The sequence below is a fragment of the Bufo gargarizans genome, chromosome 6 (assembly GCF_014858855.1).
Source record: "Bufo gargarizans isolate SCDJY-AF-19 chromosome 6, ASM1485885v1, whole genome shotgun sequence".
In the NCBI taxonomy this organism is placed as follows: domain Eukaryota; kingdom Metazoa; phylum Chordata; class Amphibia; order Anura; family Bufonidae; genus Bufo; species Bufo gargarizans.
In genome coordinates, this window is record NC_058085.1 from 171,425,539 (window position 1) to 171,497,627 (window position 72,089).

The following is a 72,089-nucleotide window of genomic DNA, read 5'->3' on the forward strand; positions in this document are numbered from 1 at the left end:
CGATTTTCCTTTTGATGTGCTATCTGCCACTGTTACAATAAACCTACCATTGAAATGATACTGTTCTGAGACTTTTCATTTCTTTGTCATTGGACAAACTTACAAAATCAGTGAGGGGTCAAATAATTATTTCCTCCACTGTAGCGTAGATATAGCACTATATTCGAAATATTCACGAATTAGCGAAGTTGCAATATTCACGATTAATATTCGCTATTCGAATATTTGCGCTCAACACTACCAATAATATCTCACTAATTGTTTGGAGAACAAGTTTTTGTGAAATTCGATTAATTTAGGAAACATTCACATAACCATATTTCTGGGTCTGCATCTGTTCCACAGTTTTGCGGAATGAGTACGGACTAGAGTTGAGCAGACACATCAATGGGGACCCAAACTTTGGAGTGCTAAAATGGCTCTAAAAAAGTCAAGTAAAGGGCTAGAGGGCTGCAAATAGCGACAAAATGTGGTTAAGAGCATGACACGTGCTCTGCAAACAAATGTGGATAGGGAAATGACTTCAAATAACATAAAATACGTAAAAAAATAAATAATAATCTTGATCTAGGAGGACGAGGTCCATATGGAGTAGGAGGTTGAAGAGGCGGTGGATGTGGATGTGGCGGTGTAGGTGGAAGCGGCGGTGGAAGAGGAGAAGGTAGCCAACACTGGTTTTTGTTTTTTATTTTATTTATTTTTGGTGAAAATTTGGGTAGACCCCAAAACATAGGGAAATATAAAAAATAAAACAAAGAGAAAGTGCGCTGGAGTAGAGCAATGGCTGGATGAGGCCAGTATACATGTCTTTTCTGCACAAAGTACAGACAAGTCCTGTGGGATCCCTGCATGGTTCATTTTAATTGAACGTGAGCTTGTCCACATTGGCTGTGTACAGGCCGCTGCACTTCTCGTTGATAACCCACTCCTGCCATGCTAAACAAACATTCAGACAATACACTAGCTGCAGGGGAGGTCAGCACCTCCAAGGCGTAAAGGGCAAGTTCAGGCCATGTGCCCAATTTGGAGACCCAGAAGTTGAAGGGGGCAGACCCATCAGTCAGTATGTGTAGGCGTGTGCACACATACTGCCCCACCATGTTACACATCCCCTTGATATCCACAATCCAATTGGAGATCTACCTACCATGGTGATCACGGGTAGCAGGTAATCAGGGTTCTAGGCCAGAGAGGGAGCCTGAGAAAACGGATACCACATCCAAGGGAGGTCAATGGCTGAAATGTGATTGAGCGGAAATGTGGGACAAGTTATTAAAACTGAAGAATCAAATGAAAGAAGGGAGTGCACGTCAATTAAACACACATTTTAGAAATTTAACCTATGCAGAGCAGAAGTTTTGCATCGGCAAAAATGGGTTAATGTCACCCACCAATTGAACAGACGATTTTACAAAAATTAGGTCCCTGTCACCTCAAAATTGGTAAAATGGCACCTGACAATCTAACAGACTATTTTTTGAAAATTAGGTCCACGCCACCTATGCAGAGCAGGGTTTTTTTTTTTACGGCAAAAATTGTAAACTGTCACCCAAGAATGTAACAGACACTTTTGCACCCTGCTACCTCTTTTGCTGTGCTGGTGCCTCTGTGCGAACACCACCTCTTCCTCCGAACTAGAGAGGTCACTGGCATGACCTTGATTCCATGTGGGGTCTAGTACCTCATCATCCTCCACATCATCTTCCACCCACTCTTTACCCCTGCCCTCCTTGTTGGTCTGCACACTGCTGAAAGACACAGCAGTTGGTAACTGTGTTTTGTCATCATCCGAGACATGCTGCAGTGGTCCTCCCATGTACTCATCCTGAAACATAAGTGGTTGGGCATCGGTGCACTCATTCTCTTCCACTTCTGGGGCAGGGCTATGTGGATGTCCCTGGGAATCCCTTCTAGCAGAGTCATCAAAAAGCAGAAGAGACTGCTGCATTACTTGGGGCTCAGACTGCTAGGCTGATTTGCAAGGGGGTGAGGTAAAAGACTGATGGAAATCGGCTGCAGATGCCAACTCTGATCTTTCTGCAGGAGACTGGGTGGGCAACTACTATTGCCTGTACTTGTTCTGGCCTCACCATTCGTAGAGCCACATTCAGCCCTTTCTAATAAATCTGAAGGTTCTGTTGCCTACTCGCACCTGAGGAAGGTGTTTCACTTGTGCACAGATCGAACACGTCCTCTCCCTGCAACAGGAGCTCCACCAGCAGCACCACGACCGGGACCACGTCCCTGATTTGATGCTCTCCTCATTCTTTTTGTTCACCAATCAAAATAACAGATGGTTTATGTCAGGTGACAATTTAACCGCCAATGGTCAACAATTAAGTTCACTGACAGTAAGGCAGTGCCGGTGTCATAAAGAAGAAAAATTTCTTGAGGTCACACAACATTGTGACAGGCGACTTTTATGAAATTACTTCACGGTTACAAATTTTTTTTAATTTGTCAACCAACAATCTAACAGCAGTATTGGCTGGTTGTATTGGACTGTCAGAAAAGCAGCAAAGGCTGCAAATGTAGTATCTTGCCACAAAATGGGTGTTTTTTTTAATACCAGAATATAACAGCAGTATCTAACGCCTGTATTGGACTGTCAGCAAAGGCCGCAAATGTATTATCTTGCCACAAAATGGGTGTATTTTTAATACCAGAATATAATAGCAGTATCTTACACTTGTATTGGACTGCCACAAATGCAGCAAAGGCCGCAAATGTATTATCTTGCCTATAATGGGTATTTTTTTAATACCAGAAAATAACAGCAGTATCTAACGCTTGTATTGGACTGTCAGAAATGCAGTAAAGGCCGCAAATTTATTATCTTGCCACAAAGTGGATGTTTTTTTAATACCAGAATATAACAGCAGTGTCTAACGCCTGGATTGGATTGTCAGAAATGCAGCAAAGGCCGCAAATGTATTATCTTGCCCAAAATGGGTGTTTTTTTTTATACCAGACTATAACAGCAGTATCTAACGCTTGTATTGGACTGTCAGAAATGCATAAAGGCCGCAAATAACTATCTTGCACAAAATTGGTCTTTTTTCAAACCCTGAATATAACTGGAGTATTTAAATGTTGTATTTGACTGTCACAAATTCAGCAAAGGATCAAAAATGTATTATCTTGCAAAGAATGGGTGTTTTTTGTAAACTCTGAATATAACTGCAGTATGTAAAGCATGTATTTGACTGTCACAAATGCAGCAAAGGCCCCAAATGTAGGGTCTTGCAAAAAATTGCTGTTTTTTAAAACCCAGAATATAACTGCAGTATTTACAGCTTGTATTTGTCTTTCACAAATTCAGCAAAGAACCCAAAATGTATTATCTTGCAAAAAATTGGTGTTTTTTTTTTTAAAACCCAGAATATAACTGCAGTATTTACAGCTTGTATTTGACTGTCACAAATTCTGCAAATAACCCTTAATGGGTGTTTTTTTTAAATATCAGAATATAACAGCAGTATTTACCGCCTGTATTGGACTGTCAGAAATGCAGCAAAGGCCGCAAATGTATTATCTTGCCACAAAATGGGTGTATGTTTTATTTATTTATTTGTAAATACTTTAACCCCTTAAGGACATAGGACGTACCGGTACGCCCTATTTCCCGAGTCCTTAAGGACCAAGGACGTACCGGTACGTCCTGACTTTAAAATCGGCATTCCGGCGCCGCAGGGGTTAATTTGAACAGGATGCCGGCTGAAATCATTCAGCCGGCATCCTGTTAAAACGCCAGGGGGGGTCATGTGACCCCCCCGTGTCGGCGATCGCAGCAAACCGCAGGTCAATTCAGACCTGCGGTTTGCTGCGCTTTTTGCAGTTTCTGATCCCCGCGGTCCCTGACCGCGGGGATCAGAAACTTCTGAGTGCCTAAAATCAATATTGCGCACCCCCCCCTGCACCCCTGTATGATTTGATGGCGGCGGGTGGTGCAGGGGGGGTGTCGCAGGCAGTGGGGGCGTTGCGGGAGGCGGGCGGTGCGGCAGGCGGGATCGCGATCCCCCGCCCGCCTCCCATTGAATAATCGTTGGTGTACAGTGGGTATACCAGGGTGCCAGCACATTGCTGGCACCCTGGTATAAACGGCTGACATCGTTGATGCGATGTCAGCCGTTTAACCCTTTCCATACAGCGGTCCGTACGGACCGCTGTATGGAAAAGGTTAACAGTAAAAGGGAGCTCCCTCCCTCTCCGATCGGGGGGCTGCTGTGCCTTTGCAGCCCCCCGATGGGAGAGGGAGAGAGCCCCCAGAGAGCCCCCCCAGAGCCCCGTCCTTACCCTTCCCCGTCTGCGCAGTTATGACCATAACTGAGCAGACGGGGAAGGTTCCCATGACAACAGGACGCCTGCTCAGGCGTCCTGCTGTCCATGGTGCTGAACAGATCTATGCTGAAAGCATAGATCTGTTCAGTGTAAGTAAAATACAGTTACAGATACCTATATAGGTTCTGTACTGTATTTTACAGACATCAGACCCACTGGATCTTCAAGAACCAAGTGGGTCTGAGTCAAAAAAAAAAAAAATAAGTGAAAAAAGTTAAGATAAAAAAAAAAAACATTTATCACTGAATAAAAATTAAAAAAAATAAAATAAACTACACATATTAGGTATCGCCGCGTCCGTAACGACCTGATCTATAAAACGGTCATGTTACTTTCCCCGCACAGTGAACGCCATAAAAATAAAAAAATAAAAACTATGAGAAAATTGAAATTTTGCCCACCTTACTTCCCAAAAAAGGTAATAAAAGTGATCAAAAAAGTCGCATGTACGCCAAAATAGTACCAATCAAACCGTCATCTCATCGCGCAAAAAATTTGACCCTACTCAAGATAATCGCCCAAAAACTGAAAAAACTATGGCTCTTAGACTATGGAAACACTAAAACATCATTTTTTTTGTTTCAAAAATAAAATCATTGTGTAAAACCTACATAAATAAAAATAAAGTATACATATTAGGTATTGCCGCGTCCGTATCGACCGGCTCTATATAAATATCATATGACCTAACCCCTCAGGTGACCACCATAAAAAATAAAAATAATAAATTGTGCAAAAAAAGCAATTTTTTGCCATCTTACGTCACAAAAAGTGTAATAGCAAGCGATCAAAAAGTCATATGCACCCCAAAATAGTGCCAATCAAACTGTCATCTCATCCTGCAAAAAATTAGACCCTACTCAAGATAATCGCCCAAAAACTGAAAAAACTATGGCTCTCAGACTATGGAGACACTAAACAATTTTTTGGTTTTAAAAATGAAGTTATTGTATAAAACTTACATAAATAAAAAAAATTGTATACATATTAGGTATCGCTACGTCCGTGACAACCTGCTCTATAAAATTACCACGTGATCTAACCTGTCAGATGAATGTTGTAAATAACAAAAAAAAAAACGTGCCAAAAAAGCTATTTCTTGTTACCTTGCCGCACAAAAAGTGTAATATAGAGCAACCAAAAATCATATCTACCCTGAACTAGTACCAACAATACTGCCACCCTATTCCGTACTTTCTAAAATGGGGTCACTTTTTTGGAGTTTCTACTCTAGGGGTGCATCAGGGGGGCTTCAAATGGGACATGGTGTCGAAAAAACCAGTCCAGCAAAATCTGCCTTCCAAAAACCGTATGGCATTCCTTTCCTTCTGCGCCCTGCCGTGTGCCCGTACAGCGGTCTACAACCACATATGAGGTGTTTCTGTAAACTACAGAATCAGGGCCATAAATAATGAGTTTTGTTTGGCTGTTAACCCTTGCTTTGTAACTGGAAAAAAAATATTAAAATGGAAAATCTGCCAAAAAAGTTAAATTTTGAAATTGTATCTCTATTTTCCATTAAATCTTGTGCAACACCTAAAGGGTTAACAAAGTTTGTAAAATCAGTTTGAATACCTTGAGGGGTGTAGTTTCTTAGATGGGGTAACTTTTATGGAGTTTCTACTCTATGGGGTGCATCAGGGGGCTTCAAATGGGACATGGTGTCGAAAAACCAGTCCAGCAAAATCTGCCTTCCAAAAACCGTATGGCATTCCTTTCCTTCTGCGCCCTGCCGTGTGCCCGTACAGCGGTCTACAACCACATATGAGGTGTTTCTGTAAACTACAGAATCAGGGCCATAAATAATGAGTTTTGTTTGGCTGTTAACCCTTGCTTTGTAACTGGAAAAAAAATATTAAAATGGAAAATCTGCCAAAAAAGTGAAATTTTGAAATTGTATCTCTATTTTCCATTAAATCTTGTGCAACACCTAAAGGGTTAACAAAGTTTGTAAAATCAGTTTTGAATACCTTGAGGGGTGTAGTTTCTTAGATGGGGTCACTTTTATGGAGTTTCTACTCTAGGGGTGCATCAGGGGGCTTCAAATGGGACATGGTGTCAAAAAAACTGTCCAGCAAAATCTGGCTTCCAAAAATCATACAGCGTACCTTTCACTCTACGCCCCGCTGTGTGGCCGTACAGTAGTTTACGGCCACATATGGGGTGTTTCTGTAAACGGCAGAGTCAGGGCAATAAAGATACAGTCTTTTTTGGCTGTTAACCCTTGCTTTGTTAGTGGAAAAAATGGGTTAAAATTGAAAATTTGGCAAAAAAATGAAATTCTCAAATTTCATCCCCATTTGCCAATAACTCTTGTGCAACACCTAAAGGGTTAACGAAGTTTGTAAAATCAGTTTTGAATACCTTGAGGGGTGTAGTTTCTTAGATGGGGTCACTTTTATGGAGTTTCTACTCTAGGGGTGCATCAGGGGGCTTCAAATGGGACATGGTGTCAAAAAAACTGTCCAGCAAAATCTGGCTTCCAAAAACCATCCGGCGCACCTTTCACTCTACGCCCCGCTGTGTGGCCGTACAGTAGTTTACGGCCACATATGGGGTGTTTCTGTAAACGGCAGAGTCAGGGCAATAAAGATACAGTCTTTTTTGGCTGTTAACCCTTGCTTTGTTAGTGGAAAAAATGGGTTAAAATTGAAAATTAGGCAAAAAAATGAAATTCTCAAATTTCATCCCCATTTGCCAATAACTCTTGTGCAACACCTAAAGGGTTAACAGAGTTTGTAAAATCAGTTTTGAATACCTTGAGGGGTGTAGTTTATAGAATGGGGTCATTTTTGGGCGGTTTCTATTATGTAAGCCTTGCAAAGTGACTTCAGAGCTGTAGTGGTCCCTAAAAATTGGGTTTTTGTAAATTTCTGAAAAATTTCAAGATTTGCTTCTAAACTTCTAAGCCTTGTAACATCCCCAAAAAATAAAATATCATTCCCAAAATAATTCAAACATGAAGTAGACATATGGGGAATGTAAAGTCATCACAATTTTTGGGGGTATTACTATGTATTACAGAAGTAGAGAAACTGAAACTTTGAAATTTGCTAATTTTTCCAAATTTTTGGTAAATTAGGTATTTTATTATGCAAACAAATTAATTTTTTTGACTTTATTTTACCAGTGTCATGAAGTACAATATGTGACGAAAAAACAATCTCAGAATGGCCTGTATAAGTAAAAGCGTTTTAAAGTTATCAGCACTTAAAGTGACACTGGTCAGATTTGCAAAAAATGGCCTGGTCCTTAAGGTGAAAATGAGCCTGGTCCTTAAGGGGTTAAGCTCGATAAACAGAATAATTACAATCTATTAATGTTCTCAAAGACATCATAAGGCTAAGAAAGCCAAAATAACAGAAGTTGCACAGTATAAATGATGTACAAAAGTGCTTAAGGAGATAACTCAATAGGTTACAAATGTACATATAAACCGCAGATATCTTATGCACAAATTCTTGGATGTTCTAGATGTCGAACTTTATTCTTGATTCATAAAATCAGAACCTCAAAAAGGAACAAAGGGGATGTGGAAAAGTAAAAGTAAAGGTGGGGGTGGAGGGGGGGAGGGGGGAAACCAGCTAAGTCTCCCATATCTCTTCTAAGTAACTATGATCCACTTTTCAGTTAGATCCAACTTAATATCATACTTTTCACATTAAATCAGTACAACCAGATCATTCCTCCATAAAACCCTATCTATCGAATTTCACTATTTCCCAGAAACTCCAAACTTTTAGGAAACTATCGTGACTTCTATTTATCCAGCTAGTCATTTCTTCAAAGTTGTAAATTTGATCCACCTTTGCCTTCCATTCTTCAAAGGTGGGGGGTCGTGTGTCTAACCAGTGTAGTGGTATGAGAGTTTTAGATATTACTATCAGATGAGTTATTAGGCTTTTCTTTGTAGGGGTGGAGTGGTTAGAGGGTTTTGAAAAAACTACCATGTCTAAAGAAATGTTAAAGTCTGCTAAAACTATTTTCTTGACTACCCTATTTACCTCCTCCCAAAACTTTGTGATCTGTGGGCAAGCCCACCATATGTGCGATAGAGAGCCCACTCCTTCACCACATCTCCAGCACCGCTGGGTATCAGAAAGCCCTCTTTTGAATAAAAACTCTGGCGCTCTGTACCATCTAGAGAGAAGTTTAAAGTGGTTCTCTTGCAGTCATACACATTGTGAAAACCCATATGAGGTTGCTAGTATCTTTTTTGTCTCCTTTTTCCCATGCCAACAAGTATGGCGGTTTTGTAGCCTCATCTCGACCTCCCAGCACCAAGCAAATCTCAGAGATTTTCCTTTGTATTACCTGAGTAGTTGTCAATAAGGCTTCTAGGTCAGTGAGGGATCTTTGGAACACAAATTTCCCCGCAGCTTTCCTGCACACAGGGTTTATATGTGAATTGGCCAAGAAGAATGTTGGAGATTCTCTAACTGTTTCAGTAAGCTTTTCTTTTAGGTAGTGATCTATATCTCCCATAAAGTCCCCTACTCCAATCTCCCAGTTTCTGTGGGATTTTTATTCCCAAGTATTTAATGGGTCCCTTGGACCAGCAGAATGGCAATACCCTTTTTAGTTGTGTTACTTCATCGTCCGGGAGTGTGATGTTTAGGATCTCCAATTTAGACGTTTTTACTTTGAAATCTGAAAGTTTGGCAAATTCCTCTAACCTCTTCTCTAAACTAATTAATCCCACCTTGGGATTTGTTACGAGAAAAAGGAGGTCATCTGCAAACGCTGTGCATTTTAGCTCTTTCTCTCTATATTTGATTCCTGTTATTTCTGGGTCTTGTCTAACCCTTTGTAAAAACGTCTCTGCTACAAGGATAAACAAGGATGGGGACAAAGGGCAGCCCTGTCTAGTGCCATTCGTAATTTCGAACGTTGGTGAGAGTGTGCCATTGACTCTCATCCTAGCGTTTGGCTGCTCGTATAAAGTGAATATAGCATCAATAAATGGCTCTGGAAGGGCAAATTTATTGAGGGTTGCTCGCATGTAACTCCAATTCACTCTATCAAATGCTTTTTCAGCATTGATTCCCAATAATACTAATGGCAGTTTTCTTGTTTGGGCAATATGAATGGAATGAAACACTCGGTGGGAGTTGTCCCTACCCTCACTCCCTTTTACGAACCCCGCCTGTTCAGGGCCTATCAGGTCTGGAAGAAGCCCACCTAGTCTGGTAGCAATTATTTTCGCCCAGATTTTTAAATCGAGGTTCAATAGCGAAATAGGTCTGTAACTGCCACACTGTTGTGGGTTCTTGGCCTCTTTGTGTATCAGTGTTACAAAGGATTATTGTGTTTGTCTTGTCAGCGATTCTCCCTGCATAAGGGAGTTGCAAACCTCTGTAAGTTTGGGGATGAGGAGATCTTTAAACTTTTTATAATAGGCCAAGGGGAGTCCATCCAGACCTGGGCTTTTACCTGGGGGAAAGCTATTTATTATACCTCTGATTAGAGTTGAGCGAACACCTGGATGTTCGGGTTCGAGAAGTTCGGCCGAACATCCCGGAAATGTTCGGGTTCGGGATCCGAACCCGATCCGAACTTCGTCCCGAACCCGAACCCCATTGAGGTCAATGGGGACCCGAACTTTTCGGCACTAAAAAGGCTGTAAAACAGCCCAGGAAAGAGCTAGAGGGCTGCAAAAGGCAGCAACATGTAGGTAAATCCCCTGCAAACAAATGTGGATAGGGAAATGAATAAAAATAAAAATTAAATAAATAAAAATTAACCAAAATCAATTGGAGAGAGGTTCCATAGCAGAGAATCTGGCTTCCCGTCACCCACCACTGGAACAGTCCATTCTCAGATATTTAGGCCCCGGCACCCAGGCAGAGGAGAGAGGTCCCGTAACAGAGAATCTGTCTTCATGTCAGCAGAGAATTAGTCTGCATGTCATAGCAGAGAATGAGGCTTCACGTCAGCCACCACTGCAACAGTCCATTGGCATATATTTAGGCCTAGCACACAGGCAGAGCAGAGAGGTCCCGTAACAGAGAATCTGGCTTCATGTCAGCAGAGAATCAGTCTGCATGTCATAGCAGAGAATGAGGCTTCACGTCACCCACCACTGCAACAGTCCATTGGCATATATTTAGGCCTAGCACACAGGCAGAGCAGAGAGGTCCCGTAACAGACAATCTGGCTTCATGTCAGCAGAGAATCAGTCTGCATGTCATAGCAGAGAATGAGGCTTCACGTCAGCCACCACTGCAACAGTCCATTGGCATATATTTAGGCCTAGCACACAGGCAGAGCAGAGAGGTCCCGTAACAGACAATCTGGCTTCATGTCAGCAGAGAATCAGTCTGCATGTCATAGCAGAGAATCAGGCTTCACGTCAGCCACCACTGCAACAGTCCATTGTCATAAATTTAGGCCCAGCACCCAGGCAGAGGAGAGAGGTCCCGTAACAGACAATCTGGCTTCATGTCAGCAGAGAATTAGTCTGCATGTCATAGCAGAGAATCAGGCTTCATGTCAGCCACCACTGCAACAGTCCATTGGCATATATTTAGGCCCAGCACCCAGGCAGAGGAGGGAGGTCCCGTAACAGAGAATCTGTCTTCATGTCAGCAGAGAATCAGTCTGCATGTCATAGCAGAGAATGAGGCTTCACGTCACCCACCACTGCAACAGTCCATTGGCATATATTTAGGCCTAGCACACAGGCAGAGCAGAGAGGTCCCGTAACAGACAATCTGGCTTCATGTCAGCAGAGAATCAGTCTGCATGTCATAGCAGAGAATCAGGCTTCACGTCAGCCACCACTGCAACAGTCCATTGGCATATATTTAGGCCTAGCACACAGGCAGAGCAGAGAGGTCCCGTAACAGACAATCTGGCTTCATGTCAGCAGAGAATCAGTCTGCATGTCATAGCAGAGAATGAGGCTTCACGTCAGCCACCACTGCAACAGTCCATTGTCATAAATTTAGGCCCAGCACCCAGGCAGAGGAGAGAGGTCCCGTAACAGACAATCTGGCTTCATGTCAGCAGAGAATTAGTCTGCATGTCATAGCAGAGAATCAGGCTTCATGTCAGCCACCACTGCAACAGTCCATTGGCATATATTTAGGCCCAGCACCCAGGCAGAGGAGGGAGGTCCCGTAACAGAGAATCTGTCTTCATGTCAGCAGAGAATCAGTCTGCATGTCATAGCAGAGAATGAGGCTTCACGTCAGCCACCACTGCAACAGTCCATTGGCATATATTTAGGCCTAGCACACAGGCAGAGGAGAGGTTCATTCAACTTTGGGTAGCCTCGCAATATAATGGTAAAATGAAAATAAAAATAGGATTGAATGAGGAAGTGCCCTGGAGTCCAACAATATATGGTTATGGGGAGGTAGTTAATGTCTAATCTGGACAAGGGACGGACAGGTCCTGTGGGATCCATGCCTGGTTCATTTTTATGAACGTCAGCTTGTCCACATTGGCTGTAGACAGGCGGCTGCGTTTGTCTGTAATGACGCCCCCTGCCGTGCTGAATACACGTTCAGACAAAACGCTGGCTGCCGGGCAGGCCAGCACCTCCAAGGCATAAAAGGCTAGCTCTGGCCACGTGGACAATTTAGAGACCCAGAAGTTGAATGGGGCCGAACCATCAGTCAGTACGTGGAGGGGTGTGCACACGTACTGTTCCACCATGTTAGTGAAATGTTGCCTCCTGCTAACACGTTGCGTATCAGGTGGTGGTGCAGTTAGCTGTGGCGTGTTGACAAAAGTTTTCCACATCTCTGCCATGCTAACCCTGCCCTCAGAGGAGCTGGCCGTGACACAGCTGCCTTGGCGACCTCTTGCTCCTCCTCTGCCTTGGCCTTGGGCTTCCACTTGTTCCCCTGTGACATTTGGGAATGCTCTCAGTAGCGCGTCTACCAACGTGCGCTTGTACTCGCGCATCTTCCTATCACGCTCCAGTGCAGGAAGTAAGGTGGGCACATTGTCTTTGTAGCGTGGATCCAGCAGGGTGGCAACCCAGTAGTCCGCACAGGTTAAAATGTGGGCAACTCTGCTGTCGTTGCGCAGGCACTGCAGCATGTAGTCGCTCATGTGTGCCAGGCTGCCCAGGGGTAAGGACAAGCTGTCCTCTGTGGGAGGCGTATCGTCATCGTCCTGCCTTTCCCCCCAGCCACGCACCAGTGATGGACCCGAGCTGCGTTGGGTGCCACCCCGCTGTGACCATGCTTCATCCTCATCCTCCTCCACCTCCTCCTCATCCTCGTCCTCCTCGTCCTCCAGTAGTGGGCCCTGGCTGGCCACATTTGTACCTGGCCTCTGCTGTTGCCAAAAACCTCCCTCTGAGTCACTTCGAAGAGACTGGCCTGAAAGTGCTAAAAATGACCCCTCTTCCTCCTCCTCCTCCTCCTCCTCCTGGGCCACCTCCTCTTCCATCATCGCCCTAAGTGTTTTCTCAAGGAGACATAGAAGTGGTATTGTAACGCTGATAACGGTGTCATCGCCACTGGCCATGTTGGTGGAGTACTCGAAACAGCGCAACAGGGCACACAGGTCTCGCATGGAGGCCCAGTCATTGGTGGTGAAGTGGTGCTGTTCTGTAGTGCGACTGACCCGTGCGTGCTGCAGCTGAAACTCCACTATGGCCTGCTGCTGCTCGCACAGTCTGTCCAGCATGTGCAAGGTGGAGTTCCACCTGGTGGGCACGTCGCATATGAGGCGGTGAGCGGGAAGGCCGAAGTTACGCTGTAGCGCAGACAGGCGAGCAGCAGCAGGATGTGAACGCCGGAAGCGCGAACAGACGGCCCGCACTTTATGCAGCAGCTCTGACATGTCGGGGTAGTTGTGAATGAACTTCTGCACCACCAAATTCAGCACATGCGCCAAGCAAGGGATGTGCGTCAAATTGGCTAGTCCCAGAGCTGCAACGAGATTTCGCCCATTATCACACACCACCAGGCCGGGCTTGAGGCTCACCGGCAGCAACCACTCGTCGGTCTGTTGTTCTATACCCCGCCACAACTCCTGTGCGGTGTGGGGCCTGTCCCCCAAACATATGAGTTTCAGAATGGCCTGCTGACGTTTACCCCGGGCTGTGCTGAAGTTGGTGGTGAAGGTGTGTGGCTGACTGGATGAGCAGGTGGAAGAAGAGGAGGAGGAAGCCGAGAAGGAGGAGGTGGCAACAGGAGGCAAAGAATGTTGCCCTGCGATCCTTGGCGGCGGAAGGACGTGCGCCAAACAGCTCTCCGCCTGGGGCCCAGCTGCCACTACATTTACCCAGTGTGCAGTTAGGGAGATATAGCGTCCCTGGCCGTGCTTACTGGTCCACGTATCTGTGGTTAGGTGGACCTTGCCACAGATGGCGTTGCGCAGTGCACACTTGATTTTATCGGATACTTGGTTGTGCAGGGAAGGCACGGCTCTCTTGGAGAAGTAGTGCCGGCTGGGAACAACATACTGTGGGACAGCAAGCGACATGAGCTGTTTGAAGCTGTCTGTGTCCACCAGCCTAAATGACAGCATTTCATAGGCCAGTAGTTTAGAAATGCTGGCATTCAGGGCCAGGGATCGAGGGTGGCTAGGTGGGAATTTACGCTTTCTATCAAATGTTTGTGAGATGGAGAGCTGAACGCTGGCGTGTGACATGGTTGAGACGCTTGGTGACGGAGGTGGTGGTGGTGGTGTTGGTGGTACATCCCCTGTTTGCTGGGCGGCAGGTGCCAACGTTCCTCCAGAGGCGGAGGAAGAGGCCGAGGCGGCAGCAGCAGAATAGGCCGAGGCGGCAGCAGCAGAAGAGGTAGCAGGGGGAGCCTGAGTGACTTCCTTGGTTTTAAGGTGTTTACTCCACTGCAGTTCATGCTTTGCATGCAGGTGCCTGGTCATGCAGGTTGTGCTCAGGTTCAGAACGTTAATGCCTCGCTTCAGGCTCTGATGGCACAGCGTGCAAACCACTCGGGTCTTGTCGTCAGCACATTGTTTGAAGAAGTGCCATGCCAGGGAACTCCTTGAAGCTGCCTTTGGGGTGCTCGGTCCCAGATGGCGGCGGTCAGTAGCAGGCGGAGTCTCTTGGCGGCGGGTGTTCTGCTTTTGCCCACTGCTCCCTCTTTTGCTACGCTGTTGGCTCGGTCTCACCACTGCCTCTTCCTCCGAACTGTGAAAGTCAGTGGCACGACCTTCATTCCATGTGGGGTCTAGGACCTCATCGTCCCCTGCATCGTCTTCCACCCAGTCTTGATCCCTGACCTCCTGTTCAGTCTGCACACTGCAGAAAGACGCAGCAGTTGGCACCTGTGTTTCGTCATCATCAGAGACATGCTGAGGTGGTATTCCCATGTCCTCATCATCAGGAAACATAAGTGGTTGTGCGTCAGTGCATTCTATGTCTTTCACCGCTGGGGAAGGGCTAGGTGGATGCCCTTGGGAAACCCTGCCAGCGGAGTCTTCAAACAGCATAAGAGACTGCTGCATAACTTGAGGCTGAGACAGTTTCCCTGGTATGCATGGGGGTGATGTGACAGACTGATGGGGTTGGTTTTCAGGCGCCATCTGTGCGCTTTCTGCAGAAGACTGGGTGGGAGATAATGTGAACGTGCTGGATCCACTGTCGGCCACCCAATTGACTAATGCCTGTACCTGCTCAGGCCTTACCATCCTTAGAACGGCATTGGGCCCCACCATATATCGCTGTAAATTCTGGCGGCTACTGGGACCTGAGGTAGTTGGTACACTAGGACGTGTGGATGTGGCAGAACGGCCACGTCCTCTCCCAGCACCAGAGGGTCCACTAACACCACCACGACCATGTCCACGTCCGCGTCCCTTACTAGATGTTTTTCTCATTGTTATGGTTCACCACAACAACAAATATATTATTTGGCCCAATGTATTGTATTCAAATTCAGCGGGATATAAATTTGAGGCCTAGTATTTAGGCGCTGGGTGACCGGTATGGATTTAGTGACAGAATTAGACTTGGAAATGCACAGAAGCGTGTGTGTGAAGTTATTCTGAATGACCCTATGTGCACCTTCAATATGATCTACCCTTTTAGGGATAGATTTCAAATAGCTCTGATATAGCAGAAACGACTAAATTATGAAATTGCTAAATTGGGAATTGTATTTCAACCCAGAACAAAAAATGTGCTTTGACGGACACTAAATAACTTTCCCAGCCACAACAGGACAGCGGTAACGAGAGATTTAGCGGGATATAAATTTGAGGCCTAGTATTTAGGCGCTGGGTGACAGGTATGGGTTTAGTGACAGAATTAGATTTGGAAATGCACAGTAGCGGGTGTGTGAAGTTATTCTGAATGACCCTATGTGCACCTTGAATATTATATACCCTTTTAGGGATAGATTTCAAATAGCTCTGATATAGCAGAAACCACTAAATTATGAAATTGCTAAATTGGGAATTGTATTTCAACCCAGAACAAGAAATGTGCTTGAACGGACACTAAATAACTCGCCCAGCTACAGCACTAAGGACAGATTTAGCGGGATATAAATTTGAGGCCTAGTATTTAGGCGCTGGGTGACAGGTATGGGTTTAGTGCCAGAATTAGACTTGGAAATACACAGTAGCGGGTGTGTGTGAAGTTATTCTGAATGACCCAATGTGCACCTTGAATATTATATACCCTTTTAGGGATAGATTTCAAATAGCTCTGATATAGCAGAAACCACTAAATTATGAAATTGCTAAATTGGGAATTGTATTTCAACCCAGAACAAGAAATGTGCTTGAACGGACACTAAATAACTCGCCCAGCTACAGCACTAGGGACAGATTTAGCGGGATATAAATTTGAGGCCTAGTATTTAGGCGCTGGGTGACAGGTATGGGTTTAGTGCCAGAATTAGACTTGGAAATACACAGTAGCGGGTGTGTGTGAAGTTATTCTGTAAGACCCAATGTGCACCTTGAATATTATATACCCTTTTAGGGATAGATTTCAAATAGCTCTGATATAGCAGAAACCACTAAATTATGAAATTGCTAAATTGGGAATTGTATTTCAACCCAGAACAAGAAATGTGCTTGAACGGACACTAAATAACTCGCCCAGCTACAGCACTAGGGACAGATTTAGCGGGATATAAATTTGAGGCCTAGTATTTAGGCGCTGGGTGACAGGTATGGGTTTAGTGCCAGAATTAGACTTGGAAATACACAGTAGCGGGTGTGTGTGAAGTTATTCTGAATGACCCAATGTGCACCTTGAATATTATATACCCTTTTAGGGATAGATTTCAAATAGCTCTGATATAGCAGAAACCACTAAATTATGAAATTGCTAAATTGGGAATTGTATTTCAACCCAGAACAAGAAATGTGCTTGAACGGACACTAAATAACTCGCCCAGCTACAGCACTAAGGACAGATTTAGCGGGATATAAATTTGAGGCCTAGTATTTAGGCGCTGGGTGACAGGTATGGGTTTAGTGCCAGAATTAGACTTGGAAATACACAGTAGCGGGTGTGTGTGAAGTTATTCTGAATGACCCAATGTGCACCTTGAATATTATATACCCTTTTAGGGATAGATTTCAAATAGCTCTGATATAGCAGAAACCACTAAATTATGAAATTGCTAAATTGGGAATTGTATTTCAACCCAGAACAAGAAATGTGCTTGAACGGACACTAAATAACTCGCCCAGCTACAGCACTAGGGACAGATTTAGCGGGATATAAATTTGAGGCCTAGTATTTAGGCGCTGGGTGACAGGTATGGGTTTAGTGCCAGAATTAGACTTGGAAATACACAGTAGCGGGTGTGTGTGAAGTTATTCTGAATGACCCAATGTGCACCTTGAATATTATATACCCTTTTAGGGATAGATTTCAAATAGCTCTGATATAGCAGAAACCACTAAATTATGAAATTGCTAAATTGGGAATTGTATTTCAACCCAGAACAAGAAATGTGCTTGAACGGACACTAAATAACTCGCCCAGCTACAGCACTAAGGACAGATTTAGCGTGATATAAATTTGAGGCCTAGTATTTAGGTGCTGGGTGACAGGTATGGGTTTAGTGCCAGAATTAGACTTGGAAATACACAGTAGCGGGTGTGTGTGAAGTTATTCTGAATGACCCAATGTGCACCTTGAATATTATATACCCTTTTAGGGATAGATTTCAAATAGCTCTGATATAGCAGAAACCACTAAATTATGAAATTGCTAAATTGGGAATTGTATTTCAACCCAGAACAAGAAATGTGCTTGAACGGACACTAAATAACTCGCCCAGCTACAGCACTAGGGACAGATTTAGCTGGATATAAATTTGAGGCCTAGTATTTAGGCGCTGGGTGACAGGTATGGGTTTAGTGCCAGAATTAGACTTGGAAATACACAGTAGCGGGTGTGTGTGAAGTTATTCTGAATGACCCAATGTGCACCTTGAATATTATATACCCTTTTAGGGATAGATTTCAAATAGCTCTGATATAGCAGAAACCACTAAATTATGAAATTGCTAAATTGGGAATTGTATTTCAACCCAGAACAAGAAATGTGCTTGAACGGACACTAAATAACTCGCCCAGCTACAGCACTAGGGACAGATTTAGCTGGATATAAATTTGAGGCCTAGTATTTAGGCGCTGGGTGACAGGTATGGGTTTAGTGCCAGAATTAGACTTGGAAATACACAGTAGCGGGTGTGTGTGAAGTTATTCTGAATGACCCAATGTGCACCTTGAATATTATATACCCTTTTAGGGATAGATTTCAAATAGCTCTGATATAGCAGAAACCACTAAATTATGAAATTGCTAAATTGGGAATTGTATTTCAACCCAGAACAAGAAATGTGCTTGAACGGACACTAAATAACTCGCCCAGCTACAGCACTAAGGACAGATTTAGCGGGATATAAATTTGAGGCCTAGTATTTAGGCGCTGGGTGACCGGTATGGATTTAGTGACAGAATTAGACTGGGATATGGCCAAAAAATAAACAGACTATTGCTGGTTAAATGCACTTGGTGTGACAGCTTCACCCTGATGTAGGCTTTAGCCAAAAAACAACCACACCATTGAGGGTTAAATGCACTTGGTGACAGGCGCAGCTTGCCCCTGATTTAGTATATGGCCAAAAAATGAACAGACTATTGCTGGTTAAATGCACTTGGTGTGACAGCTTCACCCTGATGTAGGCTTTAGCCAAAAAACAACCACACCATTGAGGGTTAAATGCACTTGGTCGCAGCTTGTGCTGGCGCACCACAAGACACAAAATGGCCGCCGATCACCCCAGAAAAATGTGACTGACAAACGGTCTGGGCAGCCTAAAAACAGTGAGCAATTGAGGATCAGCAGCTCAATGATCCACAGCTGCAGATCGATCAGTTAATCAAGTCCTTTGGAGGAGTTAATCTGCCTAATCTCGCCCTACTGTCGCAGCCGCAACCTCTCCCTACGCTAATCAGAGCAGAGTGACGGGCGGCGCTATGTGACTCCAGCTTAAATAGAGGCTGGGTCACATGGTGCTCTGGCCAATCACAGCCATGCCAATAGTAGGCATGGCTGTGATGGCCTCTTGGGGCAAGTAGTATGACGCTTGTTGATTGGCTGCTTTGCAGCCTTTCAAAAAGCGCCAAGAAAGCGTCACAAAAGCGCGAAGAAAGCGACGAACACCGAACCCGAACCCGGACTTTTACGAAAATGTCCGGGTTCGGGTCCGTGTCACGGACACCCCAAAATTCGGTACGAACCCGAACTATACAGTTCGAGTTCGCTCATCCCTACCTCTGATCTCCTCTGGTGAGATTGGGTTTAGTAAATAAGATGCTCACTCAGCTGAGAGAGAGGGCAGGTTCAAAGAGTCAAGGAATCTAGTGATGTTCTCCTTCCTAATGTTTTCGGTATCACTATTCTCATTTTTATTAAGGTTATAATAACTCTGCGTAAAACTTTTGAAAAGTTTTTGCTATAGTAGAGGTATCTGAGTGAATGTTTCCCTTTGCATCTTTAATTTTGGGTATGAGGTCATCATTTTCCACCCTTTATTACCATGTGCATATATTTTATGCTGAAAATATAGCATCTGTTTTGCAGCTTTTCGGGATAAGAGGTTGTGTAGTCTGAGTCTAAAATTCTTCAGGTCTTCTTGGAAAGCCCTACTTTCAGATTGTTTGTTTAGTTTCTCTAGTGCCGCTATTTAAGCAAGAAGCGAGTCTATCTCTTTTTGTTGTTCCTTTTTGACCTTGGTACCCAGGGCTATGAAAATTCCTCTACTATACACCTTATATGTTTCCCAGATGACTGTGTGTTTGCTGTGTGCAGGAGAGTTGACTGCAAAGAAAGTCTCCAAATGTGACCTAACCTGTTCCGAATTCTGTTTGCTGTTCAAGAGCGATTCATTCAGCCTCCAATTCCAATCTCTCTTAGGCAGGGAGGTCAAGGTGAGGCTCGCCATGCATGGAGCGTGGTCTGAGATCGTTATGTTTCCTATCCCCGCGGTGCTAAAAAGGGGCAAAAGAGAGGCAGAGGTTAGGATGTAGTCAAGTTTCTGGTAGGATTTGTGCAGATTGGAGTAGAAAGAGAAATCCTTAACTGTGGGGTTAAGATATCTCCATACGTCTACTATATGTAACTCATTCATCTTTTTATGTAATTTACCTATATGTTTTTGTGAGATATGTGATTTTGTGGTGGATGAGTCGACCAAAGGATTAAGGGTTAAATTAAGATCTGCTCCTATGATTATCTGTCCTTCTGCGAATGTCTTGATTGTGTCCAGGCTTTTTATTAGCCATGGAACTGTGGCTGCGTTAGGAGCGTATAAATTAGCCAATGTGAATCTGCGGTTACCTATGTATCCTTTTAGTATCAGCAACCTGCCTTCTGCATCTGAGAGTTGCTGTTGTATGGTGAACGGGATAGTACAGTCGTGGCCAAAAGTTTTGAGAATGACGCGAATATTAGTTTTCACAAAGTTTATTGCTAAACTGCTTTTAGATCTTTGTTTCAGTTGCTTCTGTGATATAGTGAAATATAATTACACGCACTTCATACGTTTCAAAGGATTTTATCGACAATTACATGACATTTATGCAAAGAGGCCCTTCTTTTTCAGGACCTTTGCAATTCGACTGGGCATGCTCTCAATCAACCTCTGGGCCAATTCCTGTCACGGCTGAGGATGGGGAAAACCCTCAGCCGTGCGATGCCAGAAGATGGTAGGTCGCTACTTGGCCAGGACCACAGAATTAGGGAGCAGGTCACCTCCTAGAGCTTCCCTAATCTGACCCTGACTCCTAGCTACATGAACCGACCTTGATGGTAGGAGGGCTGATGCTCAGGAACCTCAGATCCCTACTCACCCTCTGCAGATCCCTAAGCTAGGAGCTGGGTAGACAGCCCGTTCCTCCTGGACACGGAGAAACAGGAGTATAAAGTGGCCAAGCTGCAAGGGGATAGGAACATGAACAGCCTATGGATATGGCAGGAGGATAAAGAGTACTTCCACACCTACCTGCCACAGACACACAGACTGGATCCCGTGCAATACAAGCTAGTGTCCACACCCAAACATAAATGGACACAGCGCACACACAGACACACAGGAACCCAGATCCATAGGTGCATAAAATATGAAAGAGAAAAGAACATCAACTGAACATCACATATAATATTTTATGACCACAAAGGTGGCCCTCACTGGCAGATGATATTAGAGACCAGGAGGGTGCCTCCAGCTTACTACAAGGCTGGAGTACCCCTCAGACATCAGGTCTCAACTGAGGTTAAATAGCCCCTGTAGCCACACCCACACACAGACACGCCCAGTGTTCACACAAAGAGGGAGTTAACCCTTCCTACACCAGGCAAGGGATGGAAGCCACTTAAAGGGGAAAGTGCACACATAACTAAAACCCTGTGCACACCAGACATACAAAAGACACACCTAACAAAGACAGGTTGCCAGGTGCAACCGCATGCACTTTGCAGCAAGCTACCTAGCACCAGCTCAGGCTGCTATGCTGCGACATACAAAATAACAACTTGTTGGAGTGTGTACATGCTGGATGCTACAACTGATCCGTCTACAGATAAGTCTGTTCATTGATTTGTGTTTTCCTGTTTGCTTGATCCTAGGTGACCCTGACTCCCTCCGTATTAAGTGTAGGGAGCCGGTGGTCGTGTCCCCTCACTATTATAGGGTGTTCAGGTGTCATACAGTCGAGGCACGAGGACATGCAATTTTCTATCATAGAGATCTTTGCATGGGCTGAGAAGACAGGGAGAGTTTCAGGACTTAAATAGGGGTCACCCTTTTGTTCCTTAGTTTCGGATCAAGCCAGTCGGATCCTTATTTGTAACTTCTTGTTTTCTGTTACACCATCCGTGACAATTCCTGACTGATAGCAACCCATTCTTTCATGATCACTTCTTGGAGTTTGTCAGAATTAGTGGGTTTTTGTTTGTCCACCCGCCTCTTGAGGATTGACCACAAGTGCTCAATGGGATTAAGATCTGGGGAGTTTCCAGGCCATAGACCCAAAATTTCAACGTTTTGGTCTCCGAACCACTTAGTTATCACTTTTGCCTTATGGCACGGTGCTCCATCGTGCTGGAAAATGCATTGTTCTTCACCAAACTGTTGTTGGATTGTTGGAATAAGTTGCTGTTGGAGGGTGTTTTGGTACCATTCTTTATTCATGGCTGTGTTTTTGAGCAAAATTGTGAATAAGCCCACTCCCTTGGATGAGAAGCAACCCCACACATGAATGGTCTCAGGATGCTTTACTGTTGGCATTACACAGGACTGATGGTAGCGCTCACCTTTTCTTCTCTGGACAAGCCTTATGCAACGCAATGATGGCTGCACGCGTTTCTTTGCAGGTCACCATGGTTAACAATGGAAGAACAATGATTTCAAGCATCACCCTCCTTTTAACAGGTCAAGTCTGGAATTTTAACCCAATCAGCATGACATAATGATCTCCAGCCTTGTGCTCGTCAACATTCTCACCTGAGTTAACAAGACGATTACTGAAATGATCTCAGCAGGTCCTTTAATGACAGCAATGAAATGCAGTGGAAAGTTTGTTTTGGGATTAAGTTAATTTTCATAGCAAAGAAGGACTATGCAATTCATCTGATCACTCTTCACAACATTCTGGAGTATATGCAAATTGCTATTATAAAAACTTAAGCAGCAACTTTTGCAATTTCCAATATTTATGTAATTGGCCACTTTTGGCCATGACTGTATGATGTATAGCTATCGACACTCCCTTGGAAGCATAGGTTGGGTGTGTTCCATGGAACCATTGTTTATATGGATGAGTATGAATTTTGGGTATTTTACCCTGGCGGAAATGTGTTTCTTGAAGGAATATGATATGTGAATGTGATTTCCTGAGTGCATGCATCAATTGACTACATTTAGCTGAAGAGTTTAACCCCTTAACGTTGAATGTTGTGAACTTTAAATCAGTGTTGTGAACTTTAAGTGTGGACCTTCTGAAAAGTTGGAATTATAACTTGTATTATTTTTTGAACAGAACTCCCTTTTAGTCACTGAAGTAACTTATATAGGAAGAAGTCTGGCTGGTGTGGATAGGGAATTGGGTATGGGTGGGGAGAGAGACAAACACAAACACTGAAACCGTCACAAATTATGAACAGTAAATGTAGAAGTAGATGAAATATATCAATAAGAGTAGACTGACTACGGAGTCTTTTGATACAGAGTATACTGGTGTAACACCGTAGTTGGTCTCGATAGACACAACTGTGTCTATTTGAGTATAATCAGCCCCTATATATGTTATATATTGAGTGTTGGGGGGAGGTCCATCAGGAACTACAAACTCTCCCAAATATCTGTGTCTCAGGCAAGGGCAAAACCTTCCGCAAGAGTCCCAGATATAATTTTATGTTGTGAGGCAGTAGATAGGGGGAACTGTATTTAACTTGTAGCCTTGCAGCCTACTACAGGCTGAAAGCCAGAGCTGAGATTAAACATTTTTAAATAACCTGAAACAATTAAGAACATGCTGGAAGAAGATGGTCATCATAACATTACATTGCACTATACTATATCATCATGATGATGTGTCATCCCACAGATCTTTCTAAATCCCTGAAAAACTGTTGATTCAAGGCAAAGGGGTCTTCAGGGAGGAGAGGGAATGGGAGGTAGTGGGGGGAGGGGGGGAGAAGTGGGTTGGGGGAGGGGGGGCGAGGGTAAACCTTTGATATTGACTTTTGACTGTGGACGTGTTACCGTCGTACGGTTACCGGTTGTACCTCTGAAAGGTAGACTGGAGTGAATCTGCAATTATAATATATATCTAGGCAATGCAAATGGCAGTATTTCTAGGGGAAGAGGAATATCTTTTTTTTTTTTTTAGGTTGGTGTCAGGTCATAAGGTAGTACCAATTGTTACCACATATTGACCTATTGAACCCTGGGCCTGTTACCATACCCCTATCCTGAACTAGACAGGGGGGTTTAGATTAACGAGGTGGCCACTTCTAACTGGAGCACTGAAAAACCTCTGATACTTTAGATAGTCACGGCGGAGGTGAAGATGGCCGACTCATGCTTCTTATCATTTTATTCACCTTGGTCACGGGAATCTTCTTCCAGGGCTTTATTTTCGGGAAGCACGGAAGCGATGTTGCGTGAACGATGGGCATCCAGGTGGAAACCTCTATAGGCTGAAGGCCTAGGATTGACCACACTTTATTTTAGTCCTCCGGTGTAAGGATCGCTATTCTTTTTCCGTTCTTGAGGATAGAAAGTCCAAACGGATACATCCAGGAGTATGCTATTTTCTGATTCCTTAAAACATCCAGCAGTCAGATATGTAGCAAAGGCCGCAAATGTATTATCTTGCCACAAAATGGGTGTTTTTTTAATACCAGAATATAACAACAGTGTCTAACGCCTGTATTGGACTGTCAGAAATGCAGTAAATACCGCAAATTTATTATCTTGCCCAAAATGGGTGTTTTTTTATACCAGAATATATCAACAGTATCTAACGCTTGGATTGGACTGTCAGAAATGCAGCAAAGGCCGCAAAGGTATTATCTTGCCCAAAATGGGAGTTTTTTTTTAATAACAGTATATAGCAGCAGTATCTAACGCTTGTATTGGACTGTCACAAATGCAGCAATGTCCCCAAAAGTTTTATCGTGCACAAAATGGGTCTTTTTTGAAACCCTGAATATAACTACAGTATTTAAAGCATGTATTTGACTGTCACAAATGCAGCAAAGGCCCCAAATGTAGGGTCTTACAAAAAAATAATAATTTTTAAATCTAGAATATAACTGCAGAATTTACAGCTTGTATTTGACTGTCACAAATTCAGCAAAGGACCAAAAAGTTATTATCTTGCAAAAAATTGGTGTTTTTTTAAACCCTGAATTTAACTGCAGTATTTAAAGCTTGTTGCGTGAACGATGGGCATCCAGGTGGAAACCTCTATAGGCTGAAGGCCTAGGATTGACCACACTTTATTTTAGTCCTCCGGTGTAAGGATCGCTATTCTTTTTCCGTTCTTGAGGATAGAAAGTCCAAACGGATACATCCAGGAGTATGCTATTTTCTGATTCCTTAAAACATCCAGCAGTCAGATATGTAGCAAAGGCCGCAAATGTATTATCTTGCCACAAAATGGGTGTTTTTTTAATACCAGAATATAACAACAGTGTCTAACGCCTGTATTGGACTGTCAGAAATGCAGTAAATACCGCAAATTTATTATCTTGCCCAAAATGGGTGTTTTTTTATACCAGAATATATCAACAGTATCTAACGCTTGGATTGGACTGTCAGAAATGCAGCAAAGGTATTATCTTGCCCAAAATGGGAGTTTTTTTTTAATAACAGTATATAGCAGCAGTATCTAACGCTTGTATTGGACTGTCACAAATGCAGCAATGTCCCCAAAAGTTTTATCGTGCACAAAATGGGTCTTTTTTGAAACCCTGAATATAACTACAGTATTTAAAGCATGTATTTGACTGTCACAAATGCAGCAAAGGCCCCAAATGTAGGGTCTTACAAAAAAAAAAAAAAATTTTAAATCTAGAATATAACTGCAGAATTTACAGCTTGTATTTGACTGTCACAAATTCAGCAAAGGACCAAAAAGTTATTATCTTGCAAAAAATTGGTGTTTTTTTAAACCCTGAATTTAACTGCAGTATTTAAAGCTTGTATTTGACTGTCATAAATGCAGCAAAGGCCCCAAATGTAGGGTCTTGCAAAAAAATTGGTGTTTTTTTAAACCCAGAATATAACTGCAGTATTTACAGCTTGTATTTGTCTTTCACAAAAGCAGCAAAGGCCCCAAATGTAGGGTTTTGCAAAAAAAAATTGTTTTTTTTAAACCCAGTATATAATTGCAGTATTTAAAGCTTGTATTTGACTGTGACAAATGTAGCAAAGGCCCCAAATGTAGTGTCTTGCAAAAAATGGGTGTTTTTTTAAACCCAGAATATAACTGCAGTATTTACAGCTTGTATTTGACTGTCACTAATTCAGCAAATGACTCAAAATGTATTATCTTGCCAAAAAATTGGTGTTTTTTAAAGCTCTGAATATAACTGCAGTATTTAAAGCTTGTATTTGACTGTCAAAAATGCACATATGCTGTGCTGGTGCAATGAACTTGCACAAAATGGCCACCAACGCCCACCTTACTAACAGATGGCTAAAAGTTATTTTTCTGTGTCACTAGCAAACTAGTTAACTAGCACTTCTGATAACAGATTATTTCATATTCTCTCCCTCACAGCAGCAGCATCCTATCCCTACACTAGTAAGAGCACAGTGATGTGTAGCGTTACGCGACTCCTGCTTATATAGAGGCTGGGTCACCTGCTGCACTGGCCAATCGCAGCCATGCCTTTAGTAGGCATGGCTGTGATGACTTCTAAGGGCACAAGAGTTAAACACTTGTTGATTGGCTGTTCTGCATCCTTTCAAAAAGACATTAAGTTGCCGAACACCAAACTCAAACCCAAACTTTTAATGAAACAGAGCTCGAGTGATCATGTGTTGATCATGAATATTCTAATCGTGAATTTTTATCACAAATATTGGCACTTCGAGAATTCGTGAATATCTAGAATATAGTGCTATATCTTCATAATGGCGAATATTCTAGATTTTTTTTCATCAGTACCCATGATCCCTCATTGCTTCTTGCTTGTGGGCCAATGAGAAGGCTGCAATATCTATAACTTTAGGGGTAGTGTTGATTGCAAATTTTCGTATCGCAAATTTTTATCGTGATTTTTCCTATTGCCGAATAATGACGAGATCACCAATTCTCCTATATGCAAATATATGACAAATATTTGAGAAACATCGAAAATTCTAATATTGCACCTGCCGCTCATCACTGCCCCCAGGGCATCAGCCCACTGGTAAATTTCCCTGTACAGTCTATGGCCAATCCATCCCTGACTATAGTTCGTTGTGAATGGCTGAAGCTGACGGCAAGGCATTATGGGTAAGACCTTTTTCATCTTCTCATCTTTTTTGTATTCTGACAAACTCCATAAAATTCAGATTAACAAAACCAAAGTTTTTGCGGAAATTTGTAACACATTTGATTCACTCATCTCTAACCGGGAGCGGTCCATGGGACCACGGGCTGGATTCCTGCTGAGAGCAGGAGCGCACGGCGTCATTGGTTGCTATGACGCCGTGCGCTCCCTGTTGCCGCCGCAATACAGCAGTACACTGGTATGATCCACGGCCGTGTGCATTCGGCCTAAGACTGCAATTTCATGGTCTAATCTACTCTTATCCCAAAGTGAGCTGGATGTACCAAATGTATTAAGAGGTACATGCATCTTAAAAATTGTAGCATCTTTCATTTATCTTTTGTCATTACTTACAGCAATTTCTGGTCTATTAGTCTGCAGAAGGTCATGCCCCCATACTAAACACAACCCACTTTCCAAATCACTTTTAAAACTTTACAAGAGATATACAACTTAGAATAAAGTTGCAAATTTTTCCATAAATGTGATCTGCTCCAAAGTTCGCAACTTTATTACACCACAAAACTGGCATAAACCCATTGTTGAATTCCCTCTTCCCCCTTACACTGAACAGCAACCTTCTGTATTGTGACAGTTATCAATCTTGAAAAAAAAAAAAAGGAGAAAGCAATTCCACTCTAAAATAGTAGTTTCTTTAATCAGATCTATTTCTAATCAGCACATAGGGGGTCATTTATTATTGTGAAATGCACCTAAATTAGGCATATTTCCGGTGCAGCTATCTTTGCTCCGCTCACGCCCGGTCTAAAAAAGTGGGTGTGGTGTGGGAGGGGAAGGGGCAGGGTGGCAGGCCCATTTCATTTACCATTTTCAACGCTTGTTTCAGGCGTAGAAAAAGGTCTAAATGTAAGACAGCTCGGTGCGGCAAGCTCTTTGCACTAAAATGGATAAAGTGAGTATGATTTTTAACGCCATTTCAGGGAAAATTGATTAGTTATCACAAATCACAAAGAAATTCGGCTTCGCTGCAAATCAAATTTTTCCTGAAATTCAGATTGAAGGATACTTCAATTCACTGAACCCTAACTAGAACATTTACATTTTTCCGTCACTCCCTAATCTGTACATAAATATTTTTTGTCATGGTTGCAGTCTATATCCATTATTGCTGTATCATACATTTCATAAAAATCCCTTTAAACATATATACTGTATATATGAGTAAAAGCTATAATATAATAATTTCAATTTAACAGTCTATAACATGTCCATAACAAGAAGCAAACATAATATTATTCACATCAGATACTGTGCATAACCAATAGACAGTAGATGACATCTCTGCCTATTGTTTTTGTTCCTAAAACGCTGTAGGCCACGACTTTAGGTTTGACATTTTAGAGAGAGTTGCTTAAGAGGAAGAAATGTTCTCATCTTGACAGTGATAATTTAGTTTTAAAGACAGAATCCATCATGTAGCACATTTAAAGTAAAGTGCTGCCTCCAGACCAATTTACTCATGCATTACAAGCATGTACCTCTATGTTTGTGACAGTGCATTATCTACTATGGCAATTGTCTACATTAAAACTATAGTAAGCAATTGAAATAGTATTCATCTCGCTAAAATCCCTGGTGATTCCAAGAACTTACTCAAGCCTTGGGAAATACAAAAACAATGCTCCACACTTTCCTGCATGTAGGGCAAAAAATGAAGTCTACATTTTAATGTCATGGTACACTAATACAATTTATGGTAGATAAACTCTCATACAACTACAATTCTACCAGTGTTTATTAGTATTATTAAGCAACCACATTTAACTAAGCTTACATAGAGATGCATGATTCATAATTCAGCATATTTGTTTTGCATTATGACTTATTTCTATAAAAAAAAAAAATATTTGTAAAATAAAACATGTTATTTTTCTAAATGTAGAACAAAAAAAAATCATACATTGCTTATTTAGTTATTTTAGGTTACACAATGCTGCACACCCACTCCAGCGCTAGCAGTAGGTCAGTGGAGGTATTACAGAGATACACCAATGTGTAAGTTTCTAAACAGATGCCTGAAATTATTGTCAGGTCACGGAAAGTCAATTAAAACCCTTATGGCTAGTGATGGACGAACATTGGCAGGGACGGATCACATGTTCGCGAACCGCGCGTTCGCGGCATGCGCTATTGACTTTAATGGCAGGTGAACCTGGAAAACCTTCAGGTCATATTTGCAGCCACCAAATACTTACTAGAAGTGCACAAATATTCCCACAACATGGACAGTGACATACTAGAGGGTATCAATGGCAAAAATTCCCACACAAATATGCATTTTAATCAGGGGCCATTTTTATGTGTCTTAAAGGGAAACTCTTAAAAATGTGCCCTGCTGGAGCATAGACATTTTTTATTTTAGGCCACGGGAGTACAAGCCCCAAAAATTAGGCATTCATCTGACAGAAAATAATTTGTGATGATATGGCTGGAGGTACATTAGGCGATCACTAGCTAAAAATTTTACTGTAGGCCAGTATAGGTCCAAAAAATTAGGCATTCACTTGTGATGATGTGGCTGGAGGTACATTAGGCACCCCCCTGGAATTCATCCAGCATTGCGACTTCCTCATCTTCCTGCTCCTGCTCCTCAACGGCTTAATCAATGACATGATGCACGCTCCAGAAAGAAGGCGTAAGGTACGATATCACTGATGGTGCCATGGCTGCAACTGACCAGTTTGGTGATCTCATCAAATGGCCGCAAAAGTCTTTATGTGTCGTGCATGAACAGCCACTGGCGCGGTGAAAAGAAACCAAGCTCCCCAGAAGCTGTCCTGCTGCAGAGCTCGTACAGGTAGTCATTAATGGCACGTTGCTGCTGGAGCAGCATACCAAGCATATACAAGGTGGAGTTCCAGCGCGTCGGGCTGTCACAAATCAGACATCTGACGGGCAAGTGGTGTCACCGCTTTACGTCAGTAAGGCGAGCCATGGCCGTGTAAGATCTTCTAAAATGGCCAGAGATTGTCCTGGCCTGCTGCAAGATGTCCTGGACCCCGGGGTGTTTGGCAACGAATCACTGCACGACTAAGTTCAGGACGTGTGCCATGCACGACGCGTGTGTCATTTTGCCCTGTTTCGGCGCACTCAGCAGATTTGTCGCAGACCACTTTACCAACTGTCAAATTAAGCGGAGTTAGTCACTGATCGGCCTGTGACTGCAGAGCTGAAAGCTGTGCAGGACTGGTGTGGCTCCATAGCCAATTCTGTCAGGGTCTCTCTGAGAGGCTTTTCATGAAAATCCTAATTCATTGGAAGCAGCTATGTCACTTGCTGTACATCTTTATAGATGCCTGAGGGAGAGATCTAGGGGTCCTCAACTTCAGGACGTACTGTCCAACAAGGCTACTGCTTCCTTTGACACTTATGGTGGAGAGACACTGGTGGTTGCGCCTTGTGATGAGCCTATGCAGTTAGGAGGAGCCACTCCTGGAACTACTGGAAAAAGCTTGGGTCATGTGAAAGGAGTCTGATTTTGTTGTGGCAAGAGGGGACATTTTGTGAATATTTGTCCGTACTTGCAGCATCAAGGTAAAAACAAAAATAAAAAAGATATTTAATCCCCAAATTACTATTGATAGTGTGGGTGGGGAGCAATAAAACCTACTTTTGTCTTTTACTGGTAATACCCATTCTCTCCTGTCTGCTGAGGTGGCACTGGAGTCCAAAACTGTGAAAATAGAAGCATTTATTGACAGTGGGGTAGGAGTTACCTTGACTGATGGACAGTTTGTCACATTCACAGGTTGACTACTAATGCATTAGAGAAAAGTATTTCTGTCTTTGCAATTGACTCAGCACCTCTCACCCAAAAATGTCTGTCGCAGGTAGTGAATGACATTTATTTAAGAGTGGGAGAATCTATCTCCTGTTATGTGTTGGAGGGTCTGCCTGCTCTGTTGGTGTTGGGTCTACCATGGTTAAGCAAACATAACCCTAACATCGACTGGCAAGCGAGACAGATTCTTGCATGGACAACTGTCTTAATGCATCGTTTTCTATGGTTACCATTAAAATTGTAACCTTGTTCCTTTCTGAGTTTTCTGATGTGTTCTCTGAGAGTTGTAATCAGGAGTTGCCTCCGCCCCGGGAGTATGACTGTCCCGTCAATCTTATTCCCTGACCAAAATGACCAAATTTTGGTTGCATAGTCATACAGAGTATATGCGAGAGTATATCACCGAGAGTTTGGCAAAGTACATATTAGACCATCCAAGTCTCCAGTGGCTGCTGGGTTTTTCTTTGTAAAGAAAAAGGAAGGTACCCTGAGGCCATGTCTGGACTTCCATGAGCTCAATCGTATTACCGTACATGATCCTTACCCCCTTTACTTTGATTCTGGATTTGTTTACTCAGATTGTCAGTGCCATGTAGTGATGAGCGGGAGGGGCCATATTCAATTTAGCAATATTTTGCGAATATTCGATTGAATATTCGTCTTATATTCTGCAAAATCGAATATCTGTCATTATTCTATTTATCGCGATTAATATTTTATGAATATTCACTATATTGCTATATATTCTTGTTTTAGAATATGACAAATATTCTAAAAAACAAAGTTATAGCATTATAGCGAATATTCGCAAAATACACATATAGACTGCAATTTCACTAATGCAGTGCTATAATCATTTTTTTTTATAGTCTAATTTTTTTTGTCTCTTTCTAAACTTCAGATTTTGAAAAAATTCACCCTATTAAAAAAAATACTATAGCACTATATTAGCTAAATTGCAGTCTGCCATTAATAGTAGGCCTCAGCGGGACATGACTTGACGCAGAGGGACAGTCTATTACAGACCAACAGACACCCTGCCCCCAGGCATAAACGTTTGTGAACTAGGGTGCAAATGCAGCTCAGCTAAACAGGCAGCCATGTTAACTAAGGGCTGCTATTTTTCAGATTCATTACACATGTGCATTACAGCTCTGGAAGTGCAGGGTGGGATCGTGGGATGCTTGTGAATATGTTATATATACCAAATTATAGTAATGTGTGCACATATTTACCCTCCCGGTGGGGGGTGTAGACCACCTCTTACTTTTTTTCTGGAGCTGGGGGGGGGCAGAATCTGGTGGCCGGGATGGTCTGGCCTCCTCCTTTGTCGCCTCTGTCTCGCCAACATCTTGGGGGGAAGTGGCCACCACATTTTCTCCCTCCTCCTGCTCCTCACACTCCTCCTCCTCCTCCATGGGCACCTCCTTTTTGTTTTTGTTTTTTTGTTGTGGCGGACAGAGGGAACGGGTTGACCTGTAATAATGACACAATGTTAAGAATTTATACAAACAACTCATAATAAATCATAGCAAAGGTAAAGATCAAGAAATTCCAATATGGAGGAATCGGCATGGGATTACAAATTATACCAATAGTGGATTTGCCTCATTTTGTTGGTAAAAAAAAGTGCTATGGATGGGTAGAACTAGTCTAAGTTACAAGGAGGTAGGATGAGGTAACATGGTATTTGTTAGGAAGGTGCTCTAAGAGTATTGTGACTGGGTTATTGATGTTTTGGGAAATCAAACAGTTCGGAAATTAGATAAGTCATTAATAGATGGTGTTATGATGGGTATACAATTTTTTGTGGCTGCCAGCGATAGACTGTCTGCCAAGCTGCATTTTGAAGATCTGCTGCCAACCCGCCCCCAATCCCTGTTGATTTAGCTGTCACGGTACTTTATAATTAGAAGTAAGATTAAAGTCTCCCCTTTAACTGTGACTTTGACTGTGACCGCCCCTTTAACAGTGACTTTGACGGTGATCGGCCCTTTAACAGTGACTTTCACGGTGACTGCCCCTTTAACTGTGAACTCCACAGCGCCCGTAAGTTGGCAGTTAGGATTTAAGTGAAAGGTTGGCAGGCTTGTATTGGATAATACAGGTCTTTTTTGGGAATATATTTTGGAAACGGTACCTCCTAGAGAGCCGAGACCCCCGCAAGATTTCTTTCCAGGTAGCAAGGGATGTGTACACCAAGTTTCATTGAAATTTTTGAAGGTTTTGTGGAACATGCACACATACATCTTTTTATATATATACAGTATATATATATATATATATATATATATATATATATAAAATATATATATATATAAAAATATATATATATATATATATATATATATATATATATTTATATATATATATATATATATATATTCTTGAATCCCATGCAAATTGTGTGGGGGATGTATGTAATGGTCGGGGACTTTGAACGTAATACTGATGTTTGCAGTTTATGTAGCTATAAACAAAGATATCTATATATATTTATGTGTGTGTGTGTGAAATTTATGAAATCATCCGGTTACATCATACATCAGTACCGCGCTGTGTGTATAATAATATATATACAATCTCAGCGAGGTAGAGATGTATGATGTAACCGGAAGATTTTGTACATGTCACACCAGGTATTAAGTAATCATTTGAAAAGGGATGAAATACGGATGTAGTAGAGTTAACACACATGCTTTATGAGACATGTTATGTAAACTTAATGCAATTAAATACGTTAAGATATTTTTTTTTTATGGCTTTTGTTTCAAGATTACGTGATGAGTTAAGAAATTTGAGTTAAGAGGCTGTGTGTTAACCATACTACATCTGTACAGATTAGCAGCATAACTGAATATTTACATTACTGAGTGTTGTAGAGAGAGATACAAAAATCATGTAAGAATTGTACCGGGGCATAATCGCTGACTATATTCTTCAACCCGATCTGGGTGTAGGCGTTTGAGGTTGCAATATTTTTTTTTGAATGGCCTTGGGGTCGTGCAATATCCCGCTTTTAAATTCGGCCCGGACAGACCATACAATTGCCTCTTTTTCAACCCTTTTCCAGGTCCAAGGGTATCCCTGCTCCAGAAAGAGCTGAAGGATAAAGATGGAAGCATATAATCACAATTTTTTTTATTATACAAATATTCAAAAAAATATCCACTACAAAAAAAGCAAAAAGTAGTTATGTCTTTAAAGGGGAAATATTAGATTTAAAGTTACCAATATAAGATCGGATTATATTGTGATTATATGTATGTGAGGTCTGAGCAATCAGATATTAGCCAGCAAAAGCTGTGCTGTACCTGTCTAGTTAAGCGACGGTACGGTATTGGGTAAACTGCTGGTGCCTTCCCGTGCTGCACCCTGGGTAACGCAAAATGAGCCAGCAAATACTTTTGGTCCAACAAAATAAGCTTATGGACATACATTTAAATCTATATACATTGTGTGTATGGTATATAGCAGTGATGGCGAACCTATCAGAGAAAGAGTGCCCAAACTACAACCCAAAACCCACTTATTTATCGCAAAGTGCCAACATAGCAAGTTAACCTAAATACTACAGTCCAATATAGTATATATTCCATGTACTTTATCACTTAGCTATAATATCCTGCCTACATTCAGTGTGCTGCCTGTGCTGTTCATAGTGCGCAATGCGCTGATGAATGGCAGGAAAAGTCTAAGGCATATTGGTACACCATAGATTTTTTTCCAAGGTGTGGGTGCCCAAAGAGAGGGCTCTGAGTGCCACCTCTGGCACCCGTGCCATAGGTTCGCCAACACTGGTATATAGTGTGTGGTATATATTGCATGGCAAGAAAATGGACGTGCTATGTGCATGTGATAGATATTTATCTGTTGTCCATACATACATGCTACTGACATAGTGCTGCAAAGTAACAAGAATACTCAGTGCACCAATCAGTAGTATCTACTATTGGAAGGGGGGGGTGCGGCGGAGGAAAAAAAATATATATATTTTTTTTGTATCAATGTAGTTCCTATTCGCATACACGAATATTTAGCAACACTTAATCAACATATAAATAATTTATACGTAAATCGAGTGTTGCTAAATATTGTTCTGCCATGCATGTAATATGAAATAAAATACAGTGCTGTAATACTATATTGCTTACAGTGAGAATAACTACTTATTTTTTAAATCGAATTTGCCCCATTTTTGATCGCCGATTTTAATACAGGCAGACTGCCAAACTCCACTGGTAGTAAAACCGAAGCAGAAAGCAGGGCACATGACACGTGACATGATTACGTCACTCATAAGATCACTTCCTCACGCGATCATTAATAACATTCCCAATTTTCTGCTAAAAATCCGAAATTCGAATAACAAGATTGATTCCACCCTGCTTCTTAAAATATAGTGAATATTCAAAAAAAACAAATGTAGATTGTAGAATCAATCAATTTAGCTAATATAGTGGTATAATCTTCTTTGTCTAATAGTTACTTTATTTCTCTTATGAACTAAGACTCTTAAAAGAAAGATTATAGCACTATAGTAGCTAAATTGTGCTATGTTTGTATTTTACGAATATTCGCTAAATTGCTATATATCCTTGTTTTAGAATATGATGAATATTCCAAAAAAATGACTATATAGCAATATAGTGAACATATTCATTATTTAGAATATTCACCAATTATTTTCAATATGAAAAAATTATTCTTTATAGCTTAATTTGCTTGTGAGCCAATGACTCATTGGCCCACAGGCACAAAGCAGTGAGGGATCATGTTTTCAGATGTTTAAATTTCCGAATATTCAATATAGCGAATATATAGCACTATATTCAAAATATTTGCAAATTCTCGAAGTTGCGGTACTCGCTTAAAAAAATTGTTATTCGAATATTCGCGCTCAACACTAGGGCCAAGGTGTTCTCTAAATTGGATCTAAGGCGGGCATATAATCTGGTAAGGATCAAGGAGGGGGATGAGTGGAAGACTGCATTTAATACCCCTGAGGGTCATTTTGAAAACCTGGTCATGCCCTTTGGGTTAACCAATGCTCCTGTGGTTTTTCAACACTTTGTTAACGATATCTTTCATCATCTGGTGGGGAGGTTTGTCGTTGTATACTTTAATGACATCTAATTTATTCACCTAATATGGAGACTTATCAGGATCATGTGAGACAGGTGTTAAAGATCCTAAGAGAGAATAAGTTGTATGCTAAAATGGAAAGTGTGTATTTGCTGTACAGAAAGTACAATTTCTGGGTTACAAGCTCTCAGCCTCAGGTTTTTGTATGGATCCCGAGAAGGTCTGTGCCATTGGACTGGAAACGACCCGCAAATCTGAAAGTGCTTATACTGTTTTTGGGGTTTAAAAACTACTAACGTAAATTTATCTTGAACTATTCATTGGTGGTTAAACCTTTAACAGACATGACTAGGAAGGATGCTGATATTTCTATCTGGTCTGATGCGACTTTACAGGCCTCTTCTGCTGTGAAATAATGTTTTGCTTCGGCCCCTATTCTGGTGCAACTGGACGTGTCTCAGACATTTATTGTTGAGGTTGACGTGTCCGAGGAAGGGGTAGAAGCAATATTGTCGTAGGGTCCTTCACCAAGTAAATGGCGCCAATGTGCATTTTTCTCAAAAAAACTTGACTGCTGAAAGGAATTATGATGTAGGGAATAGGGAATTGCTGGCCATTAAGTTGGCGTTCAAGAAATGGTGGCATTGGAAGGAGCAATTCATCCTATTATGGTAATTACAGATCACAAGAATCTGGCCTGCCTGGAGTCGGCTAAGCAACTGAACCCAAGGCAGGCAAGATTGTCATTGTTTTTCACCAGATTTACGTCATTGCCACTTACCACCCTAGGGTTAAGAACGTCACGGCAGATGTTTTTTTGCGTAGCTTTCTTGGGGGATGGTGAGTTTAATGACCCTAGTCCCATTTTATCTGAAGGGGTAGTCATATCCTCTCTTTATACTGATCTCGAGGCCAGGGTGTTGTAGGCACAGGAGGATGCTCTGGACTCTTGTCCTTCGAGGAAATTTTTCTCTCCGAATTACATCACAAGATGTTCGAAGAACATCATTGTACGGTGCTTGCTGGGTAGTAATGAGCTAATTTTTATCTCGAATATCGCCACTTCGAGAATTTACAAATATTTCAAATATAGTGCTTTATATTTGTTATATTGAATATTCGTCAGATTTTACATCAGAACACATGATTCCTCCCTACTTCTTGAGTCATTGGCCCACAAGCAACTTAAGCAGGGAGGAATCATAACTTCAGATGGAAAAAAATGGGAATATTCTAAAAAACGAATATACTGTATAGCACTATATTGAATATAGTGCTATATATTAGCTTTTTAGAATATTCGTCATGTTTTTCCATCTTAAGTCGTGATTCCTCCCTGTTTAAGTTGCTTGTGGGCCAATGACTCATTGGTCCACAAGCAAGAAGCATTGCTGGGCACCCTGGGAGCAGATCAACTGTCAATCTCATCTTTTGCAGATTCTCGTGGCCGGGTTTGCGTAAGTGTGTTGAGGACTATTTGTCAGCCTGTGGTACCTGTGCACGTGCTAAGATGACACATACTAGGCCTTCTGGATCTCTGCTTCCATTGCCCATCCCGTCCAGACCTTGGACCCACAGTTTTTCTGAATTCTTTGGGAATAAACGTGAATCTGGTGGTTGTCAATTGTTTTAGTAAAATGGCACACTTTATTGCATTACCTAGTCTATCCAATGCTAAAACTCTTGCACAGATGTTTTTCATCATGAAACTACATGGCATTTCCTCTGATGTGGTGTCCGATAGAGGGACTCAGTTTGTTTGCAGATTCTGGAAAGCTTTCTGTACTCGTCTGGGTGTACAATTGTCCTTCTCTTCGGCTTTTCATCCTCAGTTGAACGGACAGACGGAGCACACTAATCAGAATCTCGAGATTTACTTGAGATGTTTGGTTTCAGAGAATCAGGCAGAGTGGTCTTCATTTTTGTTGTTAGCTGAGTTTGCTATAAATAACCATAGACAGGAATCCACTGATAAGTTGCAGTTTTTTGGGGCATATGGGTTCCATCCACAGTTTGGTACTTTTTCTGGTGCTCAAAATTCTGGCATTCCTGAGGAGGAATGATTTTCCTCTTATTTGTCTTCTATTTGGCTGAAAATCCAAAATAACCTGAAAAAGATGGGCAACAGGTATAAGCGTGCGGCTGACAGGAGACGTATGAGTGGTCCAGACCTGAGAGTGGGTGATTCTGTGTGGTTGTCAACCAGAAAAATTAAACTTAAGGTGCCATCTTGGAAGTTGGGCCAAAGATTTATTAGTCCATTTAAGATCACTGCCATTGTTAACCCTGTAGCCTTCAGTCTTGAACTTCCTCAGGCATTGAAAATCCTTAACATATTTGATAAATTGTTGTTAAAGAAATGTGTTGAACCTGTTGAACCATCATCCTTACCTCCTGCTCCTGTCAAGGTGGATGGAAATTTAGAATTTCAGATCAGCAGGATTGTGGACTCCCGAGTTCTCCAGAGATCCCTCCAGTATCTCATTCTTTGGAGAGGTTACGGATTAGAGGAGAGGATGTGGGTTCCAGGGACCAGTGTTAATGCTAGTGGTCTGGTGAGAGCATTCCACAGAGCTCATCCTGATAAGGTCGGTCCTTTGAGCCCAGAGGTCACCCGTAGAAGGGGAAGTAATGTCACACCTGTGACAGGTGTTAGAAGGTCTAAAAGACTGACTGCACATGAGTGATCTCACAGTCTCTTTTGGTTTCACTTTGTCTGTGTGTTGCTGGTATATCCACACCTCCTGTTCAGGTGTGGATCATGTGACATTTACCTCTCTCTATTTAGTCTGACTTTACCCATCACTCCTTGCACTGGATAGCTTCATTTGGTTTTGGAAGAGCTGGAGTGTGGTTCTTGATGAAGTCCTGTTCATCCATCATCCTCAGAAGTTAAGTGTTCCGCTTGTTGTATTTTGAATCCCCCCCATGGTTGTTTACTAGGCCTCAGTGAGACGATGGTTCCTTCACCAGGGAAGGAACGGGTTGTGTCTGCCCTGTCATTATCTTTAAGACATCCGAGGGTCCCCAGGGTTTTCTAGGTTCCTGTGTATGGGCATCTCTACCATCGAGAGATACCCATATGGATAGGAGTTAGGGCCAGGAGCAGGGTCTTATAGCTGGTGACCCTTTTCGTTCCCTAGCGGTGAGGCCTAGTTTCTTTCCTCTTCCTTCTTGTTGTATTTTGGTGTTCTCCCCTACTACATCCGTGACAGTAACATTGTACTACAGCCATTTACGTGGTGTAGAAAAAGGAATTATATGCAAGCCCTATTAGTTATTCTGCGGTGAATTGCAATTGAAATGTTTCTATTTTTTAGGGTGTAAAAATAGGAAGAAAATGAACAAATATATTTCATAATTGGCATTCAGCTGTGAAGTTGCATTGTACTACAGCCATTTACATGGTGTAGTTAAAATAAAATATAAATATGTCCTATTAGCTGTTCTGTGGTGAATTGTGATTGTTTTTTTTAGGTGTAGTTATAGAAAAAATAATATGTCTTAGTTGACCTTCTGCGGTGAATTGTGGTTATTTTTTTGGGGGGTTTATTAAGCAGAAAAAAATAAAAAGTATATATATATATATATATATATATATATATACAGTACAGACCAAATGTTTGGACACACCTTCTCATTCAAAGAGTTTTCTTTATTTTCATGACTATGAAAATTGTAGATTCATGCTGAAGGCATCAAAACTATGAATTAACACATGTGGAATTATATACATAACAAAAAAGTGTGAAACAACTGAAAATATGTCATATTCTAGGTTCTTCAAAGTAGCCACCTTTTGCTTTGATTACTGCTTTGCACACTCTTGGCATTCTCTTGAAGAGCTTCAATAGGTAGTCACCTGAAATGGTCTTCCAACCGTCTTGAAGGAGTTCCCAGAGATGCTTAGCACTTTTTGGCCCTTTTGCCTTCACTCTGCGGTCCAGCTAGCCCCAAACCATCTCAATTGGGTTCAGGTCAGATGACTGTGGAGGCCAGGTCATCTGGCGCAGCACCCCATCACTCTCCTTCATGGTCAAATAGCCCTTACACAGCCTGGAGGTGTGTTTGGGGTTATTGTCCTGTTGAAAAATAAATGATGGTCCAACATAACGCAAACCAGATGGAATAGCATGCCGCTGCAAGATGCTGTGGTAGCCATGCTGGTTCAGTATGCCTTCAATTTTGAATAAATCCCCAACAGTGTCACCAGCAAAGCACCCCCACACCATCACACCTCCTCCTCCATGCTTCACGGTGGGAACCAGGCATGTAGAGTCCATCCGTTCACCTTTTCTGCGTCGCACAAAGACACGGTGGTTGGAACCAAAGATCTCAAATTTGGACTCATCAGACCAAAGCACAGATTTACACTGGTCTAATGTCCATTCCTTGTGTTCTTTAGCCCAAACAAGTCTCTTCTGCTTGTTGCCTGTCCTTAGCAGTGGTTTCCTAGCAGATATTCTACTATGAAGGCCTGATTCACACAGTCTCCTTTTAACAGTTGTTCTAGAGATGTGTCTGCTGCTAGAACTCTGTGTGGCATTGACCTGGTCTCTAACCTGCAATTTCTGAGGCTAGTGACTCGGATGAACTTATCCTCCGCAGCAGAGGTGACTCTTGGTCTTCCTTTCCTGGGGTGGTCCGCATGTGAGCCAGTTTCTTTGTAGCGCTTGATGGTTTTTGTGACTGCACTTTCTCAGACTGACTGACCTTCATTTCTTAAAGTAATGATGGCCACTCGTTTTTCTTTACTTAGCTGTTTTTTTCTTGCCATAATACAAATGTCTATTCAGTAGGACTATCAGCTGTGTATCCACCTGACTTCTCCACAACACAACTGATGGTCCCAACCCCATTTATTAGGCAAGAAATCCCACTTATTAAACCTGACATGGCACACCTGTCAAGTGAAAACCATTTCAGATGACTACCTCTTGAAGCTCATCAAGCGAATGCCAAGAGTGTGCAAAGCAGTAATCAAAGCAAAAGGTGGCTACTTCGAAGAACCTAGAATATGACATATTTTCAGTTGTTTCACACTTTTTTGTAATGTATATAATTCCACATGTGTTAATTGATAGTTTTGATGCCTTCAGTGTGAATCTACAATTTTCATAGTCATGAAAATAAAGAAAACTCTTTGAATGAGAAGGTGTGTCCAAACCTTTGGTCTGTACTGTATATATATATATATATATATATATATATATATATATACACAGTTGCAAGAAAAAGTAACTTTTTCGACCTGCACTGTGAATGTTTACATGGTGTGTTAAATAAAAACATGGTAACATTTAATTATTTGTGTGTTATTAGTTTAAGCAGACTGTGATTGTCTATTGTTGTGACATAGATGAAGATCAGATCACATTTTATGACCAATTTGTACAGAAATCCATATCATTCCAAAGGGTTCACATACTTTTTCTTTCAACTGTATATATATATATATATATATATATATATATATAGATATATAGTCCAGAAAATGAAGGGCAAGCCACAATCCTATCTAACCAATCCTATATTGTATTCTACATTGAGACCACTTGGTTTAAGTAAGTTAAGTACATAGATCAACTCTAGTTATTTTTTCTTTAACAGAGTGGATCTATTACCTCCTCGTCTTGGCATAGGTACATGATTAATTATGTAACATTTGAGGTCCCTTTCAACATGTTTCATTTCAAGAAAGTGTTTTGAGAATGGCATGTCAGAGTGCTTCTTCCTAATAGATAATCTGTGGTTATTGAGGTGTGTTTTTAAGTCCGTGGAGGTCTCCCCCAAGTATAATATTTTACATGGGCAGGTAAGGACATACACAACATAACATGAATTGCAAGTTAGATGGAACTGTATTGGATATTGCTCCCTTGTGTGGGGGTGCAGGAAACCTCTGCCTTTTACTATATAGCGACAATTTACACACCCAAGATATTTTAAAACAACCAAGTCCGGCTGAAGTTATTGTGGTTTATTTCACCATTTTACTTGGGCCAATATCAGCTCTTACAAGTTGATCAAGCAAACTTTTTGTTCTACGATATGACATCATTGGTAATGACTGGAATTCAATAACAGATTTGTGACAACCCTTTAATATATTCCAATGTTTTTAAATAATTTTGGAAATGTCCATACTATGTTCTGTATATGTAGAAATGAATGGAATTCTTTTAGTGTTGGCACAAATCTGCTTTTTGGAAAGTATTGTATTGTTGTTGTCATAAATTCTGTCCCTTTGTTTCTTTAAAAGTTTAGGAGGATAACCTCGATCCAGAAATTTGCCCACCATTATATTCAAGGTGTTATCAAGTGCCACTGGATCTGAGGTAATCCTCTGCGCCCTAACAAATTGTGAATAGGGCAAAGATTTGATCATAGATCTCGGTTGGCTACTATTGTATTCTAGAAGAGAGTTTTTGTCAGTTGGTTTAGTGAATACTTCTGTATCTAATTTACCATCGAATAGAGTAACCTTAGTATCCAGAAATTGTATCTCTCTATGGGAGTGCACAAGTGTAAACTGTAAAGTATCATCAACACCATTCAGGAAATCCTGGAACTCGAGTAATTGCGGTAGATAACCTGTCCATATGAGGAAGATGTTGTCCACATAACGCCACCACGCCAGTACATGACTGTACTGGTGGGAAACGTAGACTACATCCTCCTCATAGGCCCGCATATAGATGTTAGCGTAGGTTGGGCCACATTGGAACCCATCGCCACGCCTTGATGCTGTATGTAATACTGATCTTGAAACAAAAAATAATTGTACCACAATGTTATTTCTAACAACACTAAAATAAACTGACATGCCTGTTCGGTAAATGAGGATTGTTGTAACATATATGACACCACTTTCAGCCCTTTACAGTGATGCTAAAATTACATTATCTAAATGCAATACATTGATGGAATGCAGTTTATTTTAAAAAAAAATTATGTATCCAAGATACATGAATCTGCTCCAATGGTGAAATTGCATAGTAACTTATCAAGAAAAATAGCAATGTGGCTGAAAATGGACTCAGAGCTGGACACTATGGGACGACCAGGTGGATCAATTAAAGATTTATGAATCTTTGGTAATATATACAGTACAGACCAAAAGTTTGGACACACCTTCTCATTCAAAGAGTTTTCTTTATTTTCATGACTATGAAAATTGTAGATTCACACTGAAGGCATCAAAACTATCAATTAACACATGTGGAATTATATACATTACAAAAAAGTGTGAAACAACTGAAAATATGTCATATTCTAGGTTCTTCAAAGTAGCCACCTTTTGGTTTGATTACTGCTTTGCACACTCTTGGCATTCTCTTGATGAGCTTCAAGAGGTAGTCACCTGAAATGGTTTTCACTTCACAGGTGTGCCCTGTCAGGTTTAATAAGTGGGATTTCTTGCCTTATAAATGTAAGCAGTAGCGTCCTGGCTGCCGTGGTAACCAATTGGAGCCCCAGCGATTAACTGGGACTCCGATCGGAACTATCGCTCCGCTGCCACCAATGATGGGGGGTTGTTAACCTGTGGCCATTGCCACCAATAATTTTAATTGGGGGGGAGGGGAGGACGCACTGGACACCAATGATTTTAATAGGGTGGCTGCACTAACCACAAATGATTTTAATAGGGGGGTGGGGCTGGGTGGCCGCACTGGCCACCAATGATTTTAATACTGGGGAGGCAGGGGGGGCCGCACTGGCCACCAATAATTTTAATACTGGGGAGGGGGGTCTGGCCCCTGCTGCCTGGCAGCACCCGATCTCTTAGAGGGAGCTGAGATCCGCACAATTAACGCCTCAGGTGTGTCACCTGAGGGGTTAATTGTGCGGATCTCAGCCCCCTGTAAGAGATCGGGTGCTGCCAGGCAGCAGGGGGCAGTTATGTACATCGTTCTTAGTATATTCTAACTTGAAGCGTCGCCATCACCATGGGAACGCCTCTGTGTTAGAATATACTGTCGGATCTGAGTTTTCACGATCGTGAAAATTCAGATCTGAAAAAGCTAATACTATTATTTTCCGTTATAACCATTTTAGAACGTAAAATAATAAAGTGGAGTTCGGGTCCCCATTGACTTCAATGGGGTTCGGGTCCAAGTTTGGATCAAGTTCGGGTCCTGAACCCAAACTTTTTTTTAAAGTTTGGCCAAACTCCCGGAACATCTAGGTGTTTGCTCAACTCTAGTCACTGATTATTCTGCCCTTCCTCTGATCTGTCAGAACAATAAGCCCCAAAAACGGATCCTGTCTGTGGAGCATCTGCCTTCACTCGGTCAGCATTTTGTCAGTAATCTATCAGAATTGCTAAAGACAAAAAAAAAAAAAAAACAGAAGTGGATCCAAAAGAGAGATGACACGTAAATGGAATATTTGCAAGACTTCTGTGTTTTGTACCCACTCTTGTTTTTGGCTACCAAATCATAAGCCAATTCTGATGCAAAATAGGGACCATGTCATGCTGGCCTTACAGCTGTTACATTGACAGGATCTGTTGTGCGTCTCATTTTTCCTTCCTTCTGAAAGATCAGAAGGGTGAAATAAATGATGATGTCAGCCAGGCAGAAAGGCAAAATAGCGGCACAGTCATTAAGTGGGGAGAATGCAAACAGCTTAAGGAGACCACAGAGTGGGCCATTGACAGAGTGTGGAGGCGGCAGCAGTATCAGGAGGAGGTCAGAGAGTGGTACAATGACAGTGTGGAGGTGACAGCAGCATCAGGAGGCCACACGGTGGCACAATGATAGAGTGTGGAGGTGGCGACAGCAGCAGCAGAAGAAGTCCACAGGGTGGCACAAGGACATTGTGGAGGTGGTGCAGCAGAAAGAGGCCACAGGAGGCCACAATGACAGTGTGGAGGTGGCGGCAGCAGCAGCAGAAAGAGGCCACAGAATGTGACAATGACAGTGTGGAGGTGGTGGCAGCAGCAGTATCAGGAGGAGGCCACAGGAAGGCATAATGGCAATGTGGAGGTGGCAGCAGCATCAGGAGGCCACAGAGAGCAACAATGACAGAGTGTGGGGGTGGCGGCAGCAGCATCATCAGGAGGAGGCCACAGGGTGGCACAATGACAGTGTGGAGGTGGCAGCAGCATCAGGAGAGCAGATTGGTAAGGTGGCAGCAGCATCAAGACCTCACAAAGTGGCCCATTGACAGAGTGGGGAGTTGGGTGGCAATACCAGTACCAGCTGAAGATGGTGGGTGAAAGAAGGAGCATTTGGCATCAGATTAGTCGCTGAGGCAAATAGCCAGAAGAAACTGGTCTCTTTTGTCAAAGTGTTGGTGTGGCACCATGGATGATCTAGTCTGATGTATCAGGCATTGGTGGGTGGAAATACTGGCTGATCCACGCCTGAATTATCTTGACAAAGGTCATTCTCTCCACATTTTGGGTGGGCAGGCGAGTTCTTCTTGGGGTAATTATGGTCCCCGCCGCACTAAACACCCACTCTGATGACACACTACTGACTAGGCAGGACAGCTTTTCCTGGGCAATCTCGGCCAGTTACAGCCACAAATCCAGTTTGGCTGCCCAGTAGTCCAGCGGATCGTCAATGTGGGGTGGCAGGGTGCTGTCCAATTATGCCACCAACTGCTGGTTCAGGTTCTGCTCCAGGACTAGCTGCTGCTGTTGAGTAGTTTCTTCACTAGGCGAGTGAAGAAAGCGGCCCATCAGTGACTCTAGACTCAAGTTGCTGCTGATGGAGCTGGAACTACTACAGCCTCTCTACCCTGTCACAGCAGCCATGGCAGAGGAACGTGAACACAGAGGGCCCGCCGGTCAGACCTGCGAGAGAATGGACGATGGCACCAATAAGCAGCGGCTAACTGACTACATAGGATGTGTCTATAGTGGTTCATTTTGTCCTCCCTCTCAGCAGGCCCCCATTCTGGATCCGTATCGAGGGTCCAACAAGGTGGAGAGCCAGAAGTCATCCTTCTGCCAAATGGTGACAATTCGGCTGTCACTGCACAAGCAAGTGAGCATGCATCAGGACATTTGTGCAAATTACTCGGAGGGACTCCCTGTGTCATGCACTAGGGAGAGGGGAAGAGGAAGTGCACCCACTAGATGCCACCCACACCTCTGTCCCTGCCTACTTATACTAACCGTCCTAGGCGATGGGGCATAACTGGGCGACGGTCCCTAACCTCTATAAGTGCAGAGAGGCAGAAAGGACAGAGACAGAATATAGCCAGGCAGAGGCAGAAGGAGGGAACCCTGCAGATGGATCCAAAGTTACGTAAAGTGTCAGGAGCAATACTGAAATGCCAGAGATCAGCACTAACGTAGACGAACAGGGGTAACAATGACGGTAAACAAACATGCCTGGGGTCAAACCAGAATGTCACGTCAGTACCCAAGAAATAGCAAGGACGCGCCAGAGCACAAGCCGAGGGTCAAACCCGGAGGTCACATCAGTACACAAGGGCAGGCGAGGTCGGGTCAGGAACAAAAGCCAAGGGTCAGAGTAGCAGAAGCACTGAGTAGTAGCAGTAGGCACAGGACCAAAATTGCAGGCAACCTGTGGCCAGCAGGCTGCCTGTATAAATAGTGAAAGGCTAAGGTCATGTGACGTGGCCAGCGTCACATGACCCGCTCAGACCAAGAAGCCGAGCAGCGAGTGGCCAGATCGGTTCTCAGCCTGATACTGTTGCCAGAGGAACGGAGGATGCACGCAGAACATTGCAATAGGTTTATATGCAGAAAGTCAAGTGCTCTAATATATTCATGATTGTGCTAATCGGCAGTGATTAGAATATTTTTTTGCACTAAGTGCAACTTCATATTTTATCAGGTCTGACTACAGATTACTGATTGTTGTGAACTTGACATTGCCTCCTTTTTATTGGCCCACAAGCAAGAAGCAGAGAGGAATCATCTGTTCAGATGGAAAAAAATGCTGAATATTTGATATAACGAATATATAGCACTATATTCTAAATATTTGCAAATTCTCAAAGTGGCGATATTCGTGAAAAAAATTTGCTATTTGAATATTCGTGCTCAACACTACCTGTCACCTGTGTAGAAAAAACACACATTGCTTGTGCTCCCCTCCAACGTCCTTCTCCTCCTCCTCCAGTTCAGGTCCCACAGGGCTCATGTGGCTGTTAGATCTAGGCACCACGTCTCCATTTCCCTGACCAGCCAGATTTACTAGCATCTGTTCCAGGACATGAAGCAGTGAAATGACGTTGCTCATCCCGTAGTCCTGGCGAATGACAAATAACGTGGCCTCCTCAAGGGGCCTCAGCAAATTGAAGGTGTCATGCATGAGTTGCTATTGGCTGACATTGTAGTTACAAAGGGAAGTACTCCCTTCCACTTGGATTATCAAGAAATTGTTTATGGCTTTTCTCTTGTCGTATAGTCAGTCCAACATATGGAGGGTGGAAACGTTGATTGAATATCAGCCTATGTATGGGGTTGCTGTTCTGGCACTGTAGCTCAGTAGTGTGTGCTTTGAGGTGTATGAGTGGCTGAAGTGCTTGCAAAGTTTCATGGCCATATTAAGGATGTCTTGCATATGGGTGGAAGACTTCAGGAACCACTTGAGAACTAGATTGAACACGTTTAATGCTGGGTGCATGTCTAAGCCCTCCTTGATACAGCACTGACACCATGTTTTTCCCGTTGTCGGTCACAATGGTTACGATTTTGAATTGTTGTGGAGAAAGCCAGGATTTGATTTTTTGATGAAGGACATGGAGCAGTTCCTCCCCTGTGTGGCTCAGTTCGCCAAGGCAAACGAGATGTAGAACAGTGTGACACCACTGTGCACTGCACATATACTATGCTGGAGGAGCACTGTGAATTGTCCCTGCAGTGGAGGCTGAGGAGATGTTGGAGGATGAGGAGGCAGAGGCGGACATTGTCGCAGGACCAACGGTGTGAGAACGTGGAGGTGGAAGATGCATCACCTGGCCAAGTTGCTGGTGTGGCTAGGCAGGAACCACATTTACCCAGTGGGCTGTAAAGGACATATATTGTCCTTGCCCGTAGTTATAGCTGTCAACCAATTTTCCCCAAAAAGACTGTATCACAAACAAATTTCACCAATGAATGGCTAATCTATGCAATCATTCAGTCCCTACAGAAGAAAGTCTACACTCACGGACCAATTTTCCCAAAAAAGGCTGTATCACAAACAAATTTCACCACTAAATGACAATGTAAATTCACCGCAGAATGGCTAATGACAGATACTTTTTTTTAGCTATTAATACAGCGCAACAATGTCTGTATGACAATGTAAATTCACAGCAGAACGGCTTATAACATGTACTTATGTTTCCTATTAATACACACCAACAATGGCTATATAACAATGTCGGTTCACTGCAGACCTCCTAATAAGACAAATTATTTTTCCTATTAACACCACAAAAAATATATATATAACAATCACAATTGACTGCAGAATGGCTAATATACAGGTGAAACTCAAAACATTTGAATATTATGCAAAACTCCATTTATTTCAGTAATGCAAATTAAAAGGCATTGCATTAATGCAGCTTAAAATTAGAATTTTGTGAAAAGGTTCAATATTCTAGGCTCAAAGTATCACACTCTAGTCAGCTAATTAATCCATACCCCCAGAGCAAAGGGTACCTCAAAATTGTGACTTTGGGGTTTCATAAGCTGTAAGCCATAATCATACAAATGATAACAAATAAAGGCTTGAAATATCTTGCTTTGCATGTAATGATTCTATCTCATATACAGTCCTGATCAAAAGTTGAAGACCACTTGAAAAATGGCAAAAAAAATCTTATTTTACATTGTTGGATCTTAACAAGGATCCAAGTAGAGCTTCAATTTGCAACAAGAAGAAATCGGAGTGAGACAAAACATTTTTTGAGCATTCAATTTAATGAAAATAAAGATTAAACTGCAACAGGCTGTTTTTCAGATAATCCAAATTTTAGGACCACATGCCTTTGAAAGGATAAATCTGTGCAAAGATGTGGATTCATTGTCATTTTCTGTCAGGTAGTCACACGTTGTGATGGCAAAGCCAAAAAAACTCTCCCTTTTCGAATGTGGTCGGGTTGTTAAACTGCATAAGCAGGGTCTCTCACAGCACCCCATAGCTGCTGAGTTGGGACGCAGTAAGACAGTCATTTGGAATTTCTTAAATAATCCTGAGGGTTATAGAACAAAAAAGTCAAGAAGAAGACCCAAAAAAAATTCATCAGCACTGAGCCAGAGGATCCAATTGGCTGTCCGTCAAGACACTGGACGATCCTCGACCCAAATTAAGGCCCTTACTGGTGCTGACTGCAGCCCCATAACCATCAGATGGCATCTGAGACTGAAGGGCTTCAAAAACAAAAAACGTCTTCAAAGACCTCGTCTCCTTGAACGCCACAGAACTGCTTGTTTGGACTTTGCAAGAGAGTACCAAACATGGGACATTCAAAGGTGGAAGAAAGTTTTATTCTCTGATGAGAAAAAATGTAACCTTGATGGTCCTGATTAGAGTTGAGCGAACACCTGGATGTTTGGGTTCGAGAAGTTCGGCCGAACATCCCGGAAATGTTCGGGTTCGGGATCCGAACCCGATCCGAACTTCGTCCCGAACCCGAACCCCATTGAAGTCAATGGGGACCCGAACTTTTCGGCACTAAAACGGCTGTAAAACAGCCCAGGAAAGGGCTAGAGGGCTGCAAAAGGCAGCAACATGTAGGTAAATCCCCTGCAAACAAATGTGGATAGGGAAATTAATTAAAATAAAAATTAAATAAATAAAAATTAACCAAAATCAATTGGAGAGAGGTTCCATAGCAGAGAATCTGGCTTCCCGTCACCCACCACTGGAACAGTCCATTCTCAGATATTTAGGCCCCGGCACCCAGGCAGAGGAGAGAGGTCCCGTAACAGACAATCTGGCTTCATGTCAGCAGAGAATCAGTCTTCATGTCATAGCAGAGAATCAGGCTTCACGTCACCCACCACTGTAAGAGTCCATTTTCATAAATTTAGGCCCAGCACCCAGGCAGAGGAGAGAGGTCCCGTAACAGAGGATCTGGCTTCATGTCAGCAGAGAATCAGTCTGCATGTCATAGCAGAGAATCAGGCTTCACGTCAGCCACCACTGCAACAGTCCATTGTCATAAATTTAGGCCCAGCACCCAGGCAGAGGAGAGAGGTCCCGTAACAGAGGATCTGGCTTCATGTCAGCAGAGAATCAGTCTGCATGTCATAGCAGAGAATCAGGCTTCACGTCAGCCACCACTGCAACAGTCCATTGTCATAAATTTAGGCCCAGCACCCAGGCAGAGGAGAGAGGTCCCGTAACAGACAATCTGGCTTCATGTCAGCAGAGAATTAGTCTGCATGTCATAGCAGAGAATGAGGCTTCACGTCAGCCACCACTGCAACAGTCCATTGGCATATATTTAGGCCTAGCACACAGGCAGAGCAGAGAGGTCCCGTAACAGACAATCTGGCTTCATGACAGCAGAAAATCAGTCTGCATGTCATAGCAGAGAATGAGGCTTCACGTCACCCACCACTGCAACAGTCCATTGGCATATATTTAGGCCTAGCACACAGGCAGAGCAGAGAGGTCCCGTAACAGACAATCTGGCTTCATGTCAGCAGAGAATCAGTCTGCATGTCATAGCAGAGAATGAGGCTTCACGTCACCCACCACTGCAACAGTCCATTGGCATATATTTAGGCCTAGCACACAGGCAGAGCAGAGAGGTCCCGTAACAGACAATCTGGCTTCATGTCAGCAGAGAATCAGTCTGCATGTCATAGCAGAGAATGAGGCTTCACGTCACCCACCACTGCAACAGTCCATTGGCATATATTTAGGCCTAGCACACAGGCAGAGCAGAGAGGTCCCGTAACAGACAATCTGGCTTCATGACAGCAGAGAATCAGTCTGCATGTCATAGCAGAGAATGAGGCTTCACGTCACCCACCACTGCAACAGTCCATTGGCATATATTTAGGCCTAGCACACAGGCAGAGCAGAGAGGTCCCGTAACAGACAATCTGGCTTCATGTCAGCAGAGAATTAGTCTGCATGTCATAGCAGAGAATGAGGCTTCACGTCAGCCACCACTGCAACAGTCCATTGGCATATATTTAGGCCTAGCACACAGGCAGAGCAGAGAGGTCCCGTAACAGACAATCTGGCTTCATGACAGCAGAGAATCAGTCTGCATGTCATAGCAGAGAATGAGGCTTCACGTCACCCACCACTGCAACAGTCCATTGGCATATATTTAGGCCTAGCACACAGGCAGAGCAGAGAGGTCCCGTAACAGACAATCTGGCTTCATGTCAGCAGAGAATCAGTCTGCATGTCATAGCAGAGAATGAGGCTTCACGTCACCCACCACTGCAACAGTCCATTGGCATATATTTAGGCCTAGCACACAGGCAGAGCAGAGAGGTCCCGTAACAGACAATCTGGCTTCATGTCAGCAGAGAATCAGTCTGCATGTCATAGCAGAGAATGAGGCTTCACGTCACCCACCACTGCAACAGTCCATTGGCATATATTTAGGCCTAGCACACAGGCAGAGCAGAGAGGTCCCGTAACAGACAATCTGGCTTCATGACAGCAGAGAATCAGTCTGCATGTCATAGCAGAGAATGAGGCTTCACGTCACCCACCACTGCAACAGTCCATTGGCATATATTTAGGCCTAGCACACAGGCAGAGCAGAGAGGTCCCGTAACAGACAATCTGGCTTCATGTCAGCAGAGAATCAGTCTGCATGTCATAGCAGAGAATGAGGCTTCACGTCACCCACCACTGCAACAGTCCATTGGCATATATTTAGGCCTAGCACACAGGCAGAGCAGAGAGGTCCCGTAACAGACGATCTGGCTTCATGTCAGCAGAGAATCAGTCTGCATGTCATAGCAGAGAATGAGGCTTCACGTCACCCACCACTGCAACAGTCCATTGGCATATATTTAGGCCTAGCACACAGGCAGAGCAGAGAGGTCCCGTAACAGACAATCTGGCTTCATGACATCAGAGAATCAGTCTGCATGTCATAGCAGAGAATGAGGCTTCACGTCACCCACCACTGCAACAGTCCATTGGCATATATTTAGGCCTAGCACACAGGCAGAGCAGAGAGGTCCCGTAACAGACAATCTGGCTTCATGTCAGCAGAGAATCAGTCTGCATGTCATAGCAGAGAATGAGGCTTCACGTCACCCACCACTGCAACAGTCCATTGGCATATATTTAGGCCTAGCACACAGGCAGAGCAGAGAGGTCCCGTAACAGACGATCTGGCTTCATGTCAGCAGAGAATCAGTCTGCATGTCATAGCAGAGAATGAGGCTTCACGTCACCCACCACTGCAACAGTCCATTGGCATATATTTAGGCCTAGCACACAGGCAGAGCAGAGAGGTCCCGTAACAGACAATCTGGCTTCATGTCAGCAGAGAATCAGTCTGCATGTCATAGCAGAGTATGAGGCTTCACGTCACCCACCACTGCAACAGTCCATTGGCATATATTTAGGCCTAGCACACAGGCAGAGCAGAGAGGTCCCGTAACAGACAATCTGGCTTCATGTCAGCAGAGAATCAGTCTGCATGTCATAGCAGAGAATGAGGCTTCACGTCACCCACCACTGCAACAGTCCATTGGCATATATTTAGGCCTAGCACACAGGCAGAGCAGAGAGGTCCCGTAACAGACAATCTGGCTTCATGTCAGCAGAGAATCAGTCTGCATGTCATAGCAGAGAATCAGGCTTCACGTCAGCCACCACTGCAACAGTCCATTGTCATAAATTTAGGCCCAGCACCCAGGCAGAGGAGAGAGGTCCCGTAACAGACAATCTGGCTTCATGTCAGCAGAGAATTAGTCTGCATGTCATAGCAGAGAATGAGGCTTCACGTCAGCCACCACTGCAACAGTCCATTGGCATATATTTAGGCCTAGCACACAGGCAGAGCAGAGAGGTCCCGTAACAGACAATCTGGCTTCATGACAGCAGAGAATCAGTCTGCATGTCATAGCAGAGAATGAGGCTTCACGTCACCCACCACTGCAACAGTCCATTGGCATATATTTAGGCCTAGCACACAGGCAGAGCAGAGAGGTCCCGTAACAGACAATCTGGCTTCATGTCAGCAGAGAATCAGTCTGCATGTCATAGCAGAGAATGAGGCTTCACGTCACCCACCACTGCAACAGTCCATTGGCATATATTTAGGCCTAGCACACAGGCAGAGCAGAGAGGTCCCGTAACAGACAATCTGGCTTCATGACAGCAGAGAATCAGTCTGCATGTCATAGCAGAGAATGAGGCTTCACGTCACCCACCACTGCAACAGTCCATTGGCATATATTTAGGCCTAGCACACAGGCAGAGCAGAGAGGTCCCGTAACAGACAATCTGGCTTCATGTCAGCAGAGAATCAGTCTGCATGTCATAGCAGAGAATGAGGCTTCACGTCACCCACCACTGCAACAGTCCATTGGCATATATTTAGGCCTAGCACACAGGCAGAGCAGAGAGGTCCCGTAACAGACAATCTGGCTTCATGACAGCAGAGAATTAGTCTGCATGTCATAGCAGAGAATCAGGCTTCATGTCAGCCACCACTGCAACAGTCCATTGGCATATATTTAGGCCTAGTACACAGGCAGAGGAGAGGTTCATTCAACTTTGGGTAGCCTCGCAATATAATGGTAAAATGAAAATAAAAATAGGATTGAATGAGGAAGTGCCCTGGAGTCCAATAATATATGGTTATGGGGAGGTAGTTAATGTCTAATCTGGACAAGGGACGGACAGGTCCTGTGGGATCCATGCCTGGTTCATTTTTATGAACGTCATCTTGTCCACATTGGCTGTAGACAGGCGGCTGCGTTTGTCTGTAATGACGCCCCCTGCCGTGCTGAATACACGTTCAGACAAAACTCTGGCTGCCGGGCAGGCCAGCACCTCCAAGGCATAAAAGGCTAGCTCTGGCCACGTGGACAATTTAGAGACCCAGAAGTTGAATGGGGCCGAACCATCAGTCAGTACGTGGAGGGGTGTGCACACGTACTGTTCCACCATGTTAGTGAAATGTTGCCTCCTGCTAACACGTTGCGTATCAGGTGGTGGTGCAGTTAGCTGTGGCGTGTTGACAAAAGTTTTCCACATCTCTGCCATGCTAACCCTGCCCTCAGAGGAGCTGGCCGTGACACAGCTGCCTTGGCGACCTCTTGCTCCTCCTCTGCCTTGGCCTTGGGCTTCCACTTGTTCCCCTGTGACATTTGGGAATGCTCTCAGTAGCGCGTCTACCAACGTGCGCTTGTACTCGCGCATCTTCCTATCACGCTCCAGTGCAGGAAGTAAGGTGGGCACATTGTCTTTGTAGCGTGGATCCAGCAGGGTGGCAACCCAGTAGTCTGCACAGGTTAAAATGTGGGCAACTCTGCTGTCGTTGCGCAGGCACTGCAGCATGTAGTCGCTCATGTGTGCCAGGCTGCCCAGGGGTAAGGACAAGCTGTCCTCTGTGGGAGGCGTATCGTCATCGTCCTGCCTTTCCCCCCAGCCACGCACCAGTGATGGACCCGAGCTGCGTTGGGTGCCACCCCGCTGTGACCATGCTTCATCCTCATCCTCCTCCACCTCCTCCTCATCCTCGTCCTCCTCGTCCTCCAGTAGTGGGCCCTGGCTGGCCACATTTGTACCTGGCCTCTGCTGTTGCCAAAAACCTCCCTCTGAGTCACTTCGAAGAGACTGGCCTGAAAGTGCTAAAAATGACCCCTCTTCCTCCTCCTCCTCCTCCTGGGCCACCTCCTCTTCCATCATCGCCCTAAGTGTTTTCTCAAGGAGACATAGAAGTGGTATTGTAACGCTGATAACGGTGTCATCGCCACTGGCCATGTTGGTGGAGTACTCGAAACAGCGCAACAGGGCACACAGGTCTCGCATGGAGGCCCAGTCATTGGTGGTGAAGTGGTGCTGTTCTGTAGTGCGACTGACCCGTGCGTGCTGCAGCTGAAACTCCACTATGGCCTGCTGCTGCTCGCACAGTCTGTCCAGCATGTGCAAGGTGGAGTTCCACCTGGTGGGCACGTCGCATATGAGGCGGTGAGCGGGAAGGCCGAAGTTACGCTGTAGCGCAGACAGGCGAGCAGCAGCAGGATGTGAACGCCGGAAGCGCGAACAGACGGCCCGCACTTTATGCAGCAGCTCTGACATGTCGGGGTAGTTGTGAATGAACTTCTGCACCACCAAATTCAGCACATGCGCCAAGCAAGGGATGTGCGTCAAATTGGCTAGTCCCAGAGCTGCAACGAGATTTCGCCCATTATCACACACCACCAGGCCGGGCTTGAGGCTCACCGGCAGCAACCACTCGTCGGTCTGTTGTTCAATACCCCGCCACAACTCCTGTGCGGTGTGGGGCCTGTCCCCCAAACATATGAGTTTCAGAATGGCCTGCTGACGTTTACCCCGGGCTGTGCTGAAGTTGGTGGTGAAGGTGTGTGGCTGACTGGATGAGCAGGTGGAAGAAGAGGAGGAGGAAGCCGAGAAGGAGGAGGTGGCAACAGGAGGCAAAGAATGTTGCCCTGCGATCCTTGGCGGCGGAAGGACGTGCGCCAAACAGCTCTCCGCCTGGGGCCCAGCTGCCACTACATTTACCCAGTGTGCAGTTAGGGAGATATAGCGTCCCTGGCCGTGCTTACTGGTCCACGTATCTGTGGTTAGGTGGACCTTGCTACAGATGGCGTTGCGCAGTGCACACTTGATTTTATCGGATACTTGGTTGTGCAGGGAAGGCACGGCTCTCTTGGAGAAGTAGTGCCGGCTGGGAACAACATACTGTGGGACAGCAAGCGACATGAGCTGTTTGAAGCTGTCTGTGTCCACCAGCCTAAATGACAGCATTTCATAGGCCAGTAGTTTAGAAATGCAGGCATTCAGGGCCAGGGATCGAGGGTGGCTAGGTGGGAATTTACGCTTTCTATCAAATGTTTGTGAGATGGAGAGCTGAACGCTGGCGTGTGACATGGTTGAGACGCTTGGTGACGGAGGTGGTGGTGGTGGTGTTGGTGGTACATCCCCTGTTTGCTGGGCGGCAGGTGCCAACGTTCCTCCAGAGGCGGAGGAAGAGGCCGAGGCGGCAGCAGCAGAATAGGCCGAGGCGGCAGCAGCAGAAGAGGTAGCAGGGGGAGCCTGAGTGACTTCCTTGGTTTTAAGGTGTTTACTCCACTGCAGTTCATGCTTTGCATGCAGGTGCCTGGTCATGCAGGTTGTGCTCAGGTTCAGAACGTTAATGCCTCGCTTCAGGCTCTGATGGCACAGCGTGCAAACCACTCGGGTCTTGTCGTCAGCACATTGTTTGAAGAAGTGCCATGCCAGGGAACTCCTTGAAGCTGCCTTTGGGGTGCTCGGTCCCAGATGGCGGCGGTCAGTAGCAGGCGGAGTCTCTTGGCGGCGGGTGTTCTGCTTTTGCCCACTGCTCCCTCTTTTGCTACGCTGTTGGCTCGGTCTCACCACTGCCTCTTCCTCCGAACTGTGAAAGTCAGTGGCACGACCTTCATTCCATGTGGGGTCTAGGACCTCATCGTCCCCTGCATCGTCTTCCACCCAGTCTTGATCCCTGACCTCCTGTTCAGTCTGCACACTGCAGAAAGACGCAGCAGTTGGCACCTGTGTTTCGTCATCATCAGAGACATGCTGAGGTGGTATTCCCATGTCCTCATCATCAGGAAACATAAGTGGTTGTGCGTCAGTGCATTCTATGTCTTTCACCGCTGGGGAAGGGCTAGGTGGATGCCCTTGGGAAACCCTGCCAGCGGAGTCTTCAAACAGCATAAGAGACTGCTGCATAACTTGAGGCTGAGACAGTTTCCCTGGTATGCATGGGGGTGATGTGACAGACTGATGGGGTTGGTTTTCAGGCGCCATCTGTGCGCTTTCTGCAGAAGACTGGGTGGGAGATAATGTGAACGTGCTGGATCCACTGTCGGCCACCCAATTGACTAATGCCTGTATCTGCTCAGGCCTTACCATCCTTAGAACGGCATTGGGCCCCACCATATATCGCTGTAAATTCTGGCGGCTACTGGGACCTGAGGTAGTTGGTACACTAGGACGTGTGGATGTGGCAGAACGGCCACGTCCTCTCCCAGCACCAGAGGGTCCACTAACACCACCACGACCATGTCCACGTCCGCGTCCCTTACTAGATGTTTTTCTCATTGTTATGGTTCACCACAACAACAAATATATTATTTGGCCCAATGTATTGTATTCAAATTCAGCGGGATATAAATTTGAGGCCTAGTATTTAGGCGCTGGGTGACCGGTATGGATTTAGTGACAGAATTAGACTTGGAAATGCACAGAAGCGTGTGTGTGTGAAGTTATTCTGAATGACCCAATGTGCACCTTGAATATTATATACCCTTTTAGGGATAGATTTCAAATAGCTCTGATATAGCAGAAACCACTAAATTATGAAATTGCTAAATTGGGAATTGTATTTCAACCCAGAACAAAAAATGTGCTTTGACGGACACTAAATAACTTTCCCAGCCACAACAGGACAGCGGTAACGAGAGATTTAGCAGGATATAAATTTGAGGCCTAGTATTTAGGCGCTGGGTGACAGGTATGGGTTTAGTGACAGAATTAGACTTGGAAATACACAGTAGCGGGTGTGTGTGAAGTTATTCTGAATGACCCAATGTGCACCTTGAATATTATATACCCTTTTAGGGATAGATTTCAAATAGCTCTGATATAGCAGAAACCACTAAATTATGAAATTGCTAAATTGGGAATTGTATTTCAACCCAGAACAAAAAATGTGCTTTGACGGACACTAAATAACTTTCCCAGCCACAACAGGACAGCGTTAACGAGAGATTTAGCAGGATATAAATTTGAGGCCTAGTATTTAGGCGCTGGGTGACAGGTATGGGTTTAGTGACAGAATTAGACTTGGAAATACACAGTAGCGGGTGTGTGTGAAGTTATTCTGAATGACCCAATGTGCACCTTGAATATTATATACCCTTTTAGGGATAGATTTCAAATAGCTCTGATATAGCAGAAACCACTAAATTATGAAATTGCTAAATTGGGAATTGTATTTCAACCCAGAACAAAAAATGTGCTTTGACGGACACTAAATAACTTTCCCAGCCACAACAGGACAGCGTTAACGAGAGATTTAGCAGGATATAATTTTGAGGCCTAGTATTTAGGCGCTGGGTGACAGGTATGGGTTTAGTGACAGAATTAGACTTAGAAATTCACAGTAGCGGGTGTGTGTGAAGTTATTCTGAATGACCCAATGTGCACCTTGAATATTATATACCCTTTTAGGGATAGATTTCAAATAGCTCTGATATAGCAGAAACCACTAAATTATGAAATTGCTAAATTGGGAATTGTATTTCAACCCAGAACAAAAAATGTGCTTTGACGGACACTAAATAACTTTCCCAGCCACAACAGGACAGCGTTAACGAGAGATTTAGCAGGATATAAATTTGAGGCCTAGTATTTAGGCGCTGGGTGACAGGTATGGGTTTAGTGACAGAATTAGACTTGGAAATACACAGTAGCGGGTGTGTGTGAAGTTATTCTGAATGACCCAATGTGCACCTTGAATATTATATACCCTTTTAGGGATAGATTTCAAATAGCTCTGATATAGCAGAAACCACTAAATTATGAAATTGCTAAATTGGGAATTGTATTTCAACCCAGAACAAAAAATGTGCTTTGACGGACACTAAATAACTTTCCCAGCCACAACAGGACAGCGTTAACGAGAGATTTAGCAGGATATAAATTTGAGGCCTAGTATTTAGGCGCTGGGTGACAGGTATGGGTTTAGTGACAGAATTAGACTTGGAAATACACAGTAGCGGGTGTGTGTGAAGTTATTCTGAATGACCCAATGTGCACCTTGAATATTATATACCCTTTTAGGGATAGATTTCAAATAGCTCTGATATAGCAGAAACCACTAAATTATGAAATTGTTAAATTGGGAATTGTATTTAAACCCAGAACAAAAAATGTGCTTTGACGGACACTAAATAACTTTCCCAGCCACAACAGGACAGCGTTAACGAGAGATTTAGCAGGATATAAATTTGAGGCCTAGTATTTAGGCGCTGGGTGACAGGTATGGGTTTAGTGACAGAATTAGAATTAGAAATACACAGTAGCGGGTGTGTGTGAAGTTATTCTGAATGACCCAATGTGCACCTTGAATATTATATACCCTTTTAGGGATAGATTTCAAATAGCTCTGATATAGCAGAAACCACTAAATTATGAAATTGCTAAATTGGGAATTGTATTTCAACCCAGAACAAAAAATGTGCTTTGACGGACACTAAATAACTTTCCCAGCCACAACAGGACAGCGGTAACGAGAGATTTAGCAGGATATAAATTTGAGGCCTAGTATTTAGGCGCTGGGTGACAGGTATGGGTTTAGTGACAGAATTAGACTTGGAAATACACAGTAGCGGGTGTGTGTGAAGTTATTCTGAATGACCCAATGTGCACCTTGAATATTATATACCCTTTTAGGGATAGATTTCAAATAGCTCTGATATAGCAGAAACCACTAAATTATGAAATTGTTAAATTGGGAATTGTATTTAAACCCAGAACAAAAAATGTGCTTTGACGGACACTAAATAACTTTCCCAGCCACAACAGGACAGCGTTAACGAGAGATTTAGCAGGATATAAATTTGAGGCCTAGTATTTAGGCGCTGGGTGACAGGTATGGGTTTAGTGACAGAATTAGAATTAGAAATACACAGTAGCGGGTGTGTGTGAAGTTATTCTGAATGACCCAATGTGCACCTTGAATATTATATACCCTTTTAGGGATAGATTTCAAATAGCTCTGATATAGCAGAAACCACTAAATTATGAAATTGCTAAATTGGGAATTGTATTTCAACCCAGAACAAAAAATGTGCTTTGACGGACACTAAATAACTTTCCCAGCCACAACAGGACAGCGGTAACGAGAGATTTAGCAGGATATAAATTTGAGGCCTAGTATTTAGGCGCTGGGTGACAGGTATGGGTTTAGTGACAGAATTAGACTTGGAAATACACAGTAGCGGGTGTGTGTGAAGTTATTCTGAATGACCCAATGTGCACCTTGAATATTATATACCCTTTTAGGGATAGATTTCAAATAGCTCTGATATAGCAGAAACCACTAAATTATGAAATTGTTAAATTGGGAATTGTATTTAAACCCAGAACAAAAAATGTGCTTTGACGGACACTAAATAACTTTCCCAGCCACAACAGGACAGCGTTAACGAGAGATTTAGCAGGATATAAATTTGAGGCCTAGTATTTAGGCGCTGGGTGACAGGTATGGGTTTAGTGACAGAATTAGACTTAGAAATACACAGTAGCGGGTGTGTGTGAAGTTATTCTGAATGACCCAATGTGCACCTTGAATATTATATACCCTTTTAGGGATAGATTTCAAATAGCTCTGATATAGCAGAAACCACTAAATTATGAAATTGCTAAATTGGGAATTGTATTTCAACCCAGAACAAAAAATGTGCTTTGACGGACACTAAATAACTTTCCCAGCCACAACAGGACAGCGGTAACAAGAGATTTAGCAGGATATAAATTTGAGGCCTAGTATTTAGGCGCTGGGTGACAGGTATGGGTTTAGTGACAGAATTAGACTTGGAAATACACAGTAGCGGGTGTGTGTGAAGTTATTCTGAATGACCCAATGTGCACCTTGAATATTATATACCCTTTTAGGGATAGATTTCAAATAGCTCTGATATAGCAGGAACCACTAAATTATGAAATTGCTAAATTGGGAATTGTACTTCAACCCAGAACAAAAAATGTGCTTTGACGGACACTAAATAACTTTCCCAGCCACAACAGGACAGCGGTAACGAGAGATTTAGCGGGATATAAATTTGAGGCCTAGTATTTAGGCGCTGGGTGACCGGTATGGATTTAGTGACAGAATTAGACTGGGATATGGCCAAAAAATAACCACACTATTGCTGGTTAAATGCACTTGGTGACGGGCGCAGCTTGCCCCTGATTTAGTATATGGCCAAAAAATGAACAGACTATTGCTGGTTAAATGCACTTGGTGTCACAGCTTGACGCACCACACTACTGAGGGTTAAATGCACTTGGTGACGGGCGCAGCTTGCCCCTGATGTAGTATATGGCCAAAAAATGAACAGACTATTGCTGGTTAAATGCACTTGGTGTGACAGCTTCACCCTGATGTAGGCTTTAGCCAAAAAACAACCACACCATTGAGGGTTAAATGCACTTGGTGACAGGCGCAGCTTGCCCCTGATTTAGTATATGGCCAAAAAAATGAACAGACTATTGCTGGTTAAATGCACTTGGTGTGACAGCTTCACCCTGATGTAGGCTTTAGCCAAAAAACAACCACACCATTGAGGGTTAAATGCACTTGGTCGCAGCTTGGATGCACTTGGTCGCAGCACCGCACAAGACACAAAATGGCCGCCGATCACCCCAGAAAAAAGTGACTGACAAACGGTCTGGGCAGCCTAAAAACAGTGAGTGAGCATTTGAATTTCAGCAGCTCAATGATGCACAGCTGCAGATCGATCGATTAATCAAGTGAAGTCCTTTGGAGGAGTTAATCTGCCTAATCTCGCCCTACTGTCGCATCCGCAACCTCTCCCTACGCTAATCAGAGCAGAGTGACGGGCGGCGCTATGTGACTCCAGCTTAAATAGAGGCTGGGTCACATGGTGCTCTGGCCAATCACAGCCATGCCAATAGTAGGCATGGCTGTGACGGCCTCTTGGGGCAAGTATTATGACGCTTGTTGATTGGCTGCTTTGCAGCCTTTCAAAAAGCGCCAAGAAAGCGTCACAAAAGCGCCAAGAAAGCGACGAACACCGAACCCGAACCCGGACTTTTACGAAAATGTCCGGGTTCGGGTCCGTGTCACGGACACCCCAAAATTCGGTACGAACCCGAACTATACAGTTCGAGTTCGCTCATCCCTAGTCCTGATGGTTTCCAACGTTACTGGCATGACAAGAAGATCCCACCTAAGATGTTTTCTACGTGGCACAGTGGAGGGGGGGCGCCATAATGGTCTGGGGTGCTTTTTCCTTCAGTGGAACAATGGAGCTTCAGGAAGTGCAGGGGCGTCAAACGGCCACTGGCTATGTCGAGATGTTGAAAAACGACTGGGTTTTTCAACAGGACAATGCTACTACAGTACACAATGCCCGCAGGACAAGGGACTTCTCTCAGGAGAATAATGTCACTCTTTTGGCCCATCCTGCGTGTTCCCCTTATCTAAATCCAATTGAGAACCTATGGGGATGGATGGCAAGGGAAGTTTACAAAAATGGACAACAGTTCCAGACAGTAGATGACCTTCGTGCGGCCGTCTTCACCAGTTGGAGAAATGTTCCCACTCACCTCATGGAAACGCTTGCATCAAGCATGCCAAAACAAATTTTTTAAGTGATAAACAATAACGGCGGAGCTACTCATTACTGAGTTCATGTTTGGAAGTTGGATTTCTGTTTTGGGGGGTTTAGTTTTTTTTCGGAGGTGTGGTCCTAAACTTATGATTAGCTGAAAAACAGCCTTTTTCAGTTTATTTGTTGTTTTCATTAAATTGAATGCTCAAAAAATGTTTTGTCTCACTCTCATTTCTTCTTGTTGCATGTTGAAGCTCTACTTGGAACTTTGTTAAGATCCAGCCTTGCTAAATATGATTTTTTGCCATTTTTCAAGTGGTCTTAAACTTTTGATCAGGACTGTATTAGTTTCAAGTTGCATTACTGAAATAAATTAACTTATTATTCTAATAATATATTCTAATTTTTTCGAATTCACCTGTATATAATATATATTTTTTGCCACTAATGCACACCAAAAAGTTCTTTAGAACATATAACTGCACCGCTGAACGGAAAATAGGCCCTTACTTTTTTCCTCTTATACAGTCCACAAATGGCTTTAGAACATATAACTGCACCGCTGAACGGCAAATAATATATATTTTTGTGCCACTAATACACCCCAAAAAGGGGTTTGGAAAATATAACAGCACCGCTAAACGGAAAATAATGAATATTTCTTGGCCAATAATACATGCCAAAAAGGGCTTTAATTTTACCACATTTACCACACAACGATTAATAAGCCCTTTTATTCCTACTAATACAAGCCAAAAAATGCTTTAGAACATATAACTGCACCGCACATTGGCAAATAAGACATATAAATATTTCCTTGTAATAAACTCAGTTACCCTGCACTACAATAACAAGAATGGTCTGCTGGAATTACAGAGCTGTATAATAGCAATTTTAACCCGTAGAAGAACCGTGCCGTACATGTACAGCGCAGATGTCCATAACTTAAGGATCAGCGCTGTACATGTAAGGCGTTGTGATCGGGCAGGCGCAGGAAATGCGCAAGCCTGGTTCGCGGCAGGGGTCCGGCAGTCACTGATAGCTAGACCCCTGCTGCATGTGCTGGCATTGGTGAAATTACAGATGCAGGTACATTAACCCTTGATGTGCAGTGGTCAGTGCTGACTGCGACACCTGTGATGTCCTTGCGGGTATCGGAGCTTCCATCGGGTCCCCGTGTTGCTATGAAAGGGACCCGATGGAAGGGAAGGCAGCCCGATGCCTACCTTGGGCATCGTGGCTGCCTTCAGTGAGAGCCTGTGAGATCCAGCCCCCTGGTCCTCACAGGCAAACAGGCTGTAAGTGTAATACATAGTAACATAGTAGTAACATATTATATAAGGCTGAAAAAAATACATTTGTCCATCCAGTTAATGCAACCCTGGCACTGGTTTTTACAGCTTAGTTAATGCAGCTGCCTGACACTGGTTTTTACAGCTTAGTTTGCTGTTCACTAAAATTCCTAGGTCCTTTTCCATGTCAGTGTTACCCAGTGTTTTACCATTTAGTATGTACGGGTGACTTGTATTATTCCTACCCATGTGCATAACCTTACATTTGTCAGTGTTAAACTTCATCCATTTGTAGAAGTATACTGTCCTCTTCTGTGTTAATTACTTTACACAGTTTAGTGTCATCTGCAAAAATATATATTTGAATATTTTACTGTGCAAGCCTTCTACAAGATCATTATTAAATATATTGAAGAGGATAGGGCCCAGTACTGACTCCTGAGGTACTCCACTAGTGACAGTGACTCAATCTAAGTGTGTACCATTAAAAACCACCCTCTGTTTTCTATTACTGAGCCAGTTACTTACCCACTGTAGGAAGGCGCAAGGGGCCGTCATTGATGGAAGTTTTGTGTCACCGAGATTCCTGGCCTCGGTGAGGTAAAAGCCGATAGTTTTAAGTGTCAGCGGCAGCTAGTGCTCACTGACACTGTTTGTTAGTATGGCTGTAAAGCCGATCCTGGCTGGCTCTTACTGGGAGTAGCCAAAGTGTTGGGTGGGTAACTTCTCCCCACACTCCAGGCCGGGTCTTTATGGCCTTTATAAAACCCAGCCAGCAGTCTCAGCTGGGTATGGTTTATCCTCCATCTGACAAAGAATCTGGAGAATCTCTGTGTTTTGGGACTTGTGAATTTGTGCCATGCTAAAGCGCTGAGAGCCGCATGCCAGTAAACAGGCTCCTAAAGCCTGTTGTGGACTGTGGGTGGAAAACTGCTAACCAGGTGAAGATTTTGTTCTATGTGAACAAACACCAAGACTGTGATCGGTCATTTTGTTTTTCCTTATGTGTAAATAAAACACAAAACTGTTTAAGTTAAAGACTTTGTGATTGCATCTATACTGCATCCCCTAGCCTGTCTACAAGAGCAAAACACCACAATTGGTGTCGGATGTGGGCAAACGCAGTGAGGCAGGCCTGAAGGCAGAAACTTTTGGTTTTCCCGGGCACAAGTGCATGTCTGATATTAAGCCGGCAAGGTTACGACCCGTGTCCCCAGATAAAATGGAGGTGGTCGTGAAATCACTCGTGGATGCTAACTTACAGTAGCGGGAGGCTAACAAGCAGCAGGAAACTAACCAGCTGCTATTACAACATATAATGGCGTTGCGTTGCAAGCGGCCGGAGCGTCCCACAACGTCCACGATGCCCGGAAAGCTGTCCGTGGTGCGATCCCTAAGATGTCCCCCTCGGATGATGTTAAGACCTATCTGGTGATTTTCGAAAAGGTGGCCTAAGTGTGCTAAGATCGTTGCTCCGTTCCTGGCATCTGGATCCAAGCAAGTTTTTTTTAATCTCCCCGATGATAAAGCGTCCGACTACCCGACCGTGAAAGGTGAGATCCTGGCAAGACTGGTGGTGAACGTATTGGTCCGGCTCAGCGGGTGCACCAGTGGGAATTTAACTCGGCGGAACCTGCCAGACCACAATATTATGACCTGCTACACCGGTTGCAGAAATGGCTGCAGCCTGACATATTGACTCCCATTGCTATGCTGGACCATTTGTTGGTGGATGTATTTTGGAGGGCTTTGCCGTACCTTCTCCAGCACTGGATCGGCCAGTCAGTGTTTCCCCGTTTTGTGGTTCCTCAAGAGATATTGTATAGAGTAAACCAGCTGCAAGGTCAATCTATTGAACAGTTAGTGGTGCCCCAGGCTTATTGCAAGCTCGGGTTAGAGTTAGCCCACCAGCATGTTCTTGGGAGTCATCTGGGAATCCAAAAAATGCAGAACCGGATCCTACAGCGGTTTTACTGGCCCTGTGTGTTCAGAGAGGTAGAAAAATATTTCCATAGTTTCCTGGTACCCCTCCCGATTATCGAGGTTCCGTTCCAGCGAATAGCTATGGATCTCATAGGCCCGGTACTGAAGTCTGCTAGAGGACACCAACACATCCTGGTTGTCCTCGACTATGCCACTCGGTACCTGGAGGCGATGCCACTGCAACATACATCAGCCAAATTCATAGCTAAGGAGTTAATAGAGATGTTTTCTCACGTGGGTCTGCCTAATCAGGTTCTGACTGACCAAGAGACCCCATTTATGTCCAAGGTCATGAGAGAACTCTGTAAGTTGCTCCACATAAAACAGCTACGTACGTCCGTGTATCATCCGCAAATGGACGGCCTGGTAGAAAGGTTTATTCAAACATTAAAAAATATGCTAAAAAGAGTGGTCTCTAAGTATGGGAGGAAATGGGACCTTCTTCTGCCCTATCTCATGTTCGCAGTGTGAGAGGTGCCCAGGCCTCTACTGGGTTCTTATACTTTGAACTGCTATACGGCAGAAACCCTGGCGGTCTGTTGGACATGGCCAAAGAGGCATGGGAACAACAACCCACACTGCACAGAAGCGTTGTTAAGTATGTCACCCAGATGCAAAAACGGGTGGAAACAGTTTTACCTCTGGTTAGGGAGCATAGAGGCAGTGCAGAGAGCCCAGAGTAGGGTCTATAATCGGAAGGCCCGGGTCCAGACCTTTAACCCAGGGGATCGGGCATTGGTTCTAGTACCAACCGTAGACATTAAGTTCCTAGCTAAGTGGCAGGGGCCCTATGAGGTGTTTGAAAAAATTGGAGAGGTGGATTACAAGGTACACCAGCCAGGGAGGCGAAGCAGGGGAAGCGGCTGCCACAGTGAAAATTGCTAACAGCCTCTCCTCTAAACAGGCTCAGGCAGCCAGGGAATTCGTTAGTCGGAACACGGATCTGTTCTTGGACCTCCCTGGACGCACTTCCATAGTCCGACATTACATTATCACTGAGCCTCAGGCAAAAATCTGGTTACCCGAGGCTAGGCAACACGCCATCGAAGGGGAAGTGCAGCTAATGCTCCAGCTAGATGTCATCGAAGAGTCAAAAAGTGAATGGGCCAGTCCAATAGTCTTAATACCCAAGCCGGACGGGACATTGCGGTTCTGTAACGACTTCCGCAAACTGAAGGGAGGTGTCCAAGCTTGACGCATATCTCATGCCCCGAGTGGATGAGCTTATTGAAAAGTTGGGCCAAGCCCAGTATTTTTCTGTGATGGACCTCACCAAAGGGTACTGGCAGGTGTCCTTGATGGAGGCTGCCAAGGAAAAAACGGCTTTCATCACACCAGAGGGGCTGTATCTGTACAAGGTATTATTTGGTCTAGATGGTGCTTCCGCCACGTTTCAAAGGCTAATGGACATTGCACTCCGTCCACATCGTCGGTACTCTTCGGCGTACCTGGGCGATATCGTTATCCACAGCACCGACTGGGAAAGTCATCTACCTAAAGTACAGGCTGTAGAGGACTCCCTTAGGAAGGCTGGCTTAACCGCTAACCCAAAAAAGTGCGCAATAGGGTTAGAAAAGACCAAGTACCTGGGGTATGTAATTGGGTGCAGAATTTTCAAACCTCAGATGAACAAAATTGAGGCAAGTAGGAATTGGCCCCGACCTGTCACTACTCGGCAAGTAAAGTCGTTCATGGGTATGGTGGCGTGCTATATGAGGTTTGTCCCCAATTTTGCTACACCATTGACAGGTCGCACCATTGACAGGTCTTTTGAAGGGGTCAGTGATGGTTCAGTGGAATGAGCAGGCGGAAAAGTGTCACACCGGTGACAGGTTTTAGAAGTCTGAAAGATTATCTGCACATTAGTGATCTGACAGCCTCTTTTGGTTTTGGTTTCACTTTGTCTGTGTGTTGCTTTTATGTCCAAACCTCCTGTTCAGGTGTGGATCATGTGACCTTTACCTCCCCCTATTTAGTCTGACTTTACCCATCACTCCTTACTCTGGATAGCTTCATTTGGTTTTGGAAAAGCTGGAGTGTGGTTCTAGTTGTAGCCCTGTTCATCCATCATCCATCATCCATCAGCCTCAGAAGTTAAGTGTTCCGTTTGTTGCATTTTGTATTCCCCCCATCTTTGTTGTTTACTAGGCCTCAGTGAGACGCTGGTTCCATCACCAGGGAAGGAGCAGGTAGTCTCTGCCCTGTCATTACCATTAGGGCATCTGAGGACCACCAGGGTTTTCTAGGTTCCTGTGTATGGGCATCTCTACCATTGAGAGGTGCCCATACGGATAGGAGATAGGGCCAGGAACAGGGTTTTACAGGTGGTGACCCTTTTCATTCCCTAGCGGTGAGGCCTAGTGTCTTTTCCCTTCCTTCTTGTTGTCTTTTGGTGTTCTCCCCTACTACATCCGTGACAAAAAGGCTTTCTCTTTGAAGTCTGCCCTGTGTGGGACCTGGTATTGGAGACGCCTGACTTCAAGAGGAAGTTTGTGGTGAAGACCGATATCCTCTGAAGTAGGCCTCGGAACTGTACTCTCTCAAGACATAATTCTGGAGGAACATCCTGTTGTTTTCCTGAGCCGAAAGCTTACCCCAGCCGAGACAGTGGAGAGAGAGTGCACAACCATCAAATGGGCACCCGAGTCTCTCCGCTATTACCTGTTTACCACTCCCCTCTCAAGTGGATGAGCCAGGCCAAAGAGAGGGATGCTTGGGTCCCCAGGTGGTTTTTGTATTACAAAACTTAAAATTTTCCATGGAACCTATGGCATGCAGGTTACAGGAAAATGCAGATGCCCTGTCCCGGGTACACTGTCTGGCGGTTGTTCACCCCCTCAGGGTTAAAAAAAGGTGGGAGGTATGTAGGAAGGCACAAGGGGCCACCATTGATAGATGGTATGCGTCACCAAGATTCCTGGCCTCGGTGAGGTAAGAGCCGGTAGTTTTAAGTGGCAGTGGCAGCTAGTGCTGACTGACACTGTTTGTTGTTTGTATGGCTGTAAAGCCGATCCATGCCGGCTCTTACTGGGAGTAGCCAAAGTGCTGGTAGGAGGAGGAGGAGGAAGCAACAGGAGGCAAACTGAAGCACCCTGCATTCCTCTGTGGTAAAAGTACATGCGCCAAACTGCTATCCGCCTCAGGCCAAGCCGCCACTGCATTTACCCAGTGTGCTGTTATGGAGATATAATGTCCCTGACCGTGCTTACTGTTCCACGTATCCATAGTCAGGTGCACCTTGGCACAGATGATGTTGCACAGTGCACACCTGATTTTGTCCCCTACTTGGTTATGCAGTGAAGGGATGGCTCGCCTGGAAAAGTAGTGGTGGCTGGGCATGACGTACTGTGGGACAGCTAACGCCATAAGGCCTTTAAAACTATCCATCTCCACCAGACGGAATGACAGCATTTCAAAGGCCAGTAATTTAGAAATGCTGGCATTCAGGGCTAGGGATCGAGGGTGGGTAGGGGGGTACTTCCTCTTCCTCTCCAGCGTTTGGGAGATGAAGAGCTGAACGCTTCCGTGGGACATTGTGGAGATACTTGGTGACCCAGGTGTTGGTGTTGCTGGCAGATCCTCTGTTTACGGGGTGGCAGGAGGCACTGTAACTCAAGAGGTGGATGAAGAGGCCGTGAGTGCAGCAGAAAGCAAGAGGAGCCAGAGACCTTTCTTGGTTTTTGAGGTGTCTACTCCACTGCAGGTCGTGCTTTGCACTTAAATGCCTGGTCATGCAGTTTGTGCTCAGGTTGAGAACGTTTATGCCTCACTTCAGGCTCTGATTGCACAGCATGCAAACCACTCGTGTCTTGTTGTCAGCACATTGTCTGAAGAACTGCCACGTCAGGGAACTCCTTGGAGCTAGCTTTGGTGTGCTCTTTCCCTTTCTGCCGTGGGCAGTAGCAGGCGTACTGTCTAGAGGACGGCGAGTCCATTTTTGCACCCTGCTCCCTCTTCTGCTGTGCTGGTGACTCTGTGCGACCACCATCTCTTCCTCTGAACTACATAGGTCACTCGCATGACCTTTATTCCATGTGGGGTCAAGGACCTCATCGTCCTCCACATCATCTTGCACCCAGTCTTCACCCCTGCCTTCCTTGTCAGTCTGCACACTTTCGAAAGCCCCAGCAGTTGGCACCTGTGTTTCGTCTTCATCCGCGACGATATGCAATGGTCCTCCCATGTACTCATTTAGAAAAATAAGTGGTTGGGCATCGGTGCAATCTCTTACAATTTTATGGCAGGGCTAGGTGGATGGCCCTAGGAAACCCTGCTAACAGAGTCATCGAAAAGTAGAAGAGACTGCTCCATGACTTGGGGCTCAGACTGCTTGGCTGATTTGCAAGGGGGTGAGGTGAAAGACTGATGGACATCAGCTGCAGGTGCCAGCTGTGGTCTTTCAGCAGGAGACTGGGTGGGAGACAATGTAAAGGAACTGGATCCACTCTCAGCAACCCAATCTACTATCACCTGTACTTGTTCAGGCCTCACCATTCGTAGAGCTGCATTAGGCCCGACCAAATACCGCTGCAGGTTCTGTCGCCTACCCCACCTGAGGAAGGGGCTTCACTTGTGCGTGTAGCTGGCAAAGATCGATGTTTTATTAATGAAACAATTTAAGCCCTGTATATACAGGGTGTATCTCACACGGCCTGACCCACTGTAGGCCTGAATTCAATTTTGGTGCACCAAATGGCGGTATTTTAAATCTCTGAATATAACCCAAATGTATTAAGGGTGTATCTCACAATGATATCTGCATCAAAGGCTGCCCAAAAATTTTTTTTGCCCAAACGAGTGTTTGTTTAACAACTGAATTATGACAGCAGTATATAACCCTGTAATTTCACACGTGCTGATGCTGCAAGGCCTGAAAATAGTGTTTTTTTTGGGCAAAAAAGTGTCACAGTTTGGGTCACAGTTTGGGTCACATGCTGCTCTTGCCAATCACAACCATGCCATTAGTAGACATGGCTGTGATGGCTTCTAAGGTCAGACAGTTAACCGCTTGTTAATTGGCTGCACTGCAGCCTTTAAAAATGCGCCAAGAAAGTGCCGAACACCAAACTTTTACTGAAATGACCAGGGTCTAAAAATCCTAAAGTTCGGTACGAACCTGAACTTTGCAGTTCGGGTTCGCTCAACCCTACTCACTAACACAGATTTAGACAGATTTGTGAACAATATTTGAGAGTAATGGGTCTTTTGTGTATGTAGAAAATGTTTCAAATTTTTGAGTTCAGCTCATGCAAAATGGGAGCAAAACTGAAAGTGTTGCAATTATATTCTTGTTCAGTGTATATCTTAATTGCCATTCAGTGGTGAAGTAACATTGCACTACAGCCTTTTTGGGGGATATTATTTTAATTTAATTAATTTATTATACAGTATGTCAGACAGACAGGTGACAGTCCCTTCAAAGGGAACGGGCAGCGGGCAAAATGTTTCAGTCGAAGGCAGCAGAAGAATTGGGGGTGCCAGCAGGAGTCGCAGCAAGAGGCCTGAGCTCCTGGTGTCATCTAGCGGTTGTGTCTTGACCAGCAACCCAGCGGAGCTTGAATGGTTGACGCGTTCTTCGAGTTTGTCAAGTGACATCAGATACCTGTCATGGAACCATGAACCAGACGTACAACAAGAGATAAGTGGAAAATAAGAAGGTTTTATTGAAGAGTAAGCCGTAGCAAAGTCCGAACGGATGGCTAAACCGAAGCAGGGTCTTGCGGAGACAGAGGTCAGGAACCAGAAGGGTAGTCAGACGAAGCCAGGAACAGGAACCAACGGGGTAGTCAGACGAAGTCGGAATCAGGAACCAACGGGGTAGTCAGACGAAGCCGGAATCAGGAACCAACGGGGTAGTCAGACGAGGCCAGGATCAGGAACCAGAAGCAGCAGCAGTCTTGGAAGCATGTGAACACAGGAGGACCAAGCAAGGAACTGAAGCCACAGACCTCCTATATATATGAGCTAGGCATCCAGCTCCTCCCAGTGGGAAGGAGGAGCCGCAGGGTGGGAGGCTACAAGAAAACCCAGAAACCAAGATGGCCGCCAGCACATGTCAAACGAAGGGAACAGCAAGGAGGTAAGACCATGACAGTACCTCCCCCTCAAGGGCCCCTCCTCCGCGGAGTAAGGAACGGTTTCTGAGGGAAGCGTGCGTGGAAGGCTCGGAGCAAGACAGGAGCATGGACATCTGCGGAGGGAACCCAGGAACGCTCCTCTGGACCATAACCACGCCAATGGACCAAAAACTGCACCCGGCCGCGGACCAGGCGTGAGTCCAGGATATTGCTCACCTCATACTCCTCACGATTGCCCACTTGGACCGGACGAGGCCGAGGAATCGAGGAAGTGAAACGATTACACACCAGTGGCTTCAACAGGGAGACATGAAACACGTTGGAGATCCGCATGCCAGGAGGAAGCGCAAGGGCATAGGCTACCGGGTTTACCCTGCGAAGCACTCGGAAGGGACCAACAAAGCGAGGCGCCAGCTTGGGAGTGGGCACTCGAAGGTTGAGGTTGCGGGTGGACAACCATACGCGGTCTCCGACCTGGTAGGAAGGAGCGGGCGCTCGTCTGCGATCAGCCTGG